The 72,089-nt window shown below is 32.2% G+C and overlaps 2 protein-coding genes across 3 annotated transcripts; one reads left to right on the plus strand and one right to left on the minus strand.

The window, feature by feature from the left end:
* Window positions 1-7,043: 7,043 nt before the first annotated feature.
* Window positions 7,044-28,766, minus strand: LOC134692983 (zinc finger MYND domain-containing protein 15-like). The gene is made up of 12 exons (XM_063553649.1): window positions 28,597-28,766; window positions 24,391-24,496; window positions 22,593-22,709; window positions 20,441-20,639; window positions 19,925-20,062; window positions 15,461-15,627; window positions 12,607-12,744; window positions 11,474-11,680; window positions 11,195-11,286; window positions 9,075-9,246; window positions 7,909-7,967; window positions 7,044-7,290 (listed from the first exon to the last, which is right to left on the minus strand). Exons 1-12 carry the CDS (start codon window positions 28,687-28,689, stop codon window positions 7,084-7,086), a joined length of 1,695 nt encoding a protein of 564 aa, XP_063409719.1. The 5' UTR covers window positions 28,690-28,766; the 3' UTR covers window positions 7,044-7,083.
* Window positions 28,767-31,131: 2,365 nt separating this feature from the next.
* On the plus strand, window positions 31,132-50,592 carry LOC134693314 (uncharacterized). Of its 2 annotated transcripts, none has more exons than XM_063554066.1 (10): window positions 31,132-31,241; window positions 32,915-33,001; window positions 33,956-34,028; window positions 37,750-37,896; window positions 38,890-39,042; window positions 39,212-39,281; window positions 42,104-42,186; window positions 42,567-42,648; window positions 49,313-49,401; window positions 50,372-50,592. In XM_063554066.1, the coding sequence occupies exons 2-10, from the start codon at window positions 32,951-32,953 to the stop codon at window positions 50,434-50,436; spliced, it is 813 nt and encodes a 270-aa protein (XP_063410136.1). In that variant the 5' UTR covers window positions 31,132-31,241; window positions 32,915-32,950; the 3' UTR covers window positions 50,437-50,592. The 2 variants fall into 2 exon arrangements, with proteins under 2 accessions (XP_063410136.1, XP_063410135.1); XM_063554065.1 differs by lacking the exon at window positions 31,132-31,241 and adding an exon at window positions 31,462-31,585.
* Window positions 50,593-72,089: the final 21,497 nt, after the last annotated feature.

Here is a 72,089-nt window from a genome sequence, read left to right on the forward strand (position 1 = left end):
GCAGTTCTTCTAGTTGATCCTAATTGTTCGTATTAGTTGACTGTTAGTGGTTCAAGTTGACTTTAGTACGAGATTGTAAAAGTATGAATGGACTTGCTTCCCTGGAAAGAAAACGAAGTGTGTGTTGTATAGTACAAAAGTTACAAATCAGACAAATGTTTACTACTACAAGGATCAACGGTGAGGTCTGACTGACCTGTCCATTGTAAATGTAAATGACTCCCACCTTCACCCCAAGTCCATAATGTCTATGTTTGGAATAAAATGACAGGTGTTAGGGTCCAGCAAAGTGATATGCATATGTGTCGCCTATGAGATTGACCTTGTATGTCATTCAATCTTTTTTGAAATGACAAACAGGAATGAATATGGTTTAGGCGTTGATATCTCAATCTTTTACAAGTTCTCAAAACACACACAAGAGGATGTGGGTGACCCTAGGGACTACCCCTATTTTTCATTTGATTTTTTATATTGTCCCATACATGAATATATATGGTTTATGTGTGGGGATTTAGACCGTTATCAAGTTTTCAAACAGGAGGGGTGGGGCCCCAGTGACTTCCCCTATATTTCATTTGATTTGTTATATTGTCCAATACATAAATATATATGGTTGAGGGGTGGGGATCTCACCTGTTTCTAAGTTATCAAACCGGAGTGAGTAGGGAGACCCTAAGGACTCTCCCTATATTTCATTTGATTAGTTCTCATACATGAATATATATGGTTTAATTTAAAGGTGAGCTCGACTGTTTCCAATTTCTCAATCAGGAGGGTAAGGTGAATGCAGGGACTCCCCCTATATTTCAGTTAATTTAGAATTGGGGATCCCATCTGTTTCAAAGTTCTTAAATATGAGGAGTAGGGTGACCACAGGGACTTCCCCTATATTTCATTTGTTTTGTTATGTAGTCTTATATATGAATATATATGGTCAAGGGGTGATGCTCTGGGATTTTTCCAAGTTCTCAAACAAGAGGATGTACAGTGACCATAGGGACCCCTTATAATTCATTTTATTTGTAATATTGTCCCATACATAAATATATATTGTTTAAGATTGTGTATCTCGACCGTTAATTCTCCCACGACCTCCACCTATATTTCATATGATTTGTTATATTGTCCCATACATGAATATATATGGTTTAGGGCAGGGGATCTTGACACCATTACCAAGTTTTGGTCATATTGGTCTCATGTGGATAGTTGTCTCATTGGCAATCATACTGCGTCTTTTTTTTATATAAGAAACTTCCAGCTATTTTAACTGATCTATCAAAATTGAGAAGAAAAATACCCTTGAAATTGCAGGAATATGTTTAACTTGAAAAGCATTTAACATGCATTACCAACATTTATCACTGATATAGAACATTTATACTGTTACCAGGAACATATATATTGTTAGATAAACTGTTCCTAGCTGTCACATTGTATTGGATTTTGACATTAAAATTGGTGTACAAAATATATTCTGCTTTTTCTTTATTTTGGTTTTCAATTCTAGTGATCATATTTATTTACCATGCATAGATGTATTTAGTCACCTGTCTGGATTTTTTTAATTGAAAGCCAAAACCCGGGAATACCCTTATCCGATCCGATATTGTATTGTCTTCTCGCGGCAGCCATTTTATTTTCAATGTTGTTTTTGACAGATAGTGAGATATAGTACACACAGAGAGGATGTAATCTCATACTCCCTACACTGTGTAACAACTTGGTGTCACACCAGGAAACTCCAGCAACTCTCTCCAACTTTTGGGAGGAAATTGGGAGAAACTTGGAGTAATTCCTCCCTAAAACTCCTTAATTGTTTATTCCCTTGGTGTGGTTTCTCCAAACACCATGATTTTTATTGCTATGTTAACCTTTGAAGTGAGCCAGTAGTTGATGATTACAATAAACATTTCTTGTGTTTCCTGTCATTAAATGACTGTTACAAAAATTATGAAAAGTATGAGATTTGTTAAATTTAATCAGAGATATATTATCTACTATCAATGATTATAATATGATTTTATTTAAAAAATTCTGCACAACTTTATTTATTAGAAATGTATTCAGCATTTGTTCTGACAGTGTTGGTTTTTAATACCTAATAACATAATCAAAACAAACAAAACATCACCTGTAAGCATGGTAACTTATAGAAAATAAAGAAATATATTTTAATTGAATTTATTCAATATTTTCTTTTATAAAAATTTAAATAATAAATGAAGATTATATAAATCTAATATGCATGATTTATCTACATTTTTTTATTTTATTCATATTTTTTTTTTTTTTTTTTTGTATCATTTATAATACTTTTATCATTTTTTAAACCATGCATATACTGATTAATATCTGTATGTTTAAACTGACTATAAATACAATTAATTGTACATATCAAGTTGCCTTTTCAATTATGAGATTATATGAATGTAAATAATTTTCCAATCTAAAAATACTTTTTGTGTATAATTTTTAAAAATAATTTCATCAAACTTTTTTTATGGCTTTCAGAAATATAACTAAATAGGAAATGATTGAAATATTAAGAAGTGAGAGAATAGTTGACATGTAATTATATGTCACTGTCAGATCATGTAGTCATGCTTTGTTGATTTTTATTACTTTTACCTGCAATCAACAGGTCATAAAACCCTCCCAGATGGGAGTAATTACTTGGTGTTTTTTGGGAGGGAAAATCTGTGTTTCACAGTGTTACACTGTGTAACACCAGAATCAGTGTTGGGAGTATGAGATTACATCCTCTCTGTGTGTAGTACTGTACGATTTTGCTCGGATTTACACATTATTTACCGGCGATTTTCTGTATAAAGCTATCGGTTGCACAAATTGAACATCGTTGGAATGAATAGTGATGATGAAAATAAGTTTGAGATCGTTTATTAGGACACTTTGGTAAAAAATTGTTTGCAATGTTATTTTTTTTTCTTTCAAGGTCCTTCGGGCATATCGAATGTAGCAAGTAACCAGGTAGAAAGTCCGACTGCAAAAGTGGAAGGTCGCAGACTTCCGACCACTGCTAATTTGAACCCCTGCGTCCAAATTGAAAAGATAGGAAAATTTCGTCTTCTAATTCAAAATTGCCGCCAACATCGTGATCAGTTGAACTCATACTGACGTACATATATACGTATTGACGACAAACAATATTCCTACGACTTTTGCAATTTGGGAAATTTTAACTACTTGTCTTAAGAGATTTTCGGCGATTAAATATTTCATACATTTGTTCTTTGACATCTTAGCCAAAAGCTCAGGGGATAATAAACTACATAAGGATTCCTAATGTGCTCTACTTCCTATGTGCAACTTCAAAACTTTTGGGAAAATCGACGATCATTTAAGGTTTTTCTGGTCATATTTTTTGTAATCCAGAATGAAAAGTATGAAAAAACTGTCCAATAAGTTATAAATAATATAGTAGCCAGCTAGATGATAACAATGGCACATATTTCAGCATTTATTGGGTAGCACACAAAACCAGGGTGCTCGCATAAGGCAGCTTAACTGCCTAAAAAACGGTAAGTATTCATGACATTTCCATGAAGTATTACCCCTTTTCAAAACTGTATTCACTGTAAAATGTTAGGAAACCACTGTTACTGACCAAAGAAAAAACCAATACAAAGTTACAAGTATCATTTCAGATATTGCAAGCCACAGACTTTTCAAATCAGTTCTAATTGGATGGAATAGGATCAAAAGGAGAAAAGATCCTTTCCTAAACTTACCTTTGCCAACAAAGATCTAAATACATCAATTTGGGCAATATCCATCATTATAAATAATTTCAATTGAAATTACCTCAGTCTCTAATCTAAAGATCAGTCTGTACCTATACCAAACTAATTGCAACTAAAATTTGAATTTGAAACCTCCTGATTGTTTTCTACTCAGTGTATGCATAACCAGGCCTTCAAAGTAATTAAACAAAGAAAACTCAACTTTAATAACAAGAAATTTACAACTAACAATTAACATAGTTCTGAAAATCATAAACAGTAATATAAAGTAGACTTGAATTTTTACAAGAAACAATGTATAAACAAAGCTATTTTTCTATATAGCAAATGTACATTGTTACAACATTTTACTACAAATTAAAAGGGAAAGTGTCCATGGGACACAGATGATGCCCACAGCTTGCATATCATATATATCATATTAAGTTATAAAGAGACATAACTAAATAACGGTTAAAGTGAAACTATAAAAATTTGAACTTGATATGAGTTTTTGTGGAAATAATTTTTGTGTATAAGTTTTTTTAACATTTGATTGAGGCTAACTTAAATTTGTAAAGGGACATAACTCTAGAACAGTAAAAGTGACACAACTGAAATTCAAACAAGCTGTGTTTTGTGGTAATTAGAATAGTGTATAAGAAAGATAACACTAATTTTGACACATAATGACAAACAGATGAATGTGACACTTAATCCCCCTCCCATACGCTATTATCAATCAACTTCAATCTAAGAAGGTTCTAGGTCTCTCAAATTTCGTCTATAAGAGACAGAACTGAAATAAATAAAAATCATTAGCATGATCAGAAGATATGATTCAAATTTTTTAGCTGTATGTTATGTTCCCATCAGACACTATGAAGAGGCTTCTTTGATTAGTATGAAAAAAACCAAACATGTTTGGTGTACAACCTTTAGAAAAAAAATAATACAAAATATCAATAGAAATCTGGAGGTCAAAATATGGTCTCATCAAATGTTTGTAGTTACAATCAAACTGAATTACTGTGGATTCATTATTATTCTTTGGATATCAATTATTGTGGAATTCATTAATCCAGGCCTAGGTGATCAAAGAATTCCAATTGTCAACTATTTAAAAATTCTATAGGCTTTGTATGCAGAGATTGGCTTAACAACAAAATTAAATACCAACGAAAATGCAAGTCTCCTCCATTCTTAAAAATTAAATGATCCACAGTATGAGAATTACAGAAAATTTTATAAGATATAAATACATTTCATGCAATTGTTTTTTTATTATTAAACATTTCCAGGCCACTAGCTATAACTCTTGAGGTAGTACAATCTTAAACTTGAAATTGTCTATAAAATGAGAGACACATTCTAGCCTGAAATTAATACTTTTAATACAGAAATCTAAGAGTATCTTTAACATAAACATTTTGACTAGGTTTTTATCACTGCTTTTAACAAATGCATGTTAACATAAGTCAACCAGATGCTCCGCAGGGCGTAGCTTTATACGACCGCAGAGGTTGAACCCTGAACGGTTGGGGCAAGTATGGACACAACATTCAAGCTGGATTCAGCTCTAAATTTGGATTGTGATTAAATAGTTGACACAGCATAGGTTGTTGACACAGAATGAATGTGTTCTAATGAAGTAAAAAAAAATGTTTTTTCTTACAGCAATGCACTATGCTGTTGAATATTAATCCTCTCAAAAAAATGTTTGAAGAAATTTTCTTTTTATTTATGAAATTTCAAATGAGAAAAATTGAACCCAATTTTTTTAATCACATCCCCCTTTCCCTTATTCCAAAACTAATCTGAATTAAAATTTCTAATGGAGTTTGCAACAATAACTACTCATTTAAATACATCATAAAATATTAAGATGTAAAAAAACTGCTTGTTATCACAGAATGGTAAAGATTATTTTAATTTATCAGTTGGTAGTAAAAAGTGAACATACATTGTATATTGTATATAACAAAGATTTAAGTGGATTCTGGACAAAGAAAGATAACTCCAATTAAAAAAAATTCTTGCTATTGCACAATATTTTGCAATTAGATATTTCTTGCTTACTATTCTGGACAAAGAAAGATAACTCTAATTAATTTTTTTTTTGCTATTTCACAATATTGTGCAATAAGATATTTCTTGCCATTGTGCAATACTTTGCAATTGAAAAGACTTGCTATTGCACAATACTTAATATAATAATTTAAGTTTCCTGATTTGGACCAACTTGAAAACTGGGCCCATAATCAAAAATCTAAGTACATGTTTGGATTCAGCATATCAAAGAACCCCAAGATTTCAATTTTTGTTAAAATCAAACTAAGTTTAATTTTGGACCTTTGGACTTTAATGTAGACCAATTTGAAAACAGGACCAAAAATGAAGAATCTACATACACAGTTAGATTTGGCATATCAAAGAACCCTATTTATTCAATTTTTGATGAAATCAAACAAAGTTTAATTTTGGACCCCGATTTGGACCAACTTGAAAACTGGGCCAATAATCTAGAATATAAGTACATTTTTAGATTCAGCATATCAAAGAACCCAACCAATTAATTTTTTGTCAAAATCAAACTAAGTTTAATTTTGGACCCTTTGGACCTTAATGTAGACCAATAAGAAAACGGGACCAAAAGTTAAGAATCTACATACACAGTTAGATTCGGCATATCAAAGAACCCCGATTATTCAATTTTGATGAAATCAAACAAAGTTTAATTTTGGACCCTTTGGGCCCCTTATTCCTAAACTGTTGGGACATAAACTCCCAAAATCAATACCAACCTTCCTTTTGTGGTCATAAACATTGTGTTTAAATTTCATTGATTTCTATTTACTTAAACTAAAGTTATTGTGCGAAAACCAAGAATAATGCTTATTTGGGCCCTTTTTTGGCCCCTAATTCCTAAACTGTTGAAACCAAAACTCCCAAAATCAATCCCAACCTTTCTTTTGAGGTCATAAACCTTGTGTCAAAATTTCATAGATTTCTATTAACATAAACTAAAGTTATAGTGCGAAAACCAAGAAAATGCTTATTTGGGTCCTTTTTGGCCCCTAATTCCTAAAATGTTGGGACCAAAACTCCCAAAATCAATCCCAACCTTCATTTTGTGGTCATAAACCTTGTATTAAAATTTCATAGATTTCTATTCACTTTTACTAAAGTTAGAGTGCGAAAACTAAAAGTATTCGGACGCCGCCGACGACGACGCAGACGACGACGCCAACGTGATAGCAATATACGAAGAAAATTTTTTCAAGCGTGTATAAAATGAATCTCTAATTGAATCAAGACCAGTTAAGTCAGAATTGTTTCACTTTGAAGGATAAATAATCCTATACAAAAATCCATTACTGTACCAAGGCATGTCATTTTCTTCTGCTAACTTTCTGACAGGGTTCCTGAAGGGGTTTACCACAGGGTCTGATATTGTCCCAAATGTTAACCCTTCAACGGCTGTTCTAGCACATTCACAGCTGTATTGGCAGTAGTCTGTAAAATAGGCTGGAATCCTATCAGTCTGAAATAAAATATACAAGTAAAGCAAATACATTTCTGTACGCTATAAAACATGATGTACATTTCTGCAATTATTGTCTCTTCAGTTCATAAACTTTAAATGTAATTTTCCCTTCAAATTCAATTTTATAAAATATTTCAATCACTCATACAAAATCAAATACTTTTCTCATTTGAATAAGATTTGGACAAATGAACTGCATTCCTTGTCATTGGCTTTTATTTTTTGTCTCGTCATATCTCAGTCAGGAAGATAAAATTAAATTTTAAACCAAAACAAGAATGTATCCATAGTACACGGATGCCCCGCTCCCACTTTCATTTTCTATGTTCAGTGGACCGTAAAATGGGGGTCAAAACTTTAATTTGGAATCAAAATTAGAAAAATCATATCATAGGGAACATGTGTATTAAGTTTCAAGTTGATAGGACTTCAACTTCTTCAAAAACTACCTTGACCAAAAACTTTAACCTGAAGCAAACGGACAGACAGACGGATGGACGAGCAAACGGAGGTACAGACCAGAAAACATAATGCCCCTCTACTATCGTAGGCGGGGCATAAATATATGATTTGATTTAGCTTTCATAATTATATATCCTTCGAACAATTACATACCCTTAGTTTGACTAATGTCTGACCCCACATTTGGTATGCACCTAATCCAGCATTCAAACCTAAAAAATAGATATGGCACTCTCATTTAAATTGCTTGAGGCATTGTATACATGTATATTTTTTTGTATTTTTAAAAAAGCTTCCAAATCATTTTATTTAATAATACAACAACAAACAGTGAATTCAAATGTGTGTTCAGAGTTGGACGTTGAGATAACTTGACATAGCCCTATTAGTGCTTACTCTAATGACCTAGGAAATCAAATATCTGAGTCTGCTACAGCATAAACAATTTCAACCAAAACAGTAAAGTCTACATTTTAATGCAATTCCTTTGTAACAATAGTTTTCATTGGACATTGTAAGATATTTTGAGGTTTCACCTAACCATAACAGAATGATTTGTTCACTTTATTGATGGTCACAGGGCTGATTCATTAAAACATTTATGATACCTATCAGCTTGGAAGGCACTTTGAAAATGAGTAACCATGGATATACAAATTTTGTAGGTGCATATCCAAAGTCAGCAGCCTATAAATCTGTGGTTGTGGCTTGTTGCTGTGGACCATATTTTTTTCAATTTATCCTTTTGTACTTACCGTAAATCAGGCTGTCAGATTTCTTGTTTGAATTGTTTTATATTTTAAAAATAGAGACATTATTATACAGCTGGCTATGCAAAACGGGTTTTGTTTATTGTTTAATGGAGTACCCTGAGTCCTATTTGCCAACTTTTTATGTCATTTGGTCTCTGGTGGAGACAAGTCTCATTAGCAATCATACCACATAGTCTTATTTCTGTATAGTGGCAATTTTATGATTGTACTCCGCAACCAATATCTATTTTTTTAAGCATTGATATTGTTAGCTTTTTTCAAAACTACCTCTACCCTTTTTTATTGGGAAAATATGCGTCCTTTTCTTTAAATTGGGAAATTTAGAATAAACCATGAATTTGACTGAAACTTCAATTTACAGACCCATTTTCAAGAGTCAATCCCTGCTTTAAAATAAGACCCCATTTTGTCAGTGATGATACATGGGAATTTTCTTCAGAGGAAAAAGCCTTTATTCTCCACTAATTTAAGGCAAACAATATCACTGTTAAGCTACATTAGATTATTTGTATCGCAACTCAAAAATACTTAATTGTATGCACTTACCTACAACCAAATGAGGTTTCCTGTGTTCGTCAGCACGTTTATGATATGGCCCTTTAACAATCTGTATTTTAACATTATTATGTTCATATGTCTTGTTGTGAACATCTTTAGATATCTCTACACCATACATCATAATGTCAAGAGATATATCTGGACACAAATATCCTAGTTCCTGTAGCAGAAATGTAAGTACAAAATTATAAAATTAAATTCTGATTTATTCGCTCTATTTTCAATATTGCAACAAGAGTGCACACGCTGAAATGTCTCGCCTTCTGTACTAATCATTGATATTATTTTGATAGTCCTAAGTTTAAAGCTTTATTACAATAAAATCAACGGTACCAACTTTGTTGCAACAGATGCGCATTTCGACAAAACATGTCTCTTCAGTGATGCTCGTGGCCAAAATATTTGAAATCCAAAGCTTATATAAAAGATGAAGAGCTAGAATCCAAAAGGTCCAAAAAGTACTGTCACATAAACTTTACATTAACAAGATAACTAAACAAAGACCAATGAACCTTGAAAATGAGGTCAAGGTCAGATGAACCATGCCAGGCAGACATGTACAGCTAACAATGCTTCTATACAACATATCTAGTTGACCTATTACTTATAGTTGAAGAAAAATAGACCAAAACACAAAAACTTAACACTGTGCAATGAACCTTGAAAATGAGGTCACTGTCAAATAAAACCTGTGCACAACTGACAAAGATCATAAAATATTTCTATACACCAAATATAGTTGACCTATGGCATATAGTATTAGATAAAAAGACCAAAACTCAAAAAAATTACTTTGACCACTGAACCATGAAAATGAGGTCAAGGTCACATGATATCTGCCAGCTAGACATGTACACCTTACAATCATTCCATACAACAAATATAGTAGACCTGTTGCATTTAGTATGAGAAAAACACACCAAAACACAAAAACTTAACTATAACCACTGAACCATGAAAATAAGGTCAAGGTCAGACGACACCTGCCAGTTGGACATGTACACCTTACAGTCCTTCCATACACTGAATATACAAGCCCTATTGCTTATAGTATCTGAGATATGGACTTGACCACCAAAACTTAACCTTGTTCACTGATCCATGAAATGAGGTCAAGGTCAAGTGAAAACTGTCTGACAGATATGAGGACCTTGCAAGGTACCCACATATCAAATATAGTTATCCTATTACTTATAATAAGAGAGAATTCAACATTACAAAAAATCTGAACTTTTTTTTCAAGTGGTCACTGAACCATGAAAATGAGGTCAAGGACATTGGACATGTGACTGACGGAAACTTCGTAACATGAAGCATCTATCTACAAAGTATGAAGCATCCAAGTCTTCCACCTTCTAAAATATAAAGCTTTTAAGAAGTGAGCTAACGCCGCTGCCGCCTCCGGATCACTATCCCTATGTTGAGCTTTCTGCAACAAAAGCTGCAGGCTCGACATAAAATCAAATGGATTTTAAAATATACTGCATTATTAAAAATATGGTACACATTTTAACTTCTGTGTACATACTTGTGTGCACAATTTTCTGCCATGAAATAAATTGCTGTCAATTTTTTCTTCTGTCTGCCAAAAAATAAATTTCATGCTAAACTGTGAACTCTTGTTCACTAATATAATGAAACCCTATAGATATATATTGTAAGTAGGCGGGTGATGAGCAATCAATGTGACAATAATACAATACAACTTATCGCTATTTTCCGCCATTACTAGATTTCACACAGGTTCTCGTAAAATTTTGACGTCATAAAACATAATATCTGACGCCACAATGGAAAAGTGATTGTTGTTGACGTCAAAAGTTCAAGCAACCAGGTCAGCTGGAATTAGCGATAAAGTGTATTTTATTTGTAAATAAACAATTTGCTTTAGACTTGAATTCTAGTATATTGAAGGACTTTTTTTCCAGATTTTTAAAAAGGAAATTGTAAAAATATCCGGAATAGTTCTCACCCCAATATAGCCGTTTGCACACATGCAGCTTACTACAAACACCAATCAACCAATCGAACTATAGAATTTGGATGCCTGACTCCAACTACCATTTTCTATGTTCATTAGACTGTGAAATTTACATACATATTTTTACCTTGAACAAACATAACATTTCTACTTCTTTCTCCACACCAATAAGGTCTATCTTAAAACAGCTGGAATCTACACTGTCCCACCATTCAGGATCTGTAAAAATTGTTTACAAGAAAGTACAATATAGACAAAACAAATGTATTTCATGATGTACATATAGAAAAATACCTGAGTACTTCTGAGTTTTTTGTAAACAAAAACACCTATTTTTTTTCTCTATGACTTCACCTCTGTTGGTCTGTTTAAAATAAAAGTAAATCATTTTGTTTGTACAACTTACGATCATTAGGGTAACAGAATTTGATGATATGGTACAATGTCATTGGCCAGTGCAGTAATATTGCTATTGGAGAGTCCAATCTAAACCCTCTGTATTCATAGTAAGCCTCCCAATCATGTAGTAACTTTGTCTCTTTTTCTGGAGCCTCATCTAGGATGGAGGATTCCACTGGCAAAAATATTGGGTCTTCACTTTCTGGAAGCTCTCCTAGAATAAAATTATTTGTCTGATACTATATGTTGTTATACATGTATGTATATGTAGCCTAAAATTTAAGGAAACTTCAAGATAATGCTAACGGTTTTGAACAACAACCATACAAATCTATTAGAAACGATATACTGGTGTCAGAAAATGTAAATATATATCTATATATAAAAAAGAAGATGTGGTATGATTGCCAATGAGACAACTATCCACAAAAGACCAAAATGACACAAACATTAACAACTATAGGTCACCGTACGGACTTCAACAATGAGCAAAGCCCATACCGCATAGTCAGCTATAAAAGGCCCTGATAAGACAATGTAAAACAATTCAAAAGAGAAAACTAACGGCCTTATTTATTTTAAAAAATGAAACAAAAGAAATGAATGTCTGGTTCTGTGTAAGACAAGGCTCTGTATTGAAAACCGTTCTTTGACCTTTAGTGGTTTAATTTTACAAATTGGGACTTGTATGGAGAGTTGTCTCATTGACACTCAGACCACATCTTCTTATATCTACTTCAATAAAAAAAAATCATTAAAGGTTTCATATTTTCTGAATTCCTAAATAAATTTGAACTAAACCATTGTAACAAACATATTATTGAAAAGATTAAAGGATTAAAATCTTAAGAAACAATATCAAGTTTGTTATTCATACTGATTACTACCTTAGTCATGTTTTTCCTTCTAAAAATTGACCATAATGCACTTAAAGTAAAGTAATATTTTGTCATTATAGTTGAAGATATAATTAAGGAACCAAATTTGTCTTCAATTTTAAGATTAACTATTTTTTTTACAAATTAGAAAAATTCAACTTTGATTTTATGTACATGTAAGAAATCCTAATTTTAATACAATTTTTCCTTGAGTTGTTGACATACAATGCATTCAAAATAAATTAAAATAAGATAACTTTACCAAATGGTACCGAACATAAACACTTAGTCTCGTCTCCATGTAATCTACATTCTCTTCTCCATAGACCCTGATCCAATACACCTTGTTTCTCTAGAAATGTCTTGTAGGCAGCCATATCAAAGTATTCTGAGGTTGTCTCTACAAAACAAAACGTCACATTTAGCCATCAATACAAAACTTTAAGTGTTATCACCTTTTATATAAGAACTATTGTTTCTGATGTCTTCTTGTCTAAATTATTTGCTTACACCAAATCTCCTATAGACTAAAATTTGATTAAAATAAAAGTTTAAAAAAAACCCTACATACTAGTAAGTTAAGTTGCAGAGTTATTGCCCCTTGTATCTTTATAAGTAGTCTAATAACCTAGACAAATGCAATATGGAAACACAGAATCTCCTAGTTAACTATGTTGTTTAAAAGTCATAGTTCAAAATCTTATGAAATTCTTATTTTCATGGTTTTCTTATTTAAAAAAGGTGCCTCAACATATTTAGACTTGAAATAAAACTTTGACTTTAATATATAAATTGAATATTCCTCATATCTGTTTTTATACGACCGCAAATTTTGAAAAAATTTTCGTCGTATATTGCTATCACGTTGGCGTCGTCGTCTGCGTCGTCGTCGTCCGAATACTTTTAGTTTTCGCACTCTAACTTTAGTAAAAGTAAATAGAAATCTATGAAATTTTAACACAAGGTTTATGACCATGAAAGGAAGGTTGGTATTGATTTTGGGAGATTTGGTCCCAACATTTTAGGAATTAGGGGCCAAAAAGGGCCCAAATAAGCATTTTCTTGGTTTTCGCACTATAACTTTAGTTTAAGTTAATAGAAATCTATGAAATTTTGACACAAGGTTTATGACCACAAAAGAAAGGTTGGGATTGATTTTGGGAGTTTGGGTTTCAACAGTTTAGGAATAAGGGGCCAAAAAAGGGCCCAAATAAGCATTATTCTTGGTTTTCGCACAATAACTTTAGTTTAAGTAAATAGAAATCAATGAAATTTAAACACAATGTTTATGACCACAAAAGGAAGATTGGTATTGATTTTGGGAGTTTAGGTCCCAACAGTTTAGGAATTAGGAGCCAAAAAGGGACCCAAATAAGCATTTTTCTTGGTTTTCGCACCATAACGTTAGTATAAGTAAATAGAAATCTATGAAATTTAAACACAAGGTTTATGACCATAAAAGGAAGGTTGGTATTGAATTTAGGAGTTTTGGTCCCAACAGTTTAGGAAAAAGAGGCCCAAAGGGTCCAAAATTAAACTTTGTTTGATTTCATCAAAATTGAATAATTGGGGTTCTTTGATATGCCGAATCTAACTGTGTATGTAGATTCTTAACTTTTGGTCATGTTTTCAAATTGGTCTACATTAAGGTCCAAAGGGTCCAAAATTAAACTTAGTTTGATTTTGACAAAAAATGAATCGGTTGGGTTCTTTCATATGTTGAATCTAAAAATGTACTAAGATTCTTGATTATTGGCCCAGTTTTCAAGTTGGTCCAAATCTGGGTCCACAATTAAACTTTATTTGATTTCATCAAAAATTGAATAAATGGGGTTCTTTGATATGCCAAATCTAACTGTGTATGTAGATTCTTCATTTTTGGTCCCGTTTTCAAATTGGCCTACATTAAGGTCCAAAGGGTCCAAAATGAAACTAAGTTTGATTTTAACAAAAATTAAATTCTTGGGCCTCTTTGATATGCTGAATCTAAACATGTACTTAGATTTTTGATTATGGGCCCAGTTTTCAAGTTGGTCCAAATCAGGATCTAAAATTATTATATTAAGTATTGTGCAATAGCAAGTCTTTTCAATCGCACAGTATTGTGCAATGGCAAGAAATATCTAATTTCACATTATTGTGAAATAGCAAATTTTTTTTTTAATTAGTTATCTTTCTTTGTCCAGAATAGAAAGCAAGAAATATCTTATTGCAAGATTTTTTTTTAATTGGAGTTATCTTTCTTTGTCCAGAATCAACTTAAATCTTTGTTATATACAATATACAATGTATATTCACTTTTAACTACCAACTGATAAATTTAAATAATCTTTACCATTCAGTGATAACAAGCAGTTTTTTTACATCTTAATATTTTATGATGTATTTAAATGAGTAGTTATTGTTGCAAACTCCATTAGAATATTCTAATTGAGATTAGTTTTGGAATAAGGGAAAGGGGGATGTGATTAAAAAATTGGGTTCAATTTTTCTCATTTGAAATTTCATAAATAAAAAGAAAATTTCTTCAAACATTTTTTTGAGAGGATTAATATTCAACAGCATAGTGAATTGCTCTAAGAGAAAACAAAAATTTTAAGTTCATTAGAACACATTCATTCTGTGTCAGAAACCTATGCTGTTTCAACTATTTAATCACAATCCAAATTTAGAGCTGAATCCAGCTTGAATAGTGTGTCCATACTTGCCCCAACCGTTCAGGGTTCAACCTCTGCGGTCGTATAAAGCTACGCCCTGCGGAGCATCTGGTTATTTATTATTTGAAGATTCATGTGAATTAATTAACCCTTTGAATCACATAATTTTTATTTTGGTAACAACTTGTTTAGGAAAATGGAGGAACCTACACACTGCCAAAAAAATGTTCGTGTAAATAAACTCATCATAGATATATAGCAGGATTGAAGTTTTGTATTTGCTCCATTAATGAAGGTTTATTTAAAAAAAAATATAGTTCTCAAAGCTACAGTATTGATCTCTGAGGGTCAGGATTGATAATAGGATCATTGACCCTTGAGCGATGAATGTGTCAATGTTTCAAATAATTGGTTAACGGTAAATTGCTTGTCATTTCAGGCACTTATAAGTCTGTTTACCTTGTGCATAGGTAAAAGGAAACTGTCTCATCTCTGCTGTTTTTGACATATAAATCTTCATCTTTTTACACCATATTTTGTGACTATGAGCACCCATGTCACCTTTTCTGTTCCAATCTTTCTTCTGACAATCTCTTGAACAGTACAATAAAGCTTGGCATGATGAGCTAGAAGAAGTGCATAATAATTTCAATACTGTAAATAACAAATAACAGAGCAAAGGCCTAAATATAATAACAAATGCATAAATCAATATTTAAAGAAGTCAAAAGTAGGTGAATTAACAATTAAATAACAAAATGATTTTTTTTTTTTTTTACTTCTATGCTTACATTTATTAGTGTTATTGTTAAAGGGAAACTTCGCAAAAAAAAATCAAAAATTGATATAATGTCCATTCTGTATAAAAATGCTCAAATTTATAAATATTAAAGTTTTATTCCGCTAGATAAGAGATCACCATCGATTTTAAATTTTGAGTATCAGTTCTCTGCGTTCCGCCATTTTGTTATCGTGTACGAATAAAAATCACGATATGTCTATAAACCACAAAGAAACAAAACTACAGTAACCGATGTAGTCGTAATTACGTGACGATATCTTGTCAATCGTACGGTTGTTTTATCTGACTAACTAACTTTAAATAATACGGAAAATGTTCTTATTTTTTTTTAATAACCATATAGTCTGTTTATTTTTAAACTGTTGATATTGGAATTAGTCAAAAGTCAAAGTCATAAAAAAGTGTTCCGTGAAATTTGTTTTCAAAAATGTAATTCGTTCATAATTCTTTAAAGTAATACACTTTATTCAAAAAATTAGGATCTTCGCTCCACTGATCACCCGCATGGCTTAAGGTATTACTCCCAAAGGTATTGTGAGGGGTGTAAGGTGACACGTCCAGGTATTCAAGCAATTTCCTATATGGCTTGTAAGTTCATGCCGGCCCGTTCATGCATCGTTTCACTTCTGTAGGTATTGATCAGTGTACACGGCCGATAACTTATAACTTTCCATTTTGAACTATCAGGTGCATGTATAATATATATCTCTGTCTTGCGTGTCCGAAAGTGATATAATTTACTAGTCATATAAATGTAATATATACTCATTGTCAAAAGTGAAGGACAGATTGGAACCTACCAGAAAGATTGATTTAAAAAATGTACGCACTTGCTGACGATTCGTTTATACGACTGGATGATAGTTACGGAACTATAGCGCAATTTAAAATATATACATGTATACATTGAACATAAGAAAAAAACATATATTTTGAATAAATAGGGGTAAAAGTGTTGTAAATAGACTAGTCCACGTATGCCAACAGTATGTAATCATCGAATGTCGATAGACTATTGTATACCAGAAGAAGAAGAGGACCAATTTGATTTAAATACAGGTCGATGTATAACTTTTGCTTTGGTTCATTGAAGTTGTGGACATAGTAAAATCACAGATTTATATTTCAATAAGATTGTTCTCGAACAAAGGAAGGAATTCGTCATCACAATTGTTATATATGCCACTGGACGATCACTAATTATCCCGAAGGGATGTGAATATTTTGCTGGGAAACTTTTGAGTATCAAAGTTTCAAATTAATTTCGGAATTATTTTTTTCTTTCTTGGTATTCAATAACAGAAAAAAGAATAAATTACTTGTCCGCTAAAAAGGGGTATTCTTGTCAGATGAAAGACTTTTAGTTATATTTAAAAAATAGGGAAATATGACATTAAATTGGTTCTGTCTTTTTTTTAAACATCATTAAAAAGATGTGTGTCTAGGGTGAACGCCACAAGAACCCTGTAATACTAGTACGAGAGTATAGCATGTAAACATTCCTTCTCAATAATATGGTGGTATTGGAAATCTTTTCATACAGATTGACAACTCATTGTCAGATATGCATGTAATATTTGCCACATGACGCCCATAGTTCTTTCTACCATCATCATCTTATTCTTTGATATTGCTGTCAACATCGATGGTTCACACCCAAACAAAATGGGAGTAATGGACCTTCAGAGCTTCTCCGTGTTATACACTTGTAAAATATATAGACGAAATTTCTGTATTGAAATGAATATACTGCACATATGATTTTCAAATAATGATTTTGAGTAATCACCTTACAAACCAATATAAAAGTATGGCAAGATATAACCATGAAGGAATTAAGTTTTTGTCAGACACAAGAACTCATCACTATCATAAACGTATACGTATATATGCATACAATTTCAAATATCAAAAACAAGCGGTAGATGTCGATAGTCCGTTTTCTAACTGTTCGAGTTAGGCATGTCACTTGTTCATTCTTGAAAGTCGTCATATTCCCCGTCTAACGATGGGAACTGTTTCTGATTGTGTTGACTATAAATGCTTGTATGGTAATTCAGTCGTTTATCTGTACAAGCGGTTGCATTTCCTCTCCTTTCCCAACAAACAAACGAACGAAACGCTACTAGTCTGCTTTCTCTGGAGCTCATCCTCAATGGCTCTTATACGTCAGGAAACTTACATGTATACTAATAATGATTGTTTCAAGAACAACGATGTATGGACAAACTATTTCAAATTCGTCAATATCCGTTATGCATGACTACAATATAACTTTTATTACAACTACTGTATGACTTATTTGGATTAATGACGGCTATCATGTTCAACATTGCACAAATATTATCATAGAATTAAAAAAAAATCCTCAAAAATCCTTAAAAAAAATAATGCCTTAGCTTAGATAATTGGTATTTTTTCACAAAAAGTTCGTGTAAATGATAGTCAAATGAATTTAATTATGTAAGAATAAAATGTTAAAAAGAAACTAAAAAAAAAATCATGTATGTTGTATTTTTTGTCAATTAAAAACTTTAAAATTGCAACAGTTTTATTAGGATTTAAACACAGCCAGATTTGAATACAAGTTAAGAAATTCCGGTAAAGTCAATGATACCAAACAGCTGTACAATGGTATATCAAATTGGGTAATATTGCATTTAGTTTTTATTAAAGATTAAAACTACTATTTTTTACTTCATATTTGAATCTTTACACCAATTGCCGCTAAAAAAAGTAATAAAAAATTGTTTCCTTTTATTTTTATACATTTTCGGATTTACGAATCTGAATTTTATTTTCAATTAATTTACACAATTTAATTATTGAATCTTTATTCTCATCGTGTATTAAATCTTAGTGTATTAACATCGTGACATCATACTCTTTCTAATCCTGTCTGTTTATCCTTTCCAAATAACAACAATTATACCTGTGTACGCTTGAACTCACACCTGCGGCTAAATAGCTACAAGGTAAACGAATTGACCTCAAGCCGAGAAATATACAGTGACCTTTACAAAATAATATACACACTCTGCTCACACATTAGCTTCATTAAAATGATTATCAAAACAATAACGGTAAATAGAACTCAAAATATTTTCAGTTCAATATCAGTAAAAATGTTCAATAAATATTTTATGAATAAAATCTCAACAATAATTAATTAAATTTATTCAAAAACATTTACTAGAGATAATTTTATAGGAGTTTAATAGACCACTTTCGAGTTCATCCGTCACCGGCAAAAACTCATCAATTATGCACGCCTTTATGACGTCATTTACCAGATAGAGGGGCTCGCCTGTATCCCTGCACTATTTACGTTCATCAAGCGTCTAAGTGATCGTTTTTGTGCAGGATAAACTAGAAATAATGGTTGCTCTGTAGGTACTTACTGACAATTCCCTAATGACAGCAGTGTTGATTGTCTATTTTCAGAATTCAATTTGCCGAATAATTCGTACAATATAGAATTATAATTTTCCAACCACTCGCTCAACATTGTAAGGAAGTGACGACGCCCCTAAACGCACAGATGACGGTGATAAAGGCGCGTATAATTGACGAGTTTTTTCCGGTGACGGATGAACTCGAAAGTGGTCTATTCAATCAATACAAAACGGTATATGCATATTCATTTTCGTTCATTATTATATTGTGGTTAATAACTACGACCATTCGTCAGCTGTGCGCTTTTAATTACGTATATTGTGGATAAGCTATAAGAGTTAAACAGATTTTATTTTTTCCCAGCATTCAATAAATCGGGCTAATTACGTCACGACCCACTCGAGAATTCAACCAAAAAAGTTACAGATACTTGATTTTCTCCGTTATTAGAAGGAATATAAATTTAAAACTTTGCAAATGTGTTTTTTATGATAAGATGAATATAATTAGATGATAAGTAAAAAATCGCGGAATTTCCCTTTAAAGCTTTACAGGGGAATCACTTTTAACTGCCAAAATTGAAACTTCATACTCGAAGTGGATATTCTTCTTATCATGAGAAGCAACATATATAAATTTTTCATATATTCAGGGTATAATTTATCCTCTTTCTAATCTGGTTAAAAAGTAAAAATATCAGATATACAATTGTAAGATATAACTACCATTTTTTAAATAACTCTTTAGTTCCTCTTAATCTGCATACAGAGCAAGTCCTCATCTTGACTGGTTCATTTTCTTTAGGCATACCATCATACATGTACTTTATCCCAAGGTCACTTAAGTCAAGTCCTGCTGCTTTTCTAAAACAAACAATTGTAGATATTATACAGATCTTATCATGCGTGTGGTATATCCGACACAATTTGCTAATGTAAAAATTCTTCCTTCCCTTACGATTGTGGTAAAATTATACTACATTAAAACACACATATTACATGAATAACAAAAAAATGTTCTGCAGCATTCACAACATTTGTTACATTTGTTTTATTGGATTATTTACTATGGTCATTTTGTCCAGTCTCATTGTGTAATTAAAATAAAAAATAATTAAGTATCACTGCTGTACAGAAATATAAATGATGATATTCAAGATCCTGAATACATTATTATAATTTTAACAGATCTTTTTATATATTCTAAGGAATTCTGAACTCCTTAATATGAGAATAACTTACTCTGCATATGATGGGTCTTTAAACGTTACTGATTTTGGACGTCTTGGTTTTCCTGCCAGTGGTGTTAATGCACAAATACAGATCAGATCTCTACACTGTTGTACAAGAGATAATTCTAATATATTGGCCATTAGTGTACCAATGTAAAGATTCTTTGTATCCATTACAGACAAGATCCTGTGATTCTGACCATCATCATCTGAAATACAAATATTGATTATTTATTCCCTTTCGTCACATTTGTCTTAAGATCACAAATACTGTGGATTCATTATTATTCATTGGATACCAATTTTTATGTTTTTTGAGGTGACAAGTGAACCCTAAGTTCAAATGATCAATGAATAACTCATTTTAACTTTGTAAAAAGAGATTGGTCAAACCATGAATCAAATACCCACTAAAATGCAAGTTTTACTAAATCCATGAATCAAATACCCACTAAAATGCAAGTTTTACTAAATCCATGAAAAATTGATACCCACACAAATAAATGAATCCAAGGTACATGTATAAATTTTTTAATGCATTTCTTTAAGACAAAAAAACCCAAATCACTCCTGCTCTATTCAAATTTGTTTTAGGCCAAATAAAAAAGCATGTGTGTTTCCTGTTTCCCTACCTACCCTATATTTTAAGCTTAGAAATAGCCTACCCTAAAGTTTTTTTTGTCATTTTTCAATAAGCACTGTTAAAGTCAGGATTTCTCTCCCATAGACTCAATGTAAAAAAAAATGGTAAAATAAAAAAAAATCCCTACCTACCTACCCTATTTTTTTCAAAGATGAAACAGGAAACACACATATTATTTTATTTGGCCTTAGTGTTGTGTACTACTTTTGAGAAGATTCATATCAAACTTATCATGCTTATAGAAAAGTCTATTGGCTCTTACTCAAAATAGGGTCAATTTTATGTTAACATGGTTAAGGGGATCTATAATTAAATTTGACAGCATCAAACATACAAATTTTGAAATTTTCAAACTGGACCAAACCCCTAATTTGCCTTCACATTAATGTGTATAATTTTTACCCTACATTTCTTTACTTCCTTTTTTATGCTTCCAATTTAAAGAAATGAATTTAGATGGTGTATAAACAAAATTTGCAAGCAATACACTGTCCACACTAGAAATCAATTTGTAGACAATCACATTCAAAAGACAATAGTCAATAACTGTGTCCCTAGACCAGCATTATGTTACATGTATACTTCTCAACTGAAAAATGTCAGTTCTTCTCCAGGAATAAATAAGGCAAAGATATTTTTAAGTTGGTTTATAGGTATACCCTTAATTTCCTTTAGCATATCAACAAAATGAGAAAAACAACACCTTTTCTCCCATTCCAATTTTGATTTACACAACTGTGACAACCAGGGATCTCCATGGCCTGTTTAAAGAATGCGCTCTGCCATCGTTAAATGACCCATGCCATTGTTAAATTGTCTTCCACCATCCATTTTTGACATCGTTCAAAACTTTTATTTGGTTTTATAGCCTAACACCATTTTTTTTAACAATTATAATTAAATGCATGTAGTTGCATAACCCTCAGGCTTTTTTTTATTATATTATAATCCAATATAGTTCCAACCCTGAGGGATATCCTGAATAAGATCGCTAATCACTTGTACCTGAGCTTGTACAGGTAGATCAACAAACCAGACAGGAGAATACTATCTGAAGATAGACAATTCATTTGTCGTATTATTCAACTATAAGTTTTCGCAAATGCTTATGATAATTAAATAAATAAATTAATAATCCAGTTTAACAAGTCAAACACATGCTTTAATTTTGACTCACGCAATCAGCATCTACCTTTTTTAAGAAGTACAAAATACTTTACAAATCTCTTTAACCATTTACATAACCCGTACAAATCGTTTTGTTGTTGCTGCAAATCAGCCATACCGGTAATGGGTTCATGTCTTCTGAATTGTCCATGAAAAATAAGCTCCACATGATTTTTAACCCCCATATAACAAGGGGGGGCATGAAGGCTTGGCCCTTAAATGGTTACAAATGGCAATTATTGAAAATATTTATACTTCTATTTATAATGTGTAATTTCCAAAAAGATGATGACAGAAACAGACATATCAACACAATGAGTGCTTCTATAGAATGAATTTAATGTCTATTTACCTCTCAGAGATGTATATTCATCAATCATCCAGATTGTATCTTGAACTGGTAATTTTTTCACTTCTTCAATTTTAGTCAAAGCATTCTGTTCATTCTCTCTCCGTTTTGTTGTCCAATCTGAAGAAAATATTTTAAAAGTTGAAATTAGAAGCATGTAATTAATCCATTTTTAGTATGTTGACAAATGTCAGTAATGTTTTTGAAAATGCATTGGATGACAAAATAAAAGAAAATCCAGAACTTTGTTTTTCAACATGGCTGTTTCAAAGTACAAAATGTATGTGAAAATACTCCCAATATAGATTGTTATTGGTTATACATTTGTGTCTTAATCATGATAATCAGTCAGGGGACTTATTTAAAATCACTTATTTAAGTAGCAAATTCACAGTTTTGTCACAAATTATGATTTTGTAGTTTTACCAATATTTTAAACACATAGGTTTTAATAATATCTTTTTATTAGTAAAATTGAACAAAAATATCTTTTTGCTTCTTTTAACAGCAAGGTTTATGCCTTTAATGCTATCATTTAGCTGCAAATTCTATTTTAGTTGAAAAAATGCTATAATATTGGCTTTACATAATGAACTGATACTTTCTTAAAAGATTTTTCCCAGCAGTGGAAGTATTTTTCCTATGAAGTTCAAGGTTTCATCTTTCAGATTATGTAAAACAAGAATGTGTCCACAGTACACGGATGCCCCACTCACACTATCATTTTCTATGTTTAGTGGACCATGAAATTGGAATAAATTCTCTAATTTGGCATTAAAATTAGAATGATCTTATCAAAGGGAACATGTATACTAAGTTTCAAGTTGATTGGACTTCTACTTTATCAAAAACTACCTTGACCAAAAACTTTAACCTGAAATTTGCACTATCATTTTCTATGTTCAGTGAACCGTAAAATTGGGGTCAAAACTCTAATTTGGCATTAAAATTAGAAAGATCATATCATAGGGCACATGTATAAAAAGTTTCAAGTTGATTGGACTTCAACTTCATCAAAAACTACCTCGACCAAAAACTTTAACCTAAAGCGGGACAGACGGACGAACAGAAGGACGAACGAACAGACGGACTATCGTAGGTGGGGCATAAAAATTCTACTGTTCGCGATAAAAATTTCACTGTTCAGGGGTGTTGAAATTAGTGGGGATTATTAAAATAATGATAATTAAAGAAGTGATTTTTGAAAAGGAAATTGAGGTACAGTATGATACTTAAACAAGTGATTTTTCTGTCATTATCCTAAATTCAGTACAAGGTCATCAACTAAAATGACCTAGTCACCTAGTCATCCTATCAACACAGATGTTGGTTCTGATAATTTTAGAAACATAATTAGTCCCTGGATCATTAGTATTCTATATTTAAAGCTACAATAAAATTAAATCACTTCTTCTAGTGATTATTTTATACTACTTTCATAGGTGATTATTAAAGAAAGACAACTCTTACTTTCAACCTATGTAGAAATAATGTTACTTGAAACAGTGATTTAGAAAATCACTCATTTAAGTAAGTCCCTTGACTGATAATACTAAGCTGACGTCCATTATCACTGAACTAGTACACATTTTTGTTAAGGGGCCAGCTGAAGCACGCCTCCAGGTGTGGGATTTTTTTTACGCTGTATTGAAGGCCCATTGGCCCATTGGTGGCCTTCAGCTGTTTTCTTCTCAGCTTGTTGTCTCTTTGAAACATTCCCCATTTTCATTCTAAGTTTTATGATCAATGATGATATTTAAAACATCAGCAGTGATCAGTTACTTGAATGATGCTAGATTACCATTGACACTCATTGGGTTGGTCTCAAAGAAATCAAACAACAGTTTCTCTGGTTCCTCCATTCCTTCTAACCACTTGCAAAGTTCATCTTCTCTGACCTCTGGATCCTGCAAATAAATAAAATAATAGGCATTGTTGGAAAGTTTCATAACATTTGATTGAAGATATCTTGAAAAATGTCTTTTTTTATTTTTAGAAGAGTAGAAACAAGAATGTGTCCCAATTACACGGATGCCCCACTTGCACAATCATTTTCTATGTTCAGTGGACTGTGAAATTGGGGTTAAAACCTCTAATTTGGCATTAAAATTAGAAAGATCATATCATAGGGAACATGTGTACTAAGTTTCAAGTTCATTGAACTTCAACATCATCAAATACAACCTGTACTAAAAACTTTAACTAGAAGCGGGACGAGGAACAGACAAACGGACGCACAAACCAGAAAACATAATGCCCCTCTATTATTATGATTATCGTAGGTGGGGCATAAATCAAAGAGCAGAATGCTCTGAGGGATACGATTGCCTTTGTTTTCATTGACACATGTATAGCAGTTTTGCCAACTTTTCATAAAGCAAATGCGTGAGATTTGGCCAAAATTGAAAAGATCACAGAAAAAAAAACGAAAGAGCAAAGGATAATGCCCCAAACTAGAGGCTCCAAAGAGCCTGTGTCGCTCACCTTGGTCTATGTGAATATTAAACAAAGGAAACAGATGGATTCATGACAAAATTGTGTTTTGGTGATGGTGATGTGTTTGTAAATCTTACTTTACTAAACAGTCTTGCTGCTAACATTTATCTCTATCTATAATGAACTTGGCCCAGTAGTTTCAGTGGAAAATGTTAATAAAATTTTACAAATTTTATGAAAATTGTTAAAAATTGACTATAAAGGACAATAATTCCTTAGGGGGTCAATTGACCATTTTGGTCATGTTAACTTAATTGTAAATCTTACTTTGCTGAACATAATTGCTGTTTACAGTTTATCTCTTTCTATAATAATATTCAAGATAATAACCAAAAACAGCAAAATTTCCTTAAAATTACCTTAAAAGGGGCAGCAACCCAACAATGGGTTGTCAGATTTATCTGAAAATTAAAGGGCAGATAGATCTTCATCTGATAAACAATTTTACCCCATGTCGGATTTGCTCTAAATGCTTTGGTTTTTGAGTTATAAGCCAAAAACTGCATTTTACCCCTATGTTCTATTTTTAGCTGTGGCGGCCATCTTGATTTGACAGTCGGGTCACTGGACACATTTTTAAAACTAGATACCCCAAAGATGATTGTTGCCAAGTCTGGATTAATTTGGCCTAGTAGTTTCATAGAAGAAGATTTTTGTAAAAGATAACTAAGATTTACGAAAAATGGTTAAAAATTGACTATAAGGGCAATAACTCCTAAAGGGGTCAACTGACCATTTCGGTCATGTTGACTTATTTGTAAATCCTACTTTGCTAAACATTATTGCTGTTTACAGTTTATCTCTATCTATAATAATATTCAAGATAATAACCAAAAACAGCAAAATTTCCTTAAAATTACCGATACAGGGGCAGCAACCCAACAAAGGGTTGTCTAATTCGTATGGAAATTTCAGGGAAGATAGATCTTGATCGGATAAACAATTGTACCCCATGTCAAATTAGCTCTAAATGCTTTGATTTTTGAGTTATAAGCCAAAAACAGTATTTTACCCCTATGTTCTATTTTTGGCCGTGGCGGCCATTTTGTTTGGTGGACCGGGTCACCGGACACATTTTTTGAACTAGATACCCCAATAACAATTGTGGCCAAGTTTGATTGAATTTGGCCCAGTAGTTTCAGAGGAGAAGATTTTTGTAAAAGATTACTTTAATTTAAGAAAATGGTTAAAAATTGACTATAAAGGACAATAAATAACTCCTTAACGGGTCAATTGACCATTTCGATCATGATGACTTATTTGTATATCTAACTTTGCTGAACATTATTGCTGTTTACAGTTTATCTCTATCTATAATAATATTCAAGATAATAACCAAAAACTGCAAAATTTCCACAAAATTACCATTTCAGGGGCAGCAACCCAACAACAGGTTGACCGATTCATCTGAAAATTTCAGAGCAGATAGATCTTGACCTGATAAACATTTTTACCCCATGTCAGATTTCCTCTAAATGCTTTGGTTTTTGAGTTATAAGCCAAAAACTGCATTTTACCCCTATGTTCTATTTTTAGCCGTGGCGGCCATCTTGGTTGGTTGACCAGGTCACGCCACACATTTTTTAAACTAGATACCCCAATGATGATTGTGGCCAAGTTTGGTTCAATTTGGCCCAGTAGTTTCAGAGGAGAAGATTTTTGTAAAAGTTAACAACGACGACGGACGACGGACGACGGACGCAAAGTGATGGGAAAAGCTCACTTGGCCCTTTGGGCCAGGTGAGCTAAAAAAGCATGAACATGCGTGAGTCTCACACATTTTTGGCAGCCCTGGTATAGCTGGATAGTATTATTTTCAAAAACTAATTCAACTGCACATGTAAAATATAATTTTCGTAATCTGAATAGTTACTCAACTTTAAAAATAGCCAATCCCGGATACAAGTGTATGAGCAATGTACTTATAGTGTTTTATTTTTGTTCTATCAATTCCAAGATTACTTTCCACAGCAGTCACTGATAGTGAGAGAAGGTATTTCACTTCGTATCTTATCACCTATTCTCCTACGTTAATTCTAGGAGGAACCCTATTTCTAACTCTTTCAATATTTAATTTCAATTGGGTCAGTGGGCATGACTACTTTCCGTACACACTCCTCTGTTTAAATTACGATCGTTTTTAATATATTACGACATTTATCGACATCAAACGAGTTAATTTTTCTCGACGAGTCGTATCGTATTTTTATTTTGGCGGAAGGGAGACAACTCGAAAAGATAATATGGAAGACTCCATTTCGGCTGAAGGGGTGTTGTAGTTACACCTTTACAATGTAGACTACATTTATTTTAATTTAAATGATGCATATGATTTATGCAACAACTATAACCCTCAATAGCAGACAGACATAGAAAGGATCCCATGAGTTTCAAATTAATCAATGGAGTGGGGAATCCAGATCAACCATTGAATCTGATACCCCTTGAAGTCAAGAAAACTATACGCATGTGCATAATTACATAAAGAAACCCTAGACTTGTGATTTGGAACAAGAACGTTTATTAAATGATAATTTAACGACCTAAATGGTTCTCCATTTCTTCAAAAGAGTACAATATTAAATATCAGTTTCATAACGGTGACATATAGGAAAAACTCCACTTCAGTTCTTATATGACATAAATAGATTAATCGGAATTCAGAGAACTCTTGCATTTTATCAAAACTGGCCGGGGAATTCCCTCTGAAGTGTTTCTCAATTTATAAAAACACTAAATATAAATACTGCTTAATTCTGATCTTCCGTGTTGTTAAAAACACGCATATAAGTCGAGGGAAATATCAAACATGAAAGATTATGAGAAGAACATTACAGGAAAGTTGTTTCAGTTCAATCTTTTTGTTTGTTTTAACCTTTTAAAGCAAGACAATCATAAGAATCTGAGATGTTCCTTAATGTTTAGAATAAAACGGTTAACGTGAGGGCAATGGTATAAGTCTACAGATTGCTTGAAAGCAATCGTATCCCAAAAAGTATTCTGTGCTAATTTTGAACACTGGTAATAGCTTAGTGACGTCATACAGAGTTTTTTCGTGTGATATAAAGTACAATAATAAAGTCTGAACAAAAAACATCATATGACAAATGTATGATGACTGTTTGTATAAATTGTAGACTACATTCGAATAAATTTTTTTTCAATGGGTCTCAAATGTAACCGTTATGTTAGCATGATCTCATATATTGATTACATATTTGTTTGACTTCTAAGTAGTCAAACAACTACAGCATCCAAGATTTTTTTTTAAATAGCCTTGCTAGACATCATAATCTGATAATTATTTGGACTACACATCTAACCATGTAATGTCTGTAATGTGCTGTTGCAGCAAGAGGGTTAACTATGGGACTACCTATCTAACAATAGATTAATGTTAGCTAACGTTAGCTCTATATGGGCGGGAACCTACTGCCCTGCCCCTGCTGCCTAGAGTAAACGAAATAATTTGCTGATATGTCAAAAGGGCCCGATATCGGATTTATACTACTTCTATCATTGCTATATCGGGTCTCATCTTCTCTGCAAACTGGAGGTACTGTCCCATGAACTTTTCAGCGGTTTTTCTGTCAGTAAGGTCCATTTTTTTTCTTTAATTGTTTGCAGAACTTCAAGTAAACAATTTTCAATTTTCCGCGAAAAAATAAAAACAACGTGGTGACCCCGATAAGTTTTTTTTTAATTTCCGTTGTATGCGGAGTGGAGACGAATAATATCCGTAAATTCAGAGATATGTCCATACATTATTATACTTACTTAGGTTTACTTTATCTTAGGTTCTTTTACTGATACAGGAACTAAAGTTCTTCTCATCAGTCTCTATATCTGAATCTTCTCCACTACCGGTGATTGTTGATTTATAGTCTTCGTACATCATTGTTTGGTTCTTCCAGTCACGGATGATGTGTCTAGTCTATGATTCTTAAAATAATACATTTAATGTATTTGTGATTATATCAGGCGCGGATCCAGAAGGGAGGGGGGGGGGGGGTCCTGGGGTTGGAACCCTCCTTTTTTTTGGACGATCAATGTATTTGAATGGGGACATTTCGTTGGAACCCCTCCCCCCTTTTTGTCCTGGGTTAGGACCCCCCCCCCCCCTTTTTTAAAATGGCTGGATCAGCCCCTGTTATATGTTGCTGAAATGACATCAAATAATTAATTAATGAAATAAATTGAAGCTCCTCCTATTTTTCTGACTTCTTACCTGACATTTATTTTGAGAAATTATAAAAAATTAGAATTGGTGTGAGTTCGGAAATGAGACAACGTTGTTCTCAAGAGACCAATTATGACACGGATGTATATATGTCATCACTGTACGCCTTTCAACAAGCTATAAAATTAAAATTCTAAAGTTTCCTTCTAAAAATGTTCTTTAATTGTCTGTCTTTTCGTCTTTTTTTTTTCATTTTATCGACCACTCTTCAACTGGATTATCAATGATTTTTGAATGCTCTTTTCTTTTACAGGTGATTAATTTGATGAATGGAAAAGCTTTATACACATTTGAAGTGAATCTCATCAAAATAAACAAATACGTAAGATCGACCGCGGCATGACGGCCGGGCCCCGGACTCCACTTCGGAAGCACCAACTAATTATTATGCATAGTTAAGTGTGTATGCAATGCAATAAACATCATATATCAGTCATAAAAATTATAACATAAATTACCACCTACAAGAATTTAAAAACCTTTTTCAAAAAGTATTGGTAGTTTATCTATACTACTAAAATATAAATCTTCACCCTGAGGTCCGGTGCATATTGGCTCAAAGTACAAATGAACCATGGAAACAACCATCTTTGGAAGGTCATCATGATTTGAAAAGTTTTATAAATTTAACTCAATAATCGGAATTCATGAACAACAATCTCTATTTTGGTGATCTTGTATTATCGATATTTTTTTGTTGTTTACAGGTTTCTGTATTTTCTAAGATACCCCAATGATTATTATGACATATTTTGATAATATTTCAATTGACAAAGTGGTTTCCGAGAAGTATATTCTTGTAGAAGTTCACGGACGACGACGACGGGCGATGAGGGACGAAGATCACGAGTTACAACGGACGCCAATGCAAGTTACGAGAGAAGCTGACTTAGGCTTTTTGGACAAGTGAGCTTATAAACAGATAAACTTTATAGAATCGTAAGACATTGTATTTAAGAAGAGGTTGAATGCTTTGCAATGAGACAACTATAAATCTGAGACCAAATGACGTAAATATAAGTAACAATAGGTCACAATACGACTATTTCAACTTCATTGAATGCAGTCATTGCAACATAGACATCTAAGACAGAAATAAGTTTTTAACCAACATTACGTATGGTCGAAATCATAAAAGGTCGATTGCTGTCAGGCAATTGTGACTCATGAATGATTTTCAGTGTCGATGAACATATTTAAATGTGTTACATTCTATATGGTTATCACCACGATGGGAACTGTTTGAATTGGTGTCTTAATCTAGTGTTATTTCTATTTTTTGTTCTATTTTTTTTTATCTCAGAAAAAGAAAAGTGTTTTGTTCATGTTCAACACACTATCTAGTTCAATAAAAGTATATGAGTGTTAAAGCAGTACAACGAATAATTGTCCACTGCAGACGCATTTATATAATTGATAATTTTAAATGTCTGTTGTTGGGCCATCGATCGGTTAACACTTTTCATTTATACACTTATGCATGAAATACTTGCTACTGGACATAAAACAAGGTCTTCCGTAATTATCATCACTATCTGATAGAAAAGCTGATGCCGCATATACGGTTTGAGTTTTCTCATTGCTGATCAGTTGCCTTTAATTGATAACATCAACATCATTTGAACTTTGGTGGATAGTTGTCGTATTATTGGCAATCGTACCACATCTATCCTTATTTTTAAATGTAATTAATTAAATGCGTTTTTCTTTTATTATTGATAGAAAATTGGATTAAAGGAACGCCTGACATGATTACATGTATTTGTAATTGAACCGGATCTTATATATATATAGATATTAGATAACATTTTTATATAAATGTATATTTAGGTAAATATAATGGGTAGTCCCAACTAAAGTAAATATATATAATGCTGCACTACCTGCATGTTAGAAAGCTTCAGAACTTTAATAAGGTAAGAAGTGCTAGTTTTTGCTATTTATTTACTTTTCTTCTGTTTTCTTTTTCAATATTAATTTGTTTGGGCACATGTATGAACTAATGAATTAAAGATATCGAAACAAGGAAGGAAAACCTAAACAATTCTTAACTATTTTTACCTGTTAACACTCCTTCAATTTCATCGAATCTTTTATTAATGATTTAAAACTGACTTCTCCGAAAACAATTAAATGCAAAAGATTGTCACATTTCATTTTTATACAATAGTTTTATAATGAAATATAAATAACAAGTAAGTTTATTACCGTTATATATTATATTGTCAATGTGTGGACTACAGGCTTTCCATATATTTCGGTAAGTAGTACTTATACAATATATATAAATATATGATTTTTTTATATGATGTAGTATGAGTGACAATGAGACAAACTCTCCATCCTAGTTACAATTTGAAAAATTTAAACCATAATAGGTTAAAGTACGGCCTTCAACATAAAGCCTTTGCTCACACTGAATAGCAAGCTATAAAGGGCCCCCAAAAGCTACTAGTGAAAAATAATAATAAATAATATCATATAATGAAACAAAGGAACACAAAAACTAGAATGATCTCCTGATTCAGCGTGCTATAATAGTCTCTGTCGACAAAAAAGAGAAAAAGGTTTGGAGAAGGCAATGTATAGTAAAACTGCAGAAATGTAAAAAAAAAAAAACCAACCACCACTAAAAACAACCCACCATCTAATATCACCAAAAATGTTGCTGCTTATTACAGGTAAAATGATTTCTGACTTTTCTTCAGAATTGTTAAAATAATATGTCACAGATCTGTTCGAGACTGTTATAACTCACCAAAGGTCTCAGGTTTATAATTTGGTTTGTCGGTTTCGCGTTTCCTCTACAAATCAAGTCTCCCAAATGGCGCTCGAATGGGAATAGTAAGAAGGCCAAATGTTCTTGTGAAATGGGCGCAGCGATTTCTACCCGTATCACGATAGTACATTTGCGCTTCAAATACTATGGACATTTGCGTTTTAAATTTTTGAAATATCAGTAGAAAATTGACCGAACAATTGCGCCTTATACCTTTACTCGTCAACCAGTAGTTGTAATGCGTTACTTAAATAAATTCAACTTGTTTTTGTCGTTAGCTAATTTACATTGACACTGTCTTAACCTAATAGAGTATAAAGATAAAGTTTAGGAAAAACATATATATATATATTACGATTTATCATGGAACAACAGTCGGTTAATTACATTAAAATTAAAAAGTTATATTGATGAATAAGCATCTCAGTCAAGAATGGAGAAATAGAGTACAGAATAATTATTTTAAATGAGAGCGAAATACCAATCAGTATAGCTTACAAGGGCAAAAATTATTCTTTCCTTGGGATTCAGATATCAAGCGAAAACCTGTGATACCTTATAAAGGTGCTATAAAATTACCTTTGAACACGAATGTGCTATGGAATAAGTATTTATATTTTAATCACCAAGAAACCATTGTAGAAGCGCAAATGTTTTATGAATTGAAGCGCAAGTGTCCAAATCAATGTAACGAGTTCTTGTGAAACATACAAGTAATGTTATTATTCTAAAATAATCATTCTGTCACCTTTGAAAAAAAAAGGAAAAATAATCAATTATAATGTTTATACCATTTATTGTTAATAACAGGAACAAAAGAAGCATATTTTCAGTTACTAAACAGAAATGACCCTGCAACTATCACTCTTCTTTGTCATCGTATGCTTCATATCATTGGTGAGTATATTTATGCGTTTTCTAGTAAAATCAACATTCCCTTACTTTGAAGCTAAAGTTGGCCTCGAACTCCATCCATATTTTATGGTTTGGCTCCAGGCTCTATATGATTTGTATTGTTGGCCCCTCAGCGCGATTATTCGATTTCAAATTATTAACTTCATCTTTTTAACTCATACAAGGCAGGTCCTGATTAGTACCCGGTGGTAATTGATGGAGTCAGTATTATTATTTTTTTCTTGTTAAAATCAATTCTCGGAAAATTCGAACTTTCTTCCATTTAAGTTCTCTTTAAAGCATATAGATTAGAAAAAAAGACCTGTTTGATTTGAACTATTAGTTTGATACGATTTCACGATTGTGAACTTAGACAAGAAAGGATACGATAATATTGGTATCAATTTCAAAATCAAGACAGAAAATCGAATGCCAACGAGAAAAAACATAAAAAAACCAAACCCATAAGTCTAGTAAAAAAGCGATATTCTTTTTTCTTGCTAGTTGTCAATCATGCTGCATATGTGCATGGTAGAATACAGCTGCAGGTTACTGCCAACAAAGGAAGAGTTAAATAACACAACATAATGCTTTAGTAATAAAACATGTAACTTAATATGTTTTTTTTAATAGCACTTTAAAATTAGAAATCAGGTCTTGTTATGCAAAACTATCCTAAAAGGAATTTAGAACAATAAAAGACTAAAACAGCAAAAATATTTTACTAATTATTTATAGGTGTCTTGTGTACTACTATTTGTCTGTTTGTCTTTGTTTTTTTTATCCATGACGTTTTCAGTTTATTTTCGATTTATGAGTTTGACTGTCCATCTTTCGCCCCTCCTTTACAAGTGTTTTGATGTATCGTAATTTTACTCCATTCTTACATTTATACTGAAACATTAGTTAATCTCATAACTTTAAATATTTTAATAAAGTATTATACTTTTTTTGCAGTTGTGTTTTGCGTCATCATTGCGTAGGGACGAGTCAGATTATGGATGTTTTGTGTTTGTTGAATGTCCCCCAGGTAATACATTATTGTTCTTTACTTTTATTACTTGCTTCAAATACAGACACTAGACGTTCTGTCAATAGTAATAAAATATTGGCAATGGGAAGAAAATAGTGTCCATATATATAACGAGTATATGGACACTATTTTCTTCCCATTGCTAATATTTTATAATTATTGGCAGAACGTCTAGTGCTTTTTCTTGATATATCGTCCAAACCATGCAGATTTAAGATTTTTGACGCCATGCTTGCGGTAACCATGGTGAATCGTCTTTTATAAATAGGTCACAAATCGGAATTATTACTGACTGCGTCATTCAAAAATACACACTTTTTGTAAAATTGTCGCAATGACCAGAGTTCCTAATATTCTTACAATACATTTCACACCAAGCGATCTTCTTGACATATCAATCCTCAATGAAGTTCCTTTATATATAACATTTTTACTTTATAACACTTGCGCACTACTAGAATAGTTCACTCATTGGACTAATTTTCTTTGCATCAGTAAACATGATATCTACATGAAAATTAAAAAAAAGTTATAATGAGTTTTCTTATCAAAAATATGTGTGCATGTTAAAAATACTATTGTGGTAAAAATACCCCCCCCCCCAAAAAAAAAAAACAACAAAAAAACCAAACACCATGATATATATACAATGAAGCAAACAAAGAAAAGAGTATATAAATATTACGGCAGTAAGCGTCTGACTAGTGAAATAATATTCAGCATATCTGTTACGCATTTTTGTCATTCTATTTTCAAATTTTCAAAATCTAGTCAAGAATTGTTGTCTGTTAATCAAAACCAACCCATTTCACACGGTATTTCCAGTTACCACTGATGCTCGAGATTCATTCGTAATATTCTTTCGATTGAAAATACAGTATTGTCGCTATAGTTATTTTGCGTAGCATGTTGTCCTGTGATTGGGAAAGATATCATATGTGTAATTCGGCCATACGTGAATACGTTACTGTTTATTCATATGAACTCCCGTCATATTTTCGTCTCAACCTAACGTGTATTTCGGAAAGTGTTTATGAAAAACAGTGCGGACCAATCCAAATTCTGTTCAATTATCGTCCAATGTCTGTTACAAGAACAGGTTTTTATAAATATACTAGGTCACCTACATAGCAATTTGGATTGTCCTTGTTTTATATGTTGTTTTTTTGACATCATAGCTTTACGGATTTCAATTGATTCTTTGGCAATTTTTCTAGCTATTTCAAATTCTTCAAGTAATAACATTAACGGTACCAATTTTCCTGCACCAGATGAGCATTTCGACAATACATGTCTCTTCAGTGATGCTTGTGGCCAAAATATTTGAAATCCAAAGCTTATATAAAAGAATAAGAGCTATAATCCAAAAGGTCCAAAAAGTATAGCCAAATCCGTGAAAGGAATCAGAGCTTTGCATGAGGGAGATACATTCCTTAATTTTTAATAATTTAGATGGTAACATATTCCAGATCTGTTTTGTTTGAAAATTTAGAATCAATCGAATTTTCGGATGTCGACCATACACTAAAATAATCACGGTGAATAGTCTGTTGTATCTACAGACGTGTGCTGTATGAAATTCGAATTGAATAAATCAGACAGATAATGTTAAGCCAATTATTATACTCATCTTAATATTTTGATACCATGTCTGTTACTGACCGAACTTTTATTTCGCTTTGACTATTGCACTATCATGAGTGGTAGTTCGTCGGTTGTAATTTAAATAGATTGCAAGTTTCTCTCACAAAATACCTTGTGAATCATGACGACACGTACAGTACAATTTCTATTAACGCTTTAAGAACTGTTGATAATCTTATATGTAATAAGGGAATAAATTCAACGTATTTTGTAAGTAAGTAAAAAAAGACAAGCACATATTGATATTTGGACAGTCTAACGGCAATCGGTCCCATAATGTTAGTACTGACTGTTTCAAAAGACATTGCCTTTATTTGTGCTAGATAACTGAGCTCGGTCACGATTTGTAGGTTGTTAATACTCCGAACAAAGTGCACACGACTGTAACCAGTTTTCAATGGAGCTATTCATTAATGATTGCAAATGAAGACTTTGAGTGATAAAGATACAATGTAGTTATACTTATTCCTTATTCTTTTTTCGTGGAATTACTAACTGAATAATTGCATTTAAGTATCCTTATCCACACTTTGATCTTTTATCAACGTGATATAAAATGTCATCATGAAAGAACTACAATGGTTTCAACACTAAATACTTTTCTATGCTTGTCCTTATCTGTATAGGTAATCTACCAGTCTCAAATTAGAATATGATATCTCTATAGTTATTTTCTGTCGTTGTGGATAAATTTTTAACATTAATATGAATGTCTCTGCTCTGTTTAACTGATTGATAGGCAATTTTACGAACAGGTGGTGAAAATGTTGGATTTAATGATTCTCTCGTATTTAAATGTATTGCAATTGATATGATGGTAATCAATATCATGGTAATTCAAACGACTTTACATCATTTCGTTTCAAAATATTTAAATCTTTATAATAATATGAGTATGTGTTAACAGGTTCATTTCCGAACAATTAATCCCCTTACATAAATATTACTCTCTTTGATTCTACGATTGCCACTTTCAACCTTTCAACTCTATAAGGTGCTTGTATCATTTCTTACTACTAAATAAATGTTAACAACTTTACAATAAATTGCACTCACCACATCATAACAATGAGCTGAAACATATAAACTACAGCAGGCGCTGACTTTCAAAGTCAAAACACCGACCTTTGCCAGATAAGAAATCAAAAACGGTGTGAACATAGCAAAAAAGTGTATAGGATATATAAAAAAGAATCATTTAAAGTTTTCCCATTTATATTTAAAAAATCAAACACTCATTCTGTATTTAGATGAAATAATAATGTTTTAATTGCAGCAACAATTCTGATATTATATAATCATAATCATGTAGAGAACTTAACATTATGATGAAAAATTTGATTGAATAAATCTTGCAGATTATACATTGACAGAAAACCAGAACAGTATTAAAATATGTCTGAATTATACTATTAATATAGATTATACCATGGTATTTTTCATATCAGACCGTTATCCAGCCCTAGGTCATGATATCAGCCTGAAAGGAATCTGATTTCAAAATTAGAGGTTATGTTTTTTATCATCAATTTCGAAAGAAAGTAATCATCAAGAATCATACAGACATGAACTTTTTAAAATTTTGAAAACTTTAATATATCATTTGTTTTCCAATTATTTCAATAATACCATTTTGTTTTCTATCTTAGTTAAATTTTTCACTAGAAATGTACCATTGAGGTTTATTTTCCGGTATTTTTAGAATGACGTCGAAATGCAATAATAACCGAATGCAGTTGATATAAACCGGGATCAGTTAATAATAAACGTCTTACCACACGGATAAGACAAATCCTAAAATTTAATGATTAAACATATGTACAAATAAGTTTTATAAAGGGATTCAATGATATCATTATTTGCTATTAGTATATAACATGTATAAAGCTCTTTATATATATAAGTAAGTGTAAATCAGAACACTAATGGGAGTATTCTCACGGGACGCATATTTTGATACAAAATGCTATAAATGTTAACAACTTTACCATAAATTACCCTCACCACATCATAACAATGAGCTGAAACATAAACTACAATATTTTTTAAATACTATGTTATTAAAAATTTGCAGAAGAAGAAGTAAAACCATGTATCGAGTCTAATGGCTTTTACTGTACACGATGTTTACCTGGATATGTACAACCCACTTATGTTACATCTAATCAGCACAACAACACATGCTTCAAGCCTAAGAGTCTAACAGTTTGTGTTGCTGAAGGTGAGACATTTCTATCTAAGACTTCTTATGTTGTACTGTTATACCACTGTCCCAGGTTGGGGGAGGGTTGGGATCCAACTAACATGTTTAACCCCGCCACATTATTTATGCATGTGCCTGTCCCAAGTCAGGAGCCTGTAATTCAGTGGTTGTCCTTTGTTTATGTGTTACATATTTGTTTTTACATAAATAAGGCCGTTAGTTTTCTCGTTTGAATAGTTTTACATTGTCTTACCGGGGCCTTTTATATACCATGCGGTATGGGCTTTGCTCATTGTTGAAGGCCGTACGGTGACCTATAGTTGTTAATGTCAGTGTCATTTAGTTTTTTTGTAGATAGTTGTCTCATTGATAATCATACCAAATCCTCTTTTTTTATATACTCGCTGTTTTAAACCTTACAAAGAACTAATAACATAAGAAGAATTTGGAAAAACAAAATAGCGCAAATAATGATAAATGATGAACATAATATCTTGAAGGTTCAATTTAACATTTAGCATTTGACATTAAGATAACTGTTAGAAATCATACTTCGGAATTCATACTGAACAAACTAAAGAAGAGTAAAAGGTGAAAATTCTCAAATAAATGCAACAAGCGTTTATTTGAAGTTTCAACATTATCAATTGTGGAGGAAGAATTATTTTAATCGCACTGCAGCACCAAGGTTCATACCGAATTGGTGGCATGAACAATTCGTGTTGTTCAATCTTTGTCTTTTTGTGCAAGTTTATATTGCTATTGTCTATCCCATGATTATGAATGATAGTATTGCCTACTTGCCTTTTTCATACAGCTGTCGTATATGATCAAAATTAATCAACAATTGTTTATTTATCTGTACGCTTGTATTATGCCTCTGCTCAAGCGATAACATTGAAATTTATATAATCACCTTTTTGGAAAATGTTTATAAAAGGTGTTTTAGAAAATACATGACCTCAAGATAATAATTCCTTAATCTGTAAAATGTATATTTTCTTGTTGAAGATGTAACATACAGTCGAACAGAACAAAACACCTTTTGTGACAGTCTGGATGGATGCAAATGTAACACGAACAAATGTTATTATGGAGACCCATGTCTATGTAATCTACATACCCCAGGATGCCCAGTAAACACATCTCTTGATGAGAATGGCGGTAATATGACAAAAGTATTTAATCATAAAAGTAAACAGAGTAGTTGTGTATTTTTTATCCTTTATAATCACGATGTCTTGTTTTGAAAGTTTACATTTATATCATTTAAATAATATGTTAACAAATGTAAAAACGGCGCACTTTTAAAAATAGGCCGTTTTCATTTTAGTATGTCAACCATGTGACGCTGGGACAGCTAAGAATGATACAGGATGTGGACCTTGTAGAGCCGTTTTTCAGTAAGTTACTTTGGATAATGATACAATTTTTGTTCTTCGAACTTATTTCTAAGCCAAACACATACATTTACGTCCATAGATAATAAAGGTTATGAAAGTAACAATCAAAAGTCGGTATTTATGCATCCGTTTTCAATCGTGTATATATGTATTTGATACCGATTATGCGTGTTCCTCCAAAAATATTCAATTTCAGATGGAAACCGTTCATATGATCAATGATATTTCTCCGGATACACTTACTTGTATCACTGACGAGACATGTATTGTCGAAATGCGCATCTGGTGCAAGAAAATTGGTACCGTTGATTTTATTACTACCATTGGGTCGATGCCTCTGCTGGTGGACTATTAGTCCCCGAGGGTATCACCAGCCGAGTAGCCAGTAATTCGGTACTAGCATGAAAATACGGATGTTTTTGTGTTATTAAAATTTGCTGTTACAAAATATTAGAAATTATTATAAATTAAGGAATGTATCTCCCTCATGCAAAGCTCTGATTCCTTTCACGGATTTGGCTATACTTTTTGGACCTTTTGGATTATATCTCTTCATCTTTTATATAAGCTTTGAATTTCAAATATTATGACCACGAGCATCACTGAATAGACATGTATTGTCGAAATGCGCATCTGGTGCAAGAAAATTGGTACCGTTAATTTTATTACTACCACTGGTTCGATACCTCTGCTGGTTGACTATAAGTCCCCGAGGGTATCGCCAGCCGAGTAGCCAGTAATTCGGTACTAGCATTAAAATACGGATTTTTTGTGTTATTAAAATTTGCTGTTACAAAATATTAGAAATTATTATAAATTAAGGAATGTATCTCCCTCGTGCAAAGGTCTGATTCCTTTCACGGATTTGGCTATACTTTTTGGACCTTTTGGATTATAGCTCTTCATCTTTTATATAAGCTTTGGATTTCAAATATTTTGGCCACGAGCATCACTGAAGAGACATGTATTGTCGAAATGCGCATCTGGTGCAAGAAAATTGGTACCGTTAATTTTATTACTTGACAATCCCGGTTATTATGGGAGAAAGAATGAAAAACACTTATAATATGCATTTAGGCTGTGATTTTTGATTTGAGACACATGTTTGTTGAGCATTCATTTAAATGTTAAAGATGCGTTTAAAAATAGTATATGCGAGACAATTTGTTTCGTCCATACAATAATAAAAGCATAATTCACAACAGAAACTCAGTATATACCCACACGATACTTAACAAAAATGAAATCTTGAATAATATTACGTATTTGCCCTCACTGTAGTGGATACATTATGTTATATAAGTGTGCTCACACATATACGTAAATGTTATGTTGATGAGTCGGTTGAGTGCCCCATTAAACCGTTTTCCATTTTTTACATGAATATTATCAGCAACCAAAGCCGTGCTATAGAGTTGTTGTGAAACTAATCTCTTTAAGGGAGGTGTGAACCAGATGTTGATACTAAAACGTTCCAAAAATTTGTTGAAGTACATACAATCGTAGACGCATTCCTCTTGCAATTTGAAAAAAATAAAATACTTTTCTACACTTGTTCTATCCTGTTTCTGACTTTAGACAACTCAGAATTATTGTCAAACTCTGTTTTCTAAAAAAGAATACCAAAAGTAGTTACAATGTCTTGTTTAAAGAAGGGATAAATGATATTAGTCAACTATCAATCTGATATAAACTAAAATTCTCTTATATTGCTCTGATTCTTTTTTTTTTAATTGAAACGTTTTGAGGATTGTCTGTCCCTGCAAACAACCTGAATTTCTATGGAAACCAACTGAGCACTTCCTCTTTTCGACTTGTTCCTCTATACAAGAGACAACCTTTATACATGAGCCTTTTACATGTTTTATGAAGATTGAAAAAAGGTTGCATTAAATTTGCACTCCACTAGACGGATAATTTAAATATTTACTGAACCGTGTTATTTGTATTTAGCAAAATTTCACCAGCGCCTTCTGATAGAGAACATTTCTTGCAGTTAATAAGACACTCGAGAGTTTGTGATTCCTATTTGTAATTTCTTTGATGCCGGGTTGCTTATTAATTTAGCTTATTCTATTTGATCAAGGATTCCAAGGGGAAAATTTATTTCTTTTTAAATTTACAGTTTTGAAATATTTGTCTTGCATATGACATTGAATTTGTCCTCTTATATCACCCTATCGAATCACACTAATCACTAGAGTGTGTGTACTTGCATAATGAGAAACACGACGTTTGACATCTATGTAGACATCTGTTTACCTACCCCTAACCCTCACTCTTCCGGAGCACCTATGATAATCCCCGGTTTGTTAGGGTTCGTGTATATCAGTCTCTAGTTGTCTTTTTTGTGTTTTGTAGGTTTTTCTTCTTCTTTTTTTCCATGGCGTTATCATCCAGTTGCTTTATGGTTTCCGTCGTGTTAAGATTTTCATCATCGTTTTGGTATACATCGTCTCTATTAAAACGAATTATTCCCTAATGGTTTTTAAACAGAGTATTTGTATAGATTTTGTCTTCTGATTTTTATACAATTACTCTATTGAAATGCACATTTGTATTGAATAAGTTAATTGGCTTAGAGTGAATAAGAAACAAAACCTGTAAATGTATCCACATTTTTAACAAAATCCAAACCTAAAAGTTATTTTTTTTTAAATTTATTTCTGTGAATCTTTTCCAGCAAACACATATTGCATGGTTACTTCTAACAAAATTCCTTTAAGGTGTTTCAATTTGAAACTGGTTCTTAAAGATAAAAAAAAATGTTTTTTTTCTGTATTTAGAATACAATTTGTTTATCATTTGTTTTATAATTGTAGAAAATCTCACAGTATACACGTTAATGTTATTACAATGACACCCGAGAAGCGCCTATCAATGTCAACAATGGAAACAACAAAAAGTAAATTAACACTTTTATTATAAATATAAGTCTACATGATACAAAATTGAATGCGAATAGTTATCTTAAATTTGGAATTATACACACAAGTAGCACAAAATGTGTCACAGCATCAATTTAAAGCGCATTATAATAACATTTGCATTAAAATTCATTATGTTTACAACATATGTGCACAAAAACGTATTACAATGAAATTTGAAAATGCTTGTATCGTAAAATAAATTATGAATTGCTACTTGAACTTTCTTTAATTAAACTTTTGCATATTTGTTTTAAAAATTTGTATTAATAATTTTTTGAAAACAGTTTTCATTGAGGTTTGTTATTTATAATCATGTTGGTCGTATTGATATAAATGCTTTTTATTGTATTTGTAGTTTCTTCAATGGAAGAAGGTAAAAGGGATATAACCTCTAAAACAAATGCCATTTGTATGGAACGAACTACATTTGTGGTTTTGTAAGTGTTACACAATGTAAATGCAAGAAATAAACGTATTTGTACAGCTGCAAAATTGTATTATATACCGGCAGATAAAGCAAAAATATTTAAATGAATGTTAAAATCCTATCCATTAAAGACCTGAAAGTTTTAGTGGGGTACAGAATCATTTATTGAAACATAAAATTACATTTTTATCGGAAATTCCTCGAACTTATTTGAACGGAACGTTACTATCTACTTATATTTTATTTCTTGAACTAGGATTTGTTCTGTAAGAAAATTTGTATTTAGTTTTGATGTTATATTTGTTATTCGCATCTGATTTTGTCAAGTGTCTTACAGTTAGAAGGTGTAAGTCTTATTTTTCTGTTGTATTCGCGTGTTTAGGTAAAGATAATTAGTCATCCAGTTCATGTATTAGATTTTAGTTTGAATCAACGAAATTTATACGATATGTTTGGTTTAGAGTTTGATTCAGAAGAAATACAGACATAGCTAGATAAAACAATTGATTATCTAATTACTACTACAATTTGATTTTAATTAGTATTGTAAATATTCATTGTTATTAATAAATACATGTCAGTCTAACAAATTTAATCTTGAATTCTATCATAATTCTATTTTATTTATGAGAAATCTTTTTAGAAATTCAAAAGTGTCGTCACTTTGAGCGTTGCTTGCTTTGGCTAACTCGGCGGTGTATTTTTATCTGCTGGTTAAGATTGTTTTATGTAATGTATTCATTTTTATTATGCAGTTAGTCACCACTTTGGTTTTATCATGTATATCTAATATATAGTCATTTTATAAAATTTACTGCTTGCAAAAGTATGAGTTATTCTAAATAATAAGGATTTTCTTACCCAAGACAGAAAACCCTAGTCGTATAGGGCACAACTTTTGGAACTTTTGGTCCTCAGTGCTCTTCAACTTTGTAATTGTTTTGGCTTTCGACCTTTTTTAATCTGAGCGTCACTGATCAGTCTTGTGTGGACGAACTGCACGTCTGACGTATTTATTTTAAACTGGTACCTTTTGTTAGCTATTTTTCGTGTGTTTTTCTGTCCTATATGTTCTCCCATTTATTTGTATTGTAGGCCTGTCATGTAAGGTTGTCGTTTTAATGTTATATTTAACATTGCCATAAACGCGAGAGGTTTGGCAAGCCACAAAACCAGGTTCAATCCACCATTTTTTTTTTAAATGTCTTGTACCAAGTCCGGAAAATGACCATTGTTATATAACAGTTCGTTTCTGTGTGTGTTACCTTGTAATGTTGTGTTTCTGTTGTGTCGTAGTTCTCTTCAAATATTTGATGCGTTTCCCTCAGTTTTACAATTTACAATTCGTAAAATGTTAGATGAACTGAAAAGTGTTAATGCAATGTTGTTTATTTTCATTGTCATTCCTGTATCGTCTCTATCAGACTAACTATAGTATTGTGTTTAAGTCAAACCTGGTCACCTGGAAGCATATCTAGCAGTTTCGAGTAAAAGATTGAAACAATTGTATTACACCGCTGTTCGATTAAACTAATACAGACCCGGGTCTTAAACAAAAACCGCTAAAGAAATCAACTTAAAAAAGGAAAAACAGAAAAACTGAACTGCTACAAACACAAACGCCAACATACATATCAACGGATAATTTGACGGAAACTGCCATATTACTGACTTTGTAAAATACGTCAAAGAAAAACCCGATAGATATATTCTAGGTAAAAATGTTAAATACAAGAATGTACTTTTTTGAAGTTTTTTTTCTCAATTAATTCAATATTTTACATCAACAATATATAAGTATTCTACCATTCGATGGAAACTTTAAGAGTTTTTCATCCCTCTTACTGTCAACTACTTTTACTTATTTAATATTTATCTTGTTTATGGGACAATACATGTAATTCTTTAATCATTTGCGTTATTGTAAACTATTGAATATAGTTGTTCGGCAGACTTGTATTCCCTGTTTTACACTTCGTAAAATCATGTTACTTTCCGCATCTACTGTAGCAACTTATGCAAATCACATGTCCGTCCCAATGTTAAATATTTATGTACAATACATATGAAAAGAATATTTCTGATCCCAAAAAGGTGAAAATGAGATTCAAAACTTTAGAAATTGAGAATTACATGTTTAAATATCTTTCTAGATGTTATTAAATTGAAAACTGAGCTGCAAACTTAAAAAATCATATTTTGTACACAAACGTCCGTCGAACTTTAGCTCAGTGTGTGTGTCAATTGGCCCAGTTTACACATCAATAACCTGCAAATAAATTGTGTAACTCCCCAACCGCTAAACTGACATAGTTTAAATAAAAGTCATCAGGACTTTAAATCAGTGTTTAAGTTAATTTGCTCAGTCTACAAATGAGTAAACTATAGAGATTTTTTTTTATCCTAAACAATATATCGTCATTGTGCAATGTAAATGTAAAGATCTGGCTTAAAGACAAATCCTTCTATTCAGATCTACCAGTAATATCTTCTTTATATCTTATATTTACTTTAGGTTAGGTAAAAGCTTCAAAATAAGCAAATAAAAAAATGGGGTCACCGACCTCGTTTGCGATTTAGAACGCCGTCTTTTTCATGGAATTTGGAAATCGGGACCTCTAGTCAATAGCAGTGTAATATTTTTTTTAAAAGTTGGTTTCCCATAAAACTTGTTTGTTCTGCTAACCAAGTTGATAATACAAACTATTTTAATAATATTACCTATTTCTGAGGGGAAAATAATAGCGATAAGTTGCTATAATAATTTTCCCGCCTTTATTTATTGTGAAATAACTATAAAAGAATGATGTTTAAAAAAAATTGACCAATAATTTCTCGATGAGTATTCAACAGAATATGCGTTGTTTATTTCTAGATAAAATCATGAGATAAAACGATGGGGTCACCGGAATGGAAAAGAGATATTTCTACAAAAGGGTTAACAATTTGAAACTTGTTTGTTCTGCTAACCAAGTTGATAATACAAACTATTTTAATAATATTACCTATTGCTGAGGGGAAAATAATAGCGATAAGTTGCTATAATAATTTTCCCGCCTTTATTTATTGTGAAATAACTATAAAAGAATGATGTTTAAAAAAAATTGACCAATAATTTCTCGATGAGTATTCAACAGAATATGCGTTGTTTATTTCTAGATAAAATCATGAGATAAAACGATGGGGTCACCGGAATGGAAAAGAGATATTTCTACAAAAGGGTTAACAATTTGAAATGGCGGGAATACATTGCGCCAATTCTAATATAACGTCGAAAGCCGTTCTGCCGGTTTTGGGCGTTCTTCCTATACAAATTACGGACAACACAGTTCCGGTATTTGCTGTTATGTTGTTTGTTTGTTTTCAACTACTATTAATGCATATTAATTTACACGTGATAGTACTAGTTTTCAGTCAGTTTCACAGACACGAAATATAAATGCGGTGGTTGGAAAATAATGCGTTGAACAAATGTACACGCGAATGAATTATGCTTCTATTCAACTTATTTATAGTGCTTATGTGTTGAACAGAAATTCTTCTTAAAATAGTGAATACATTTGTTATATCATTTCATAGTTCAGTCAAAGTATATATGAAACACAAGACAGACCTTTGCTTTCGATATCATGAATTCTAATTTCGCGGTTAAGAATGTTGTTCCTTTTTATTTTGATGATAATAACTTAAAATCAATATAAATCTAAGACCCCTAACAATAAAGATCGTGGAGCCGATATTGCAAATATGACTCGGAAAGATCGGACTTAAAAATACCACTTCCAAATGTAGTTTTAAAAAGATTGATTTTTTTTATGAACCGGGTTCCGTTCAATATCGTAGCGGCTACGTAGTATAGATGTTGATCTTATGAACGAGTAGCTAGGCTAGCTTCAATCAATATCTATGTAGCAGCTAGGCTAGCTACATGTTAAATAGTCATAAATCTACGTAGCCCTATGTAGCCGCTACGATATTGAACGCAACCTTGATCTTTGTTTAAGTTTAAACGCTTAGATAAATCGATCTACAATTCAAAATGTTTTATGTAGATATAAAAATAAATCTGCGCATGGTCACTTTAATATATTCTTATAAGTAACTGATTTCAGAGTTTCATCCGTATACTCAAATGATTTGACAGAACATGAAGATAAAAAAAATGTATACGTCGTTTATTTGCGTCATTTATCTGAAAGATAAAGATATGATAGCAAATAATACAAAAATCCACAAGAGACCAATTGACACAGGAACTATTTATAATAGGTCACCGTACGGCCTTCAACAAAGGGCAAATTTCATAATGCATATAAAGCTATAAAAGGTCCAGAAATGACAAATGAAAAACAATTCAAACGAGAAAATAACGGCTTGATTTAGGAATAAAAAATAAATAAATAAAAAACAAATATGTAACACTTTAATGACAACTACTTAATTACAAGCTCCTGACCTTGGACGGGACCCGTTTCAGTGCTCGACTGATACCGTTACTTATTCGTTCCGTATTCGCTAAATAAACGTGTGTTAATCGGTGCACATTTTAAAAACTATCATTTCAATTGTATTTATTCATTATCATTTTTTTTTTATTATTTTCTGTAAATGCCTCATCTTCAAACGAAATGACCGTTATAAGTAAAATTATTCTGACATTTCTTTGTTTTTAAAAGGACTTATGACATATTAATCAAAAAATAATTAATAAATGCAGAAGCACATCTAATGAACCAAATATTTCCTTATTCTATTTACTTCGAGTTTTTTTTTTAACGAAATGACCGATTATTTTAGGATTGCAATGTATACTAAATTAAAATCACAAGTTCTAAAAAGATCGTAAATGAGAGATGCTTTTAAAAGATCGATTCAATTACGTGCAAGTGTTAACGGGGTCTATTTAACATACTACTGTTTTCATCATTCATCCATAGGCATCTATTATATCAAAATATTCCGTCATATTGCTAGAAACTCAGTCTAAGTATACTCATACAGTTGTCATATCGTGATTATGAATGGAACCTAGTCCGACTTTTTTTTCTCAAATCAACTATTGATTGTTTATGCCCCACCTACGATAGACTAGTAGAGGGGCATTATGTTTTCTGGTCTGTGCGTCCGTTCGTTCGTCCGTCCGTCCGTCTGTCCCGCTTCAGGTTAAAGTTTTTGGTCAAGGTAGTTTTTGAAGTTCTTGTTGCTTATGATATGATCTTTCTAATTTTAAGACCAAATTTTACTTTTGATCCTAATTGCAAGGCCCACTGAACATAGAAAATGAAAGTACAAGTTTCAGGTTAAAGTTTTTGGTCAAGGTAGTTTTTTTTTATGAAGCTGAAGTCCAATCAACTTGAAACCTAGTAAACATGAAGCTTATGACATGATCTTTCTAATTTTAATGCCAAATTAGATTATTTTACCCAATATTAATGTCCATTGAACATGGAAAATGATAGTGTGAGTTGGGCATCCGTGTACTTTGGACACATTCTTTTTTCATATGCATTCCTCTTTAATTTTTCCTTCCGACAACTTTTAAACACAGGCAGGATTATGTTGGTTTTTTTATATAAAAATTGCGCACCTAGTACATAAATATAAAATTTGGCAAATTGGATCATACTCGGGAGTGGTCAAAACAAAAAGCTACAATGTTAGAAGCGTAAATGTTAACTTCTCTAGATGGACTTTATTTTAAACGTATGCATCGTTGGGTTACTGATTTGTTGGTGCTTATCAGAAATCTGAATATTATATTTGTGTAAAAATGTAATCGCCTTACACAATCAAAATATGTATGTGCAATTTGCCATATCCATATAGGTACGTAAGGTTTCTAATTCTATAGATACATTGAATGTTGATGAAATGATTGATGATTTTCGTATTTTCTTAATGATTTGTGGAAATGTAAATACAATTTAAAACCTAGGCTACCAAAGAAATTGTCTCTATAGAACAGAAAAATCCATACACGTAGCAAATTATGGAAATTATTTTTATATTATAATATGATTGGCCAATCCCGAAATCCCGTACTTAAAAATATCGAAATCCCGAGGTCCCGAATTTAAATAAAGTAAAGTTAAAAAGGATTCCCGGATCCCGAGCTTAAAACACCCGATCCCGGAGTCCCGATAAAGGTCCTATTCCCCTCCATCTTGTTGTCGAGTATCCAAATTTTTGTTTCGTTTCTTGACAGTTGTTAGTTTGCTGTATATATATAGTTGACTCTCTTTTTATTCATATATTTCATCATTAAATTTGCTGTTTTGTTGTTTGTTTCAGATACACTTAATTCACATAATTAATTTATATATCCAATTCTGGAACATGTCTATTGTATAAAAACAATTTTCATTTTCTTCTCGGAAAAACTACTCAAAACGTTTTCACTCTCTCAATCGGCTCAAAGAGGAATAACTCTCATTAACGTTTCGAGTTCGCGGAAACCACGACGACATAAAACGCTGACGGCATAGTACTGTTGCGCTGGTATATGCGCATAAACAATAGAGGGATTTGTCTTTAAGTTACTAAAATCAAGGACCAAAAAGATTAACATGTTACAGATGATATAGTTTACTCGTTTACAAATGAATTTGCTATAATTGTATTTGTTTTTGATTATTTATGATCTTACATTATCATTTTACTTTCACATGTTTCAGAGCAATATGTTTTGCAATTCTGGTGATATTTGTAATAATAATTACCATCGTTTTATGTTGGCTACGGAAACAATGTTGCTTTGCAAAAGGTTTGTATGATTTATAATTTTTTGCAATATTACATGGTAAATACTGACATTTGGAAAGAAGAGCAACCGAAAAGCTTGGTAGTTTTCTGGTACAGAGAAAGTTTCCCCGCTAACAACAACCAAATATAACGATTGCTACATAATGAACAACCTACGCGTCTTTGATTTTGTTAAAGAAGAAAAAGCCGTAAGATTGACCAAATACCATATAACCTTTGTTAACAGTTCTTAAATTTGTTCTTAAATTTAATCCTAAGAAACTCTCTAAGAAAACATACATATTATATACACTAATAAGGAAAAGGTCCTTAAAACTAAAAAATAACTTACTACAGGGTGAGTTAAAAAAAACACGGAAGTCCATAAAACCATAAACTTGAAGACAAATAAAGGCAACAGTAGTTCGAAATTCATAAATCGATTGAGAAACAAAAACCCAAATTAAGGTTACAAACTAAAACTTAGGGGAACACATCAAATATAAGAGGGTACCTACAACACAACAGAAACACAAATATTAAAATGTTACACACACAAGAACGAATTATACTACAAAAATTGCCATTTTCCTGACTGAACAAAGTGGTGGGTTGAACCTGGTTTTGTGGCATGCCAAACCGCCTGCTTTTATGGCAATGTTTAATATAACATTACAATGTCAACATTACATGACAGGATTACAATACAAATAAATTGTAGAACATATAGGACAGACATAGAGAAACACACGAATAATAGCCAACAAAAGGTACCCGACGCTCGTTTCGTCCACACAATACTAATCAGTAACGCTCATTTGAAAAAAGTTCGGAAGCCAAAACAAGTACAAAGTTGAAGAGCATTAAGGATCAAAAGGTCCAAAAACTTGTGCCTAATACTGTTATTTATTGAAGATACAACCTAATGACTTCAAATAATGTCCAACCAAATGATAAAACTTTGTGTTACATAGAACTTGTTGTAATTTTAGATAGCACAGTTATATCAAATGGAAATTTACCGGCAAACGGAGAGGAAACAATGTCTCTGACATAAACAAAACTTGACAGTTACTTAGGTTGGACATATGTTTCAAACACGTATTATGCGTGCATTTGGAAATAGGAAAGATTGAAGTGCATTACGATGCTGTTTCTTTTATAGACACGATGGTGCCTTCATCTTATTAAACCTCATTAAAATGAATTACTATATAAGAGTGTTCTTGCATGTATTTGTGATGTAATGCTGTCATTTTAGCAGTACTTGATATTATGCAAAATTTAGGATAACATTTTAAGAAATCGTACAATTACATCATCATTTCGTCAAAAAGTATTACGTAGCTTAAGTTGTTTTCTGTGTTTAAAGTATATATGTCGTATACAAGTTGCGATAACATGTACAAAAATATTGTACATGTTATAACTTGTATAATGCAAAAATACAAGTTATAACATGTACAAAAGTTCCTCATACATGTTATAACCTGTACAAAATATTGATTAAATATGGTTTTAACTTGTACAAAATTTAAAATTAATCTTAATGAAGTAAAATATACATTTAACTTTACCAATGCATAAAGAACAACAATAAATAGACCAGAACGTGTTTTATTTAGAGGACAATCATCACAAAGTTTCAGAAATATATGTTTCATTACTTATGATGGCAAAATGTGTTTTCATGTAGATGTATGTTTTATGCATTCCATCATGGCTTAAATAAGCGTGACACTATTTACTAAAAGCTTGAATTTCCTCAATGACAATTACATTAGATACTAGTAACTAAATTCTTCCAAAAAGTTTAAGAACAATGCCTAATAATTTTCGGTATTACTTCTCCCTCTCGTTTTATAGCATGCAAAGACTAAAACAATTTTTCATATGTTTACGCTATAAAAGCAAGAGAAAGCTAAAATAGTTTTCATTGGACATCGCTTCAATGTCAATATCTTTTGATCTACTCGTCAACAATTTTTGCCTTCATCATGACTTAAGTAAATTTATAACTCAATATTTTTTTTTATAAACTTTAAGATCATTGCATGATGAAAATGTAATTTTGATGTTTTAAATATGTATCCTCTACTTTGAAAGCATGTGTTTGTGGCCTTTGGATGTTGTCTGCTCCATGGGCGGGTTGTTGTTTTTTGGACACATACTCCATTTCCATTCCAAATTCTATTTGTCGACACATCTATCCTGGCTATCCTCCTATGTACTTAAGTGCCAATTAGAATGAAAGTATTTTCCTGTTGCCTTCAAAGTGGACACTCACAATTATAATTCATCAACTAAAGATATGTCCATAGATAGTCATAAGAGGATCATAAGACATGTCCTTAGATATATCTTATGACAGGTCTTAGGATTGCTTCGTAATACAAACCCTGGACATTAACTATATCAAAGAAGAACAAAACACAATAGCATGAAGGAATAATATAAGAGTTATGAAAATATTATTGCGGTTAATTACATCTTTTGCAATAATAGGAACATATCCTTATTTTTTAATTTTGTACAAGTAAAAACCATTTTTAAGCAATATTTTGTTACTTTTGTATATGTTATAACTTGTATTTTTGCATTATACAAGTTATAACATGAACAATATTTGTGTACATGTTATAACCTGTACAAAATCACAATTTTTACACGCTAATATATCAAAATATCACAAACAGATAATTTGGAAGAACCGGGAAACGTATCATATTTCCCAAAGTAGTTTTGATTCATTTCTTTTAATATGAAATAAAAATTATCTCGTTTTGGTAGAATGTATATTAAATACCTTGTCTTTGTCGTAAACTAAAACAATTTAACTTTTCCAACATCAAAGTACGGAGCAGTAACGGTGAAAACGATGCTAACAAATATATCGGACCATTGTTTTTTTTAGCTTAAAATTATTATACATTCTATAGTTTCTATGCTTTGGATTTCAAATATTTTGGCCATGAGCATCACTGAAGAGACATGTATTGTCGAAATGCGCATCTGGTGCAACAAAATTGGTACCGTTGATTTTATTCTACTCACTCGACTAAAATATGTAATGTAATCAGCCATAACAGTAAATGAGTGATAAGGCTTGCATAAACTTAAGTTTGAAAGGAGGTTGCAAATAAAAGACTAGATTTTCAACATCATAACCAATAAAGTAAGCTTATATGGACAATAAACAATACACAACATAAGAAACATAGAAACCACAAAAAATCTATTATAAAAAAAGAAGGAACTACCACAGAGGGAATAATAAATTTATTGCTTACATTTAACAAATTTTTTGGTTCAGATAATTGACATATATTATTTGTTCATTTACCAGTATGTTTTCACTCGAAAACGTTTAACATTTGCTAGGTAACCCTTATGTGCATCACCAACTCTGAAAAAAAATCATCTCTTACAGATGTCAATTATTTTGCATAATTAAGATATATAAACAGAATATCAATAAACAATGATAAAACTAATACAGACTTAATTACATATAAGAATTCATTAATCACAAAATTGCAATTGAATAAATTAACATTTTAATTATCACATACTAATACTCCCAACAATTGATATATTCTTTTATAACAATGTACAATAAAACAAAATTCAATACTTAGTAGATGTGAATGCATATGTTTACTAATATATACTAATGCAAGTGGATGCTCATCTCTGACATCCCTAAAACTGTCCAATGCAAACATATACTTTCTCCTATGTAGACGTGTATGGGCACCTTTGACATCCACAAAACTGAACCATAAAAGTTTGTAGTTGCTAGGGCAGTATGCGTAAATTTCATATTTTCGGGAACGAAATTCATGAAGGTGACACACATATTGCCATGTAAACAAACAAAATCCAACAACATAGTGTTTCTCGAAATAAGAACACAAAGAATAAGCAATAAGTCAATCAATAAATTTTGATTTTCAACAAAGGTATTTACAGTAGTTTCTTCATACGAAGCACCTCGCAAATACAATACTTTCTCAATTTTACACTAAAAGCAGCTGACGACAATAATAAATTGGAAAGATCCTAAGAAAACTACAATCAATTCGTTTTGAATTAGCATAAGAAACAAAACGTAGGCTAATGATATTCAGTGTTTAAGTACTTAAATTGTTTATCAAACACAAACAATAACATATTTAATCTCATGGTATTTGTCGCTATTTTACAGAAATTTATTAATACATTTACGATTCCTTTTTTCCGAGAAATGTATTAATTGATTATGCATTTTAATATATACATGATATATACACTGAGCAGATCAATAGCGACTTAAATTTCTTCTTTTTTAAAAATTCTTCCAGCTCGAATGTTCTACTTTTGCAACATGGCTAAAATTAGTATAACATGTATAAATAAATAAATAGAGGAAAACAAATTATACAAATAGGACTATATATTATAATATAAATTTTATGTTTTTCTATTCTATAAAGAAATAATTTCAATTGGTTATAAAAGGTACCATTATATATTATGATATAAATTTCATGTTTTGCTATTCTATAAAGAAATAATCTCAATGGGTTATAAAAGGTACTTACAATAATGATGATAAAATAAATTGTCTTGTCCTAACAAAATTCAATTATTAGACGTTTTATTCATGTTCTAAGAATGTAATTTTCTGCGTCGTTAACATAATATGGCCAAAAGTAAGTAGAAACTCATAAATTTCATTGACCACTGTACTCATAATTCAAACTTTTGATTCAACACTCTTGATTTGGGGTTAACAATTTAGACTTTTCCAAGATGAAATCGAGATTCTAAGATGAATCCGGTCTTAAAACAAAGTCAAAATAGGGTTATTTGTTATTGGGAGGGAGTTGGTACATACATTGTTATACAAACCGATTCAATAAAGTTCAGAGAAATAGTGTGACTATATAAAAAGAAGATGTGGTATGATTGTCAATGAGATAAATCTCATGGCTTAACTAACTATAAAAATGATTGAAGCGTCATAATTGGTTTTGAGTATAAGTATTTTCGAAGCAACACGATCATAATTAATTTTGAAATTCATACCAATCATAAATTCTCTTTAAATTAACAGGAATAACAAGCTAGAGGCTCTAAAGAGCCTGTGTCGCTCACCTTGGTATATGTGAATTAAACATTTAAGGAAGCAGACAGTTCATGGCAAAATTGTGTTTAGGTGATTGTGATGTGTTTGTACATCTTACTTTACTAAACATTCTTGCTGCTTACAATTATCTTTATTTATAATAAACTTGTCCGTGTAGTTTCGGTGGAAAAAGTTAGTAAAAATTTACAAATTTTAAGAAAATTGTTCAAAATTGATAATAAAGGACAATAACGTCTTAGGGGGTCAATTGACCATTTTGGTCATTGTGACTTAGTTTTGAGTCTTAAATTGCTGTACATTATTGCTGTTTACAGTTTATCTTTATCTATAATAATATTCAAGATAATAACCCAAAACAACAAAATTTCCTTTATATTACCAATTTAGGGGCAGCAACGTTAACCTAACAACGAGTTGTCCGATTCATCTGAAAATTTCAGGGCAGATAGATCTTGACCAGATAAACAATTTTACTCAATGTCAGATTTGCTCTAAATACTTTTGTTTTTGAGTTATAAGCCAAAAACTGCATTTTACCCCATATGTTCTTTTTTTAGCCATGGCGGCCATCTTTTTTGATGAAATGGGAATTAAAACACAAACTTTATTCTAGATACCCTAGGAATCAATCAGATGAAGTTTGGTTTGAATTGGTTCAGTAGTTTCAGAGAAGAAGATTTTTGTAAAAGTTAACGTCGGACGACGGACGACAGACGACGGACGACGACGGACGACGGACGCCGGACGCCAAGTGATGGGAAAAGCTCACTTGGCCTTTTAGGCCAGGTGAGCTAAAAATGAGAGCAAATGTCACTATTAAATCAAGTAAAGGATCCAAGAAAGCATACCAAAATTAATCAATTTAATGACCTCCTAAAGAGTCAACCGAATGCATCAACGACCATTCGAATCCTCACTAAGTCTAAATGTCAGAGTCAGAAAAAGGGAACAATCAGTAAAATAAAAATAAGACGACGTCGTTGGTGTCTAAAATGAGGGCATAATAATTGCACTTATTTTGACAGTTTTTTCACCTACGTTTATTTATGATCTAAATTAAAATTTTCGTTCTGCAGTTAGTTTGTAGATGCACTATTGTTTACCACATGATTTCACCAATCTGATTTTGAATTCATATATTCTCTTAGAAAATTGGTTTAAAACCGTTTTATAAAGATGACTTTTTGTGGACGTTGCATGCCGACGTTTTCGTAAATAAACTCTTTCCAGTAAAGAGTTCATCTGTTGATTTCAGTCGTTTCTCCTCATAACTCCTGACTCAGATTTTCCATACAAATCACATCTGTTTTCAAAATTCAATGTAGTGAAAAGATGCACGTTATAAACGTTTCTATTGAGATAATAGTGTTGTGAAAGTTTAATAAACGTCATAATGTTACATTTGGAGATTGCTAAGCTAGTGTAATGTCGTTACAGGTAAAAGCGACAGTTGCCGAATTAGCGTTAGTAAACTTGTGGTGAGCGAATAACATATTTTTCTAATACTTGTTTTTAATGCAAACTTTCAAAAATAACTGCTATTTACGTATTATTATAATGCTTAATCGGAGTAAAAACACGGTTTTACAATTAAACTTTGTTTCATACTTTAAATAAAGATGTAGTGGACCAATCAGAATCAAAATGCATATTATTTCAGATTTTTTTGTCATAAATGATTGAAATATTTAAGAAATTTGAAAAGACAAAATTGATATGGAATATACATAGTTCTTGTAAAATCATGTTTGTATCCCTCACTCATTTTGTCAAAATTTTGGCTAAAAAGACTTGATTTGTCGTAAAATTGGAAAACTTGATTACTCAAACTATATTCATTGTAAATGCACAATTTCTTCACACATTTGTGTTTAGTTACAATATTTTTTAAGTTCATTGATATTTTCCACTTGTATCGCATGTTTTGGAAATATTCAAAAAAAGAAATTTCAACGAGACTGAAACGTCACAAGAATACATCCTTAATGAACGAGATTTGTAAAAAAACTGTTATCATATTTACAGCATCGATACATTTTAAAGTAAAATTAAAGATTTTTCCACAGTTTCATTCGGCCATTAAATCATTGTCACTCACATTCGGCGGGTGTAAATATTAATTGACATTTGTGAAGAAATCAAATCGCGAAAACTCAGCTTTTCCCTATAAATCACTTTTCACAATCGAAATAGACACTGTCTTTAGATTGTGTACTAGAACTACTTGAACTATCATTATCAACATTACTATCAGCAAGTCTGATTTGGTTGTCATCAGAAAATTCCGTTTCCACCACTTTTGGTTTAAAGCTATCATTGCGTTCTATATTTGCATTCAAATCATTATCTGCTGCACAACCATCAATACTATTTTGGTCGGCAATTGGTTTCCCATAATCTTGAAAACATAAAGGCAAGCAAATGCGTTATTCGGGGTGTAATATAAATACATACATACCGTAAGTGCCTACAGATACTTAAACACAATATTATGAGTTCTTAACATCATACAGTATATAAAATGTAGTGCTAAATTTCATTGTAAAGCAAATTCCAATTAGATAATATTTGTAGAACTACTACATATTTGTCATGTAAATGGTCGCTTGGATCGTTACGAAAACCGATACCTCAGATTACCTAAATTGTACCCATACTTGAATTCACATTGAATTTCTTATACATTGAATAACAAATATTTTTTTTTATATTCTGTGAGTATTTTGAACAATTTGACATTTGTCCAAACTAACTATTCCCTTTTTTTTTTAAATGGATGCTTATTTTTTATTTGCTCCTGCTCCCTTTTTTTTTTAAAGATGGCGTTTTGTGGATGTTGCGAGGCGACGTTTTCGTACATTTAACTCTTTCAAGTGAACACTTAATATGTTGATATTTACTGTGAACGTTTTTTGCAAGTGCCTACAGATACCAACACACAACAATATGAGATCTTAGATATTTTTAACATCATACAGTATATCAAATTTATTAAAAAAAATCCTGGAAAAATAAAGATGTGAAAAATAAATGCACAAAATAACTATTGATAATATCTCTAAGTGTTGCGACACTTACACAGTTGCACTTTTAGGATTAAATGAAACCTCGCAATACTTTCAAAATTTATAGTATTGGTTGAAATACCTTTAAATGTTTTCTAAATAATTGGTGTTGAATTTATATTGCTATAGTTAAAATCCAAATTCTGAAGAGTTTGGTAGATATCTATTGGCTTATGCGATGGAATCTTTTAGTTATAAGATATCTTAATCAATCGTCAACTGATTTGATAATACTTTTAATCAAGGTAAACGTATGCAGACTGTATTATATAATCACTAGCACTGCCATCGATTCTTCGTTTATCTGGTATGAACACAATATAGAAACCACTTAGTTTTATCATATCGTTGATTAAGTAATTGAATATCCTTATAATCAAATTCTCACTATATAAAAAAAAAAAGTAACCTTGATTTTTACAGCAATGTTGTTAACCGTGGCCGAAAACATCGAAACGAGTCAGGTAAACTGATCGATCCTTTACATGAACCGTTTTTAAATGTATCCAATTCAACACTGTAATTAGATCTTGAATATTGTTTTATCGGTATTAATATTGATTTTATTCTCAGTAAATCATAATCAAACTTTATGATATTGTTATATACATATGCGCATTGGTGGCCCTACAATCCGTCAATATTTGTATCTTTGGTATTGCACAGGGTCATGTTTAACCCCGACTGTTTGTGACTTCTTTACACTAAACCCATTAGATATTGGATGTTTACTGATTGAATACTTTGTCTTATATGCATGATTTTTTATTTTGGGACCTTTTAGAATATGATTGCGAGTTACTCTTGTTGCTGTGAACTATTTTATAAAATGCATAGCGATGATGAGAAGTAAATATAAAACAATGTGCAGTGTTGATATTCAACAATTTCCAGCTTTAAAAACGAGATTGCGTATAAGAATATTGAGTGCAAGAGAATCATTAAAAATTTCCAGCTTTAAACACGAGGTTGCGTATGAGTATGTAGAGAGCAAGAGGATCATTAACAATTTCTATTTTATACTGACATAATCCTTAAATGAACAGACATTCACGCGAACTAGTAGTCGTGAACTCCTCGTTTGAATTTATTGTTGCGAAACAGTTCCACTACCAAACACAATTAGGCAACTTTCTCAAAATTATACATTCAGGTAAAAATTCTAGAACCCGTAAATGAGTTCTGAAACCTTTAGTGAGCAGCTCGTTTTCCAAAAGTAAGTAATAATCAAGGAGAAAAAAATCCAAACTATTGTCTTCCTATTTCTAACACAATTGAACCTCAACAGAATACGTAAATGACATTTTAAATATTTTATGGAATACTTATCATTTATCATAGAGCAAAACAACGTGATATACAGATGCAGTAATCTACTATTAGAAAATATAGAAACGGCAATACATTCTTCAAATAAATAAAGTAAAACGCTAATTTATAAGAAATATTATTCATTCTTACAGTAGATCTCCGTGCTTTATTTAATCAAAGATGCATCGAGCATGAACCCTCTCCTTTTGTTGCGATCATTGTTTTGTAGTTAATATCTTTTAATTATGAAAGTATCGAAATTTGAATAATGTAAATCTTCTAGATTACGATACATTATTTGCCCCTTATTTCGGCCATGTAAGGTAACTAATTTTTATTCCTCAGTTGCTTATACACAAGTCTTTAATTGATGAAGTAAATAAATATCATACGCACGCGCTTAGAGAATATAAATGATATGCATACAATTATGAAGATCGAAAGGTTTAACTGTTTGTAACAGGCGACAAAAAGGAAAGAAATACGAAAAAGCATATCGAACTTCAAGATTCCATGGATTGTTTCCGTCCAAATAAACGAATATCAAGCGCAAATTAGTCGTACATATTTTATGTCATCCCTATATATATAGCTATCATATTCTTTTTACAGAAATATAATAAAAGACGCAACAATTTGTTTTTGAAATGTATTCAAATAAGTTTGTGCTAATCGATTTCAATATCGCTTCTGGAAAGCCGTTCATAAATATTCGTGAATTAAGATGCCAGAAAAAAATGTATATGTACAGTACAAAGCTATTGGTACGTGGGGAATTTTCAATTACTCAAAATTTAGAATTTAACAGAACATGTGTCTCACCTGTAAGAAAAGGACTGCCATCTCCATTCGTAATTAAATCGTCCCTACTTGCATAAATAGTGGTATTGATCCGTTTAGCTCTTGGTTTTCCAAGGCCTTTAGAGAGAACAAAATCCGAATCAAATGTATCATTCGATATGAATTACACATATATATGTATATAGGTTGCACTTTGTAAATACAGTTTTTTTAGTTGACATAAACATATTATTCATAGATGTTTTGTTTTCCTACTGGTTCTCAGTAATGATCTCTTATGTTTTATTTCGGAGAGAAACAACTTGGAAATGTTACCAGTAATATACACATGTTAAGCGGTCAAATTGAAATCCATGGATAGTGCAGGGATGGGTAGTACTGAATTATAGTTTAAAAGAGGGACGAAAAATACCAGAGAGACATTCAAACTTATAAATCGGAATTAAACTGACAACGCCATGGCTAAAAGTGAAAAGTCAAACAGACAAACAATAGTACACATGACACAACATAGAAAACTAAAGAATAAGCAACACAAACCCCACAAAAATATAGGGGTGATCGCAAGTGCTCCGGAAGGGTAAACAGATCCTGCTCCACATGTGGTACCTGTCGTGTTGCTCATGTTATAACAAATCCGGTAAAAAGTCTAATTCGGTAGGTCACATTCATGAATGGGAAGGGGATTGTAGTTACGACGCAAGGAACATATCCGATATCATTTGTGAAACGTTTATTCCAAAACGGTCAAACAACTCGAGATGGTGTCCGTAAAATATACGAAGAAATGATTTCAACTTCACCATTTAAAACTCTAGATCGAGGAGGAGGGTAAATGAATTTAATATTTAAGGAATGACTGTAATATTTTGATCTTGGTTTAATAGCTTTCTTGTGAGCAGCAACCCTCTATCAAGAAAATCTTGATATAAAATGCAAGCACGGGAATATCGTATCAATTTGGAGATACCGTATGCAGGTGCTGGTGAACTATTACTTCTTAGAAATGTAAAGTTCACAATTGAAAAGCTGAAATCATCTCTTTTGTCGTAAAGATTTGTTTTTAACCGACCTTCATTGTCAATTTCTAGATGTAAGTCAAGATATGAGGCAGACTTAACTGTATATGTTGTATTCTTTATCCAGATATTCAACATTTAACAAAGTCACCAAAAGAGTAGGTCCGATAAGGACCAATTTTTGCCTCACATTTCAGGTTCATCTGACGAAAGATTTTGAGCACTTTTCAAACACTTAAGTGTCTATTTTATTTGAATCAATTAGTTTATGTGAAAGATAACTGTTTTAGTCATTAAAAACGACCCAATTCAAGATCAAATATGAAAAATCTACCTTATATGCCAAAACTTGTCACTTTTCAGATGTTTTTTTGTCAAACATGAAAGTGGCCTCATCCGTGTTCATCCTCAACCTTTATATATGTTATATATTATCATAAAATACAACCTTCATTTCAATATTAAGGATGAACAAGAATGAGGCCACTTTCGTTTTACACAAAAACCGTCTTAAATTTAACTAAAATGCTAGAATTGTGAAGATTTCAGTACCCGATATATGTGCATAGTATTGTCAAAAACAGCGAATATTTAAATTTGGCATTCAAATTAAAAAGATCATATCATAGGGAACATGTGTACTTAGTTTCAAGTTGATTGGACTTCATCAGAAATTACCTTGACCAAAAACTTGAATCCTGGCGAACGGACGCACAGATGAACGGACGGACGGAGAGAAGGACAGACGAACGGACGTACAAACTAGAAAACATAATGTCCCTCTACTATCGTAAGTTTGGTATGAAAATGTGGTATGCTAAAACTCTCAACAAGAAACCAAATAACACAAGTATTAACGACTATAGATCACCGTACGGCCTACATACATTCATATGTATATATTCTAAAATGTATGCGGAATTCTCATGTCACTGCAATAGGTATCAAAGGTACAAGAATTATAGTTTATTAATACGCCAGACGCGCGATCGTCTACATAAAACTCATCAGTGACGCTCAGATAAAAACACATGTAGTTATGAAGCCAAAAAAGTACAAAGTTTACGAGCCTTGAGGACCAAAACTTCCAAAAAGTTGTACCAAAATACAAATTGCACAAACCGATGGATACATCCAGATACATTCACAATGTCTACAACTAACCAGCAGTAAATACAACATGAATAAGAGAAATTTTTCAACATTAGTAAACAAATTTTTAAAGTTAATTAATGGATTAAAAACACACAAATAAACAACGGAACCAGGGGAACTAAAACTGAACAGGAAATGTAATTCATTGAGTCAGTATAACGATCTAAACAACCAATATAATCGAAAAAGATAGAAAAAAGTTGTTAACATAAATGTTATCTCAGGAATATATTTGTCATGACTTTAACAATATTTAAAATATACACCTTAATCCGTGCCCTGCGAGTGTTATATTCTATTTATGTAAAATACCTTATTGGACTAAATTGCGATTAAATCAACAAAGTAACATATCCAACATATTAAATTTCAAGGAAAATTCAAAATGGAATTCCTATCTGTAAATATTAATAGAAATGTGCTGTAATAAGCTTTACCTTTCTTATGACTGCTCTTCCATAACAGTATGCAAGTCCTAATCACCAGACATGAAAAAAGTGCTACTGCTGTCAATCTTTAAAAATATGTATCGACATTGTATTTTTACTGCATATTCAATATAATTTGTGGGATATCAATTTTAGTTGATTTTGTGAGAACATGCGAACTATATTTTACTGTGAAACGAACTGCAAATCGACGTGTTTGCAGACTTAGCTAAACGAAAAAATGCACTATACACGAAAATTCAAGATTTCCCTAATTCCACGAAAACAGGTACCCATAAACAAAAATGAATCCATAATAGTTTAAATGTTGGAACACTTTTATGAGATTGCTAGCCAAATGACAAAAACGTTAAGCGGTTTTTCTAGACCCGGATTAAATTCTCAATCGATTTATGACTTTTGAACACCGGTATACTACCGTTGCCTTTCTTTATCCGATATTTCAATTCAAAGTATGGAGCTATTTATCAGGCATATCAATTTATTGAAAATTATCAAAGATCGGTTATCAATGATTATACACAAAAAGACATCTACTACTTTTGTTGGCAGTGGAATTCACACATGGTTATTTAGTAGGATTCAACTACTCTTTCTCAAAAATTATCAAAGCAGGAACTGTTCACACTTCCAGCGTAATTAATTTTACATTTGCTTCAGTTTTTAGTTTTGTTTTTGATGCTGTTTTTCTTAAATGTCAGTAAAGGCTCTACCTGTAACATCTTAAAGATGGATTTTTAACTGATTCACTTTTTTGATTAATTTGAAATCTAGCATCGATAACGTTAAGTTACTTCACCCTTAAACGTACGATCTAAAAAATTAAAGAACAATTTCCCGAGGACCATTTTGCAATTCTCCCAACACACAGTTGTAGTTGTCGTACTATTTTATTAATATTTTGCCTCTTTGAACCTTTGAACAATGAACCGTGAATATTAGGCTGGTGATTTTTATTCTGAATAATTTCACAGATAAAATATCCCCTGAGAGACACCCATCTCTGGATCATACACATCAGACATGGTTTAATTTACTCTTACTAAAATTGTTTGTTAGTCAGAAAATTTGAAATAAAATTTGGCATATTGCCTTGCAACCCTATATGAAAAAGATTTCTTAAAATCCATACTTTTAGGCAGTTACATATAGGCCTTTGCGAGATAGAAAAAGAATGACACCACATGTTAATATTTTTTTTCGCAAACCATTACGGACAATGAATCGAATCGAACAAGATCATAAAAAATACTGCGACCTTGTCATGATCTGTACTTGATATTGGTTAATAGTCCATTTGATTCAAGGAACCAATTGCAAACCAGGCGATCATTGACCATCCGTTCTAGTGTTTTACAGAAATAACTGGTCAGAGACATTGGTCGATATTTGATAGGAACCGTGTGATCTTTACTTGGTTTTGAAAAAGGCACGACGGTTACAAGCTCACAGAATGATGATAAATTACCAGATTCTCAGATGCTATTTATGAGCTGCAAAAAGATAGAAATGTGAACCATCACATAGTACACACTAAGAAAATTCGAAGTTGCATATTATTCCCTCGTCAAAACACTCAAAGCACCTCTGAGTACCACATTGTACCACATGTCGACTTTACCACGACATTGTTTGGTTCAAAATCAAAACTTTTGACAAGTGAAGCATCGAACTTGATTAGGATTGAACATGTCAACTCAGATTCGGAAGTATCCTTTAGTAATAATAGTACACGAGGGAGTAAAGTGAGTTCTAAAGGTCGAAAGATAGCAATTCAATTTGGTTATATTTCCATTTTAAATCTAACAAAATCAGTTACACCTTGGGTTTTAAAAGTTCGTCATAATTTCTTCCACGGTAATTAGGTCACCCAGATAATGACTTTTGTCTCGATGGATTCCTTTACAACTGTTCAAATAACTGTGAGGAGAAGCAGAAACAGGAAAGTCTATATTTTTTTTCATTATCAGCAAATTTGTTGATTGACTTTTGTTGGAACATTCAACAAACAAATTCCCTGATATCATTTTTGAAATATTTTTAACTGTATTGCAACGCTTTGAATTTGTTTATGAATCACAAATGGAGATATTCTTTTTGTCTGTTCCTTTTATTGCAATACATCGGGCAAACTGTTATCTTCTTGCCAGGGCACTGAATCATCACATTTTTTGTTATGTACTGAAGCTGATATATTTCACCACTAATCAGAAAAACAATTTTATTTCTTTCTTTAATTTTATCTGTCTTTTATTGATAAAAATAAAATATAGTAAAAACAAATTTTATCCTAAAAAAAATAATAGATATTTCTAATATAAGGTTAAACAATTTATAAATTGTGTTGGCTGTTGTTATATATGTCAGTTAAAAAGAAATTTATTTTAAAAGTTAAAAAAGTAGAGGTTATTTGGTCTAGTTAGTTCAGACTGGTCGAGTATTGTTCAGACATTTGGTTAAGTATTGTTTAGACCGGAAAAACGGTCGAGTACATGTCGAGAATGTGTTAAGACTGTTTCAGACTGGTCGAGTAATAGTTCAGACTATTTTCAACGGCAAAGTTAATGGTCAAGTACGATTCAGTGCAGTCAAGTATGGTTCAGACTGGGGTCGAGTAATGTCAAGTAAAAGTCAGACCAATTCAAACTGGTCGAGTAAAAATCAGTATAGTCGAGTACATAATATTACTATATTATATAGATCCTTTCAGACTTTAATGGTTTGTAGTGGTCTCTAACGTGGTTCCCTTTTTGAGCAGAAGTAGAAAGATATTCATGTATTATTGGGAGGTGAATACTTCCACATAGATTATTATGGACACGCCATGAATAATACAGAAGAAATATTTAACTTTATCTATATTAGCATTAAGTGGAATACATATATGACATAATGTAACAGTTTCATCTAATGATAAACGAATTGCAACTGCCTGCAGATCTGTTTTTAGTAAGATTGTGCTATGACATTGCCCATCATAAAAAATGGTTAATCCGCCTGCACCATGCTCGTTTTAATTACCCTAGATAAATAAGTATACCTTTTATTTGATTCAGATAAAGGAAGACAATTCAAACTGAGGAATTATATAACTATGTCATCATAAATATTACATTGCCCCAACTGTCTGAATTATGTGCAATCCTTTTACTTGTTTCCATTTTTGATTTGTGATGACATTGAGCTCAGTAAGGAAGATTGATTGACTGAGTACCGGTTTGAGAAGGTTTTGGTTTTCTTGGAATTATAATTTTATCGAAAGGTTCAGTTTCAACAGGCAGCATTGTAAATGTATCAACATCAACTGTCCAGGTCATGCGAGTTTGTGTAGTCTCGTGACTGAACAAGCGGCAGAAAAGGTGGTGTACGATAGTTTGTTGGAAACTAAAAGATCATTCAAAACAGAATATATCTGTTTTGCTTCTGGGTTAATGACGTTTCACTCCGTTTTAATTTTATTTATAGTTGAGTTCCTAAATGATGAAAATGAGAACCATCACATAGTACACACTAAGAAGATTCCAAGTTGCATATTATTCCTTCGCCATAACTCTCAAAGCACCTCTGCGTACCACATTATACCACATGTCGACTTTACCACGACATTGTTTGGTTCCAAGTCAAATCGTTTGACAAGTGAAGCATCGAACTTGATTAGGATTGAACATGTCAACTCAGATTCGGAAGTATCCTTTAGTAATACTAGTACACGAGGGAGTAAAGGGAGTTCTAAAGGTCGAAAGATAGCAATTCAATTTGGTTCCATTTTAAATCTAACAAAATCAGTTACACCTTGGTTTAAAAGTTCGTCATAATTTCTTCCACGGTAATTATGTCACCCAGAAAATGACTTTTGTCTCGATGGATTCCTTTACAACTGTTCAAATAACTGTGAGGAGATGCAGAAACAGGAAAGTCTATATTTTTTGTCATTATCAGCAAATTTGTTGATTGACTTTTGTTGTAACATTCAACAAAAAAATTCCCTGATATTATTTTTGAAATGTTTTTAACTGTATTGCAACGCTTTGAATTCGCATATGAATCACAAATAGAGGTAATCCTTTTGTCTGTTCCTTTTATTACAATACATCGGGCAAACTGTCATCTTCTTGCCAGGGCACTGAATCATCACATTTTTTTGTTATGTAATAAAGCTGATTTACAGGGTTGATTTCGATATGATATGAAAAAGGTTCTGCATTCTTGCAATCAGCCCACTACGGGGTGCCAACAAGGGCGATGCTGTGATTCAAAGATTTACTGCTGAGAGCACTGAACCTCCCAACAATAGTATACCAAAGCAGAGCGTATCCATCAAGCGAAATAGAAAAGAGAACAACGTGATGGACCAATGAGCCTGCTTTAATTATCCTTAATATACGCTTTGTCTAATTTCCTTTGTATATAATGTACATCGTTATGTGAAAGCTTATTGTTTAGGATAAGCCGAAGTGCTCGACATTACCAGCCGATTGGTCTGATAGGGTCCATCCGACTTCACGTTTTGGTAAAAACGGAGCCAAACAGATTATTGAACTGAAGTCTCGTCCGTCAGAGTATTTTCGAACCGTAAAGAGTCTGGCTACAGCCTTTGTTCGTAAAGCCTCGGTCACACCTTACTGGATAGCACGAACGGACGCCTAACGGATGAAAATAAAAGTTGTCCGTTGACAAAATTGTTATCCTTTGGGAGTCCGTTGTTGTACTAACAAGATAAAACGGATGTGTAGGTAGCAATACACAGTTAGGAAAAAAACTTAAAATTGACACTTATAATTTTTAAACACCCTCTTTCCCCTCCTGTCTTACAAAGAAGGCTTTATATGTGTGTTATGCATGTATATACTTGTAGAAAGAAAATCTTCCATAGATTTGATTTCTAATGGTCATAAGGGTGAAATATAATCCCTTTTGGGTGTAACCATGGCAACAATCTGCATTTCTTAGAAACAAAATATAGCAAAAAAGGGGGGTAAACATGTCACAAAGGTCTCCAAAATTTGGTCTAAAGGAAGATTTCAATGAATTACAGTGATACCTTTCCTAAATCCATAGGTTTATATCTATCAAGTGGTCCAAAAAAAAAAAAAAAATTCTTTCCTGCTCGTTTTTCCAAAAAAATGAATTGAAAAGATCGAGCGCAAAATCATTGTTGATACACACTACAATAATTTATGGACCTATGAACGGTACGGATAGGAAAATTTGGACTGTCAATCATAGAAATGGCCTATAAAACATGTAAAAATCAATCTAAATGTTCATATAAACCCACTAAGAAGGCTATATTATTCTTCAATTATCTAAAAATCAATTTTATTGTACAAAAACTTTCATATTTTAAAAATTCACAGGGGACATAATGCGAAACTAAACTTCTATCTGTGTATTGCTACCGTAACGAATGCATAACAAAATACACACCGGATTTACAACGTACGAGAAACGTAAACGTACAGGACAAAACGGATGTCGAACGTACATCCAACGAATGAGTACCGCATAAAACAGACACCTAACGGAAGCGTACCGGATAAAACGAATGAACAAGACATACGGAAAAATTAAAGGCGACAATAATAATACATGTAAATCGCTATTCAAAATATTTTTATGTAACTGGTTTTGGTTAGTTCTTCTCTCCAAAATGCCGCCAAAGGACAGGGCATTGCCTGAATAAGAGCTGCTTGATTGGGAAGACATGCTTTTACTCTAATATCGATTATGAACAAAAAGAATTCATTAACCTTTAGATATCTGACATACCAATAATTGGTATTTCTGACGCAAAATTTCAATTGGCATTTATCCGTTTCAGATCAACCCATCATCCGTTTTATCCATTATATGTCCGGTAATAAATAAACTCATCATAGATACCAGGACTAAAATTTGTTTATACGCCAGACGAGCGTATCGTCTACAAAAGACTCATCAGTGACGCTCGAATCCAAGTCCGTTTCTCATCCGTTCAACATCCTATTTATCTGCTAAACGTCCGGTAGGAGTCCGTTGGGGAATTTATCTTCCGGACCTCAAACGGATGTATAACGGACACGTAAAGATACAAAACGGAAACGAAACGGACGAGTACCATAAAAAATGGACGTCTAACGGACGTTCGACGGACATTTTATCCATAAGACGTCTGTTCAAAGTTTTAATTTGAACATGCTCAAAAATTTCCACCAAACAGAACGGATGTCAACGGATAAAACGTACGCTTAACGAACATGCAATGGATATGGACGGATATCTAACGGATAAGAAAAGACGGCTCACGGATATGAACGGATTGAAAAAAAGTTATCCGTTAGGCGTCCGTTCGAGCTTTCCGGTAAGGTGTCACCGAGGCATAAGGCTCCGTCAAGCATTGACATGGGTAGCAACCTACGGGTTTAAGCGCATTCTTTTTAGCCCACCTGGCCCGAAGGGCCAAGTGAGCTTTTCTCACCACTTGGCGACCGTCGTCCGTCGTCGTCGTTAACTTTTACATTTTGAACTTTTCTAGAGAACCACAAAATGGAATGAAACAAAACATGGCATGAATGTTCCTTATGAGCTGCTGACCAAGTGTTGTTACTTTGTAGCCGATCCATCATCCAACATGGCCGCCATCGGGGGACTTAGTATAACATAGGACCCTATGGGTAATACATACCAATGTCTTTTTTTAGTGAACCACTGAATGGAATGAAACCAAACACGACATGAATGTTCCTTTTTAGGTGCTGACCAAGTGATATTACTTTGTAACCGATCCATCATCCAAGATGACCGCCAGCGGGGGACTATGTTTAACAAAGGACCCTATTGGAAATGCATACAAATGACTTCTTTTAGAGAACCACTGAATGGAATGAAATCAAACATAGCACGAATGTTCCTTATGAGGTGCTGACCAAGTGTTGCTACTTTTTAGCCGATCCATTATCCAAGATGGCCGCCAGCGGGGGACTTAGTTTAACATAGGACCCCATGGGAAATATATACACATAACTTCTTTAAGAGAACCACTAAATGGAATGAAACCAAACATACCATGAATGTTCCTTATGAGGTGCTGACCAAGTGTTGTTACTTTGTAGCCAATCTATCATTCAAGACGGCCGCCAGCAGGGGACTTAGTTTAACATAGGACCCTATGGGAAATGCATACAAATGATTTCTTTTAGAGAACCACTAAATGGAATGAAACCAAACATGGCACGAATGTTCCTTATGAGATGCTGACCAATGTTTTTTACTTTGTAGCCAATCCATTATCCAAGATGGTCGCCAGCGGGGGACTTAGTTTAACATAGGACTATATGGGAAATGCATACACATGAATTCTTTTAGATAACCACTGAATAGAATGAAACCAAACATGGCATGAATGTTCCTTATGAGGTGCTGACAAAGTGTTATTACTTTGTAGCCGATCCATCATCGAAGATGGCCGCCAGCGGGGGATTTATTTTAACATAGGACCATATGGGAAATGCATACAAATGACTTCGTTTAGAGAACCACTGAATGGAATGAAACCAAACATGGCATGAATGTTACGTATGAGGCTCTGACCAAGTGTTGTTACTTTGTAGCCGATCCAACATCCAATATGGCCGCCAGCAGGGGACTTAGTTTAACATAGGACCCTATGGGAAATGCATACAAATGACTTCGTTTAGAGAACCACTGAATGGAATAAAACTTAACATGGCACGAATGTTCCTTATGAGGTGCTGACCAAATCTTGTTACTTTGTAGCCGATCCATCATCCAACATGACCGCCAGTGGAGGACTTAGTTTAACATTGGACCCTATTGGTAATACATACAAATGTCTTTTTTAGTGAACCACTGAATGGAATGACACCAAACATGGCATAAATGTTCCGTTCATCATTCATGATGGCTGTCAGTGGGGGGACTTAGTTTAACATAGGACCCTATGGGGAATGCATACAAAAGTCTTCTTCTAGAGAACCACTGAAATGAATGGAATCAAACATAGCCTGAATGTTCCTTTTCTTATGAGGTTGTGTTGTCACTTTTAGCCAAATTTTATATTTTTTTTATATGATTTCAAAAACACAAGTAGAGGTGAGCGATACAAGCTCTTCAGAGCCTCTAGTTGAACAATCGTTCAATTTGTACGATGTAAGGATCTGCAAGTCTGGCCTTTACCCTTCTACCTGATCTTATGGGGATATATGATTTAAATCGACATGCAAATATTTACACCTAGATTGATTAACAAATTAGAATAACAAAGATGTAAAACAATTGCAGTGGTAGTATTACTTAAAGAAATTCACGAAACAATGAAATAATAAAATGACTAAACATATATAGAATATGATAAGACAATAAATACTCTTTATTTGTTAATATTACATACTTATATATATATATATATATATACAAAATACAAGATTAAATAAGGGGCATAGCATCTAAGACCAAGTTCACATGTACATACACAATGACGAAAAAAAATATGATTTGGATCATCCCACGACAAAAGATGTCACATGAGAGTTGTTTTTTTAAGGTTCTACTGCAGGAGACAAGAGAACGGGAACAGGAGAAAGGAGAAAGGTATCCTCCCTGTCCGACCCCTCATAAATTTAGAACTGTAAAAATGTTGAAAATTCAAATTTATTCCGTGGTTTTGTAGTAAAAAGCATTGTGCATTAATTTTATATCAGTTGGTTGAGGAAAACTAAGTGAGACAACTAAAATCAATTTGGAAAAAACGGACGTACACTGTTACAAGCCGTATATTCGGATGGACATACACGCAGACAAGGATAAATCTCAATGCCTCCTTTGCTACGGAAGGGGCATAAAAATGTACATATATGAAATAAATAAAATTCCGCGAAACTTCATGAAAGTTTTTTGCACAAAGACGTAATGGCTTAACGTGACTTCATATAAATAAAAACTAACAAACTGAAGGTCATAACGTTATTTAAACAATTCAAATTTTGTTAAAATTACATCAAAATGGCGATTTTGAGGTTGATGTTGTTTTATTTTCTATAATATTGTAGTTATCGAACATTGGTTTATCACAGCAATTCAAAATTGCGGGTCCCTCATTTTTTTCAATTATTTGAATTCGAGTTATCTTCCTGCGTACAAAAACCTTATCTTAACACTAGCACTACACATTAAACATTGAATAGTGTTTGTTACTCAACGAATGATATCTCTTTATATCGATAAGCTTTGATTATAATCTAAAGGAATTTAGTTTCAGTGCACACAGATTATATGTCAGGAATATGAATTATCAAGTTTGGTCTGAATTGAAATATAGTTAGGTAATTGCCAAGGAGGTAATACAATTTTCACATTTATTACATGTAAGAAAACAATTTGAAATCAAATGGATTGAAAACAGTTGATACATTTTAGCAACAACATATTTCTGTATTAAAGATAATTCATAAAAAAATGAATGCATATATACATAATACTTTGTACTTACCCCAACGGTAAAAGTAGGTGTTGGTCTCTTTTATATATATCAACGATACTCACAACAGAAACCATCTCTGGTTTAACTTCAAATAAAATACACCAACTTTATTAAGATAATATAAATGATACAGTTTTCGACTGTTTAATTATGTTCATATCGTTATATAAATTTTAACCAAATTTACCTTCCTACATAATAATTGTACATGCGTGCAATTTACATTTTGAAAAGACTTTTTGAGTTATTCAGGTCACATGAAACAATTGAATTGCACAGATTCCTGTTAAACTTTGAAAAA

The sequence above is a fragment of the Mytilus trossulus genome, chromosome 12, assembly GCF_036588685.1.
Source record: "Mytilus trossulus isolate FHL-02 chromosome 12, PNRI_Mtr1.1.1.hap1, whole genome shotgun sequence".
Lineage (NCBI taxonomy): Eukaryota > Metazoa > Mollusca > Bivalvia > Mytilida > Mytilidae > Mytilus > Mytilus trossulus.

Coding starts and splice junctions, on each gene's coding strand:
- LOC134692983 (XM_063553649.1), bottom strand. CDS start 28,689: ATGGACCTTACTGACAGAAAAACCGCTGAAAAGTTCATGGGACAGTAC. Junction 15,628..19,924: donor AAAGAGTTATTTAAAAAATG/GTAGTTATATCT, acceptor CACTTCTTCTAG/CTCATCATGCCAAGCTTTAT. Junction 11,287..11,473: donor ATTCTGTTACCCTAATGATC/GTAAGTTGTACA, acceptor CAATTTTTACAG/ATCCTGAATGGTGGGACAGT.
- LOC134693314 (XM_063554066.1), top strand. CDS start 32,951: ATGACCCTGCAACTATCACTCTTCTTTGTCATCGTATGCTTCATATCA. Junction 37,897..38,889: donor AACAGTTTGTGTTGCTGAAG/GTGAGACATTTC, acceptor TTCTTGTTGAAG/ATGTAACATACAGTCGAACA. Junction 42,649..49,312: donor CGAACTACATTTGTGGTTTT/GTAAGTGTTACA, acceptor CACATGTTTCAG/AGCAATATGTTTTGCAATTC.